Source organism: Hordeum vulgare, chromosome 6H, assembly GCF_904849725.1.
Source record: "Hordeum vulgare subsp. vulgare chromosome 6H, MorexV3_pseudomolecules_assembly, whole genome shotgun sequence".
In the NCBI taxonomy this organism is placed as follows: Eukaryota; Viridiplantae; Streptophyta; class Magnoliopsida; order Poales; family Poaceae; genus Hordeum; species Hordeum vulgare.
Window position 1 is genome coordinate 512,128,176 of NC_058523.1, and position 60,948 is coordinate 512,189,123.

Below are 60,948 nucleotides of genomic sequence, written 5' to 3' on the forward strand. Positions count from 1 at the left end.
ATGTAGTGGAACGTCCTCATGTCCCTCGATCCGCCCCGCGAACCGTCCCACGAACCGTCCCGCGATCCATCCCACGATCCGCTCCGATCTAGTGCCGAACAGACGGCACCTCCGCGTTCAGCACACGTACAGCTCGACGATGATCTCGGCCTTCTTGATCCAGCAAGAGAGACGGAGAGGTAGATGAGTTCTCCGACAGCATGACGGCGCTCCGGAGGTTGGTGGTGATCTAATCTGAGCAGGGCTCCGCCCGAGCTCCGCAGAAACGCGATCTAGAGGTAAAACCGTGGAGGTATGTGGTCGGGCTGCCGTGGCAAAAGTTGTCTCAAATCAGCCCTAAAACCCCACTATATATAGGAGGGAGGGAGGGGAGGAGGCAGCCTCAAAACCTAAAGGTTTGGCCGAAATTGGAGGTGGAGGAGTCCTACTCCAATCCTACTTGGAGTAGGATTCCACCTTCCCACTTGGAAACTCTTTCCACCTTGTGTTTTTTCCTTCTCAAACCTTATGGGCCTTAGTGGGAACTTATTCCAGCCCACTAGGGGCTGGTTTATCTCTTCCCATAGCCCATGAGACCCCTTGGGGCGTGACACCCCTCCTGATGGTCCCCGGCACCCCTCCCGGCACTCCCAGTACACTACCGATGAGCCCGAAACTTTTCCGATAACGCACGAAAACCTTCCGTTAGCCAAATGAGGTCATCCTATATATCAATCTTCGTTTCTGGACTATTCCGGAAACCCTCGTGACGTCCGTGATCTTATCCGGGACTCCGAACAACATTCGGTAACCAACCATATAACTCAAATACGCATAAAACAACGTCGAACCTTAAGTGTGCAGACCCTGTGGGTTCGAGAACTATGTAGACATGACCCGAGAGACTCCTCGGTCAATATCCAATAGCGGGACTTGGATGCCCATATTGGATCCTACATATTCTACGAAGATCTTATCGTTTGAACCTTAGTGCCAAGGATTCATATAATCCCGTATGTCATTCCCTTTGTCCTTCGGTATGTTACTTGCCTGAGATTCGATCGTCAGTATCCGCATACCTATTTCAATCTCGTTTACCGACAAGTCTCTTTACTCGTTCCGTAATACAAGATCCCGCAACTTACACTATGTCACGTTGCTTGCAAGGCTTGTGTGTGATGTTGTATTACCGAGTGGGCCCCGAGATACCTCTCCGTCATACGGAGTGACAAATCCCAGTCTTGATCCATACTAACTCAACGAACACCTTCGGAGATACCTGTAGAGCATCTTTATAGTCACCCAGTTACGTTGCGACGTTTGATACACACAAAGCATTCCTCCGGTGTCAGTGAGTTATATGATCTCATGGTCATAGGAACAAATACTTGACATGCAGAAAACAGTAGTAACAAAATGACACGATCAACATGCTACGTCTATTAGTTTGGGTCTAGTCCATCACATGATTCTCCTAATGATGTGATCCTGTTATCAAGTAACAACACTTGCCTATGGCCAGGAAACCTTGACCATCTTTGATCAACGAGCTAGTCAACTAGAGGCTTACTAGGGACAGTGTTTTGTCTATGTATCCACACAAGTATTGTGTTTCCAATCAATACAATTATAGCATGGATAATAAACGATTATCATGAACAAAGAAATATAATAATAACTAATTATTATTGCCTCTAGGGCATATTTGCAACAGTCTCCCACTTGCACTAGAGTCAATAATCTAGTTCACATCACCATGTGATTTCAACGAATCCAACACCCATATAGTTCTGGGGTCTCATCACGTCTTGCTCGTGAGAGAGGTTTTAGTCAACGGTTCTGAAACTTTCAGATCCGTGCGTTCTTTACAAATCTTTATGTCATCTTATAGATGTTGCTACTACGTGCTATTCGGAAATGCTCCAAATATCTACTCTACTATACGAATCCGTTTCACTACTCATAGTTATTCGGATTAGTGTCAAAGCTTTCATTGACGTAACCCTTTACGACGGACTCTTTAACCACCTCCATAATCGAGAAAAATTCCTTGGTCTATTTAGTTACTAAGGATAACTTTGACCGCTGATCAGTGATTCAATCTTGGATCACTCTGTGTACCTCTTAACAGACTTGCTGCAAGGCACACATCAGGTGCGGTACTCAGCATGGCATACTTTAGAGTCTACGGCTAAGGCATAGAAGACGACCTTCGTCTATTCTCTTTATTCTGCCGTGGTCGGGTTTTGAGTCTTACTCAAATTCACACCTTACAACACAGTCAAGAACTCCTTCTTTGCTGATCTATTTCGAATTCCTTCAAAAACTTGTCAAGGCATGCATCTTGTTGAAACTTCTATTAAGCGTTTTGATCTATCTCCATAGATCTTGATGCTCAACGTTCAAGTAGCTCAATCCAGGTATTCCTTTGAAAAACTCCTTTCAAACAACCTTTTATGCTTCATAGAAATTCTACATTACTTCTGATCAACAATATGTCAACCACATATATTTATCAGAAATTCTATAGTGCTCCCACTCACTTCTTTGGAAATACAAGTTTCTCATAAACCTTGTACAAACCCAAAATCTTTGATCATCTCATCAAAGTGTATATTCCAACTCCGAGATGCTTGCACCAGTCCATTGAAGGATCGCTGGAGCTTGCATACTTGTTAGTATCTTTAGGATCGACAAAACCTTTTGGTTGTATCACATACAATGTTTGCTCAAGGAAACCGTCGAGGAAACAATGTTTTGATATCCTATGTGCAATATTTCAAAAATAATGCAACAACTACTAAAATAATTCTAACAGACTTTTAGCATCGCTACGAGTGAGAAAGTCTCACCATAGTCAACTGTTTGATCATGTCGGAAACATCTTTGCGACAAGTCGAGCTTTTCTTAATAGTGACTTATCACCATCGTCGTCTGTCTTCCTTTTAAAGATCCATCTTTACTCAATAGTCCTACGACCATCAAGTAGTTCTTCCAAAGTCTACACTTTGTTTTCATACATGGATCCTCTCTCGGATTTCATGGCCTCCAACCTTTTGTCGGAATCCGGGCCCACCATCGCTTCTCCATTGCTCGTAGGTTCATTATTGTTCAACAACATGACCTCCAAGACAGGGTTACCATACCACTCTGTAGTAGTACGCGACCTTGTCGACCTACGAGGTTTGTAGTAACTTGATCTGAAGCTCAATGATCACCATCATCAGCTTCCACTTCAATTGGTGTAGGCGCCACAGGAACAACTTCATGTGCCCTGCTACACACTAGTCGAAGTGATGGTTCAACAACCTCATCAAGTTCTATCACCCTCCCACTCAATTCTTTCGAGAGAAACCTTTCCTCAAGAAAGAACCCATTTCTAGAAACAAACACTTTGCTTCCGGATCTGAGATAGGAGATGTATCCAACTGTTTTGGATATCTTATGAAGATGCATTTATCCGCTTTGGGTTCGAGCTTATCAGACTAAAACTTTTTCACATAAGCATCGCAGCTCCAAACTTTCAAGAAACGACAGCTTAGATTTCTCTAAACCTTAGTCTATACTGTGTCATCTCAACGGAAATACACGGTGCCCTATTTAAAGTGAATGCGGTTGTCTCTAATGCATAACCCATAAACGATAGTGGTAATTTGATAAGAGACATCATAGTATGCATCATATCAAATAGGGCGTGGCTAAGACGTTCAGACACATCATCACACTATGGTGTTCCAGGTGGCATGAACTGCGAAACAATTTCCACATTGTCTTAACTGCGTACCAAAACTCGTAACTCAGATATTCATCTCTATGATCATATTGTAGACTGTTTATCCTCTTGTCACGACGATCTTCACTCTAAAATAGCTTTGAACTTTTCAACATTTCAGAGTTGTGATTCATCAAGTAAATACTCATGTATCTACTCAAATCGTCAGTGAAGTAAGAACATAATGATATCCACTGCGTGCCTTAGCACTTATTGGACTGCACACATCAAAAATGCATTACTCCCAACAAGTTACTCTACTTGTTTCATGTGGCATGTTTTGCATGTCTCAAGTGATTCAAAATCAAGTGAGTCCAAACGATCCATCAGCATGGAGCTTCTTCATGCATTTTACACCAACATGACTCAAGTGGCAGTGCCACAACTAAGTGGTACTATCATTATTACTTTTTATCTTTTGGCACTAATATTATGAACATGTGTAACACTACGATCGATATTCAATAAACCATTGAGGGTAATTATTCAAGCAAATAGAATAACTATTATTCTTTTAAATGAATAATCGTATTGCAACAAACACGATCCAATCATGTTCATGCTCAATGCAAACACCAAATAACAATTATTTGGGTTTCACCACCAATCTCGATGATAGAGAGAGCATGCGACGTTTGATCATATCAACCTTGGAAACACTTCCAACACGTATCGTCACCTCGCCTTTAGCTAGTCTCCGTTTATTCCGTAGCTTTCATTTCGTGTTACCAATCACTTAGCAACTGAACCGGTATCCAATACCCTCGCGCTACTAGGAGTACTAGTAAAGCACACATCAACATCATGTATATCAAATATACTACTTTCGACTTTGCCAGCCTACTTATCTACCAAGCATCTAGGGTAGCTCCGCCTCAGTGACCGTTCCCCTCATAACAGAAGCACTTAGTCTCGGGTTTGGGTTTAGACTTGGGTCTCTTCATTAGTGCAGCAACTGTTTTGCTGTTTCACGAAGTATCCCTTCTAGCCCTTGCCTTTCATGAAACTTAGTGGTTTTACTAACCATCAACCATTGATGCTCCTTCTTGATTTCTACTTTCGCAGTGTCATACATTATGAATCTCTCAAGGATCATTGTATCTATCCTTGATATGTTATAGTTCATCACGAAGCTCTCACAGCTTGGTGGCAATGACTTTGGAGAACCATCACTATCTCATCTGGAAGATTAACTCCCACTTGATTCAAGTGATTGTCGTACTCAGACAATCTGAGCACACGCTCAACGATTGAGTTTTTCTCCTTTACTTCATGGACATAGAATCTTGTCGGAGGTCTCATACCTCTTAACAAGGGCACAAGCATGAATCACAATTTCATCTCTTTAGAACATCACTCATGTTCCGTGACGTTTCAAAATGTCTTCGGTGCCACGCTTCTAAGCCATTAAGTATTTTGCACCAAACTATCGCGTAGTCATCAGAAACGTGTATGTCGGATGTTCACAACATCCACAGACGACGCTCGAGGTGCAGCACACTGAGCGGTGCATTAAGGACATAAGCCTTCTGCGCAGCAACGAGGACAATCCTTAGTTTTACAGACTCAGTCCGCAAAGTTTGCTACTATCAACTTTCAACTAAATTTTCTCTAGGAACATATTAAAAACAGTAGAGCTATAGCGCAAGCTACATCGTAATTCGCAAAGACCATTAGACTATGTTCATGACAATTAGTTCAATTAATCATATTACTTAAGAACTCCCACTCAAAAAGTACATCTCTCTAGTTATTTGAGTGGTACATGATCCAAATCCACTATCTCAAGTCCAATCATCACGTGAGTCGAGAATAGTTTTAGTGGTAAGCATCTCTATGCTAATCATATCAACTATACGATTCATGCTCGACCTTTCGGTCTCATGTGTTTCAAGGCCATGTCTGCACATGCTAGGCTCGTCAAGCTTAACCCGAGTGTTCCGCGTGTGCAACTGTTTTGCATCCGTTGTATGTGAACGTTGAGTCTATCACACCCGATCATCACGTGGTGTCTCGAAACGAAGAACTGTCGCAACGGTGCACAGTCGGGGAGAACACAATTTCGTCTTGAAATTTTAGTGAGAGATCACCTCATAATGCTATCGTCGTTCTAAGCAAGATAAGGTGCATAAAGGATTAACATCACATGCAATTTATAAGTGACATGATATGGCCATCATCATGTGCTTCTTGATCTCCATCACCAAAGCACCGGCACGATCTTCTTGTCACCGGTGTCACACCATGATCTCCATCAACGTGTCGCCATCGGGGTTGTCGTGCTACTCATGCTATTACTACTAAAGCTACATCCTAGCAATATAGTAAACACATCTGCAAGCACAAACGTTAGTTTAAAGACAACCCTATGGCTCCTGCCAGTTGTCGTACCATCGACGTGCAAGTCGATATTAACTATTACAACATGATCATCTCATACATCCAATATATCACATCACATCGTTGGCCATATCACATCACAAGCATACCCTACAAAAACAAGTTAGACGTCCTCTAATTGTTGTTGCATGTTTTACGTGGTGACCATGGGTATCTAGTAGGATCGCATCTTACTTACGCAAACACCACAACGGAGATATATGAATTGCTATTTAACCTCATCCAAGGACCTCCTCGGTCAAATCTGATTCAACTAAAGTTGGAGAAACCGACACTCGCCGGTCATCTTTGAGCAACGGAGTTACTCGTAGCGATGAAACCAGTCTCTTGTAAGCGTACGAGTAATGTCGGTCCGAGCCGCTTCGATCCAACAATACCGTGGAATCAAGAAAAGACTAAGGAGGGCAGAAAAACGCACATCACCGCCCACAAAGACTTTTGTGTTCTGCTCGAGATTACATCTACGCATGAACCTAGCTCTGATACCACTGTTGGGGAACGTCGCATGGGAAACAAAAAATTTCCTACGCGCACGAAGACCTATCATGGTGATGTCCATCTACGAGAGGGGATTTCCGATCTACGTACCCTTGCAGATCGCACAACAGAAGCGTTAAGAAATGCGGTTGATGTAGTGGAACGTCCTCACGTCCCTCGATCCGCCCCGCGAACCGTCCCACGAACCGTCCCGTGATCCGTCCCACTATCCGCTCCGATCAAGTGCCGAACGGACGACACCTCCGCGTTCAGCACACGTACAGCTCGACGATGATCTCGGCCTTCTTGATCCAGCAAGAGAGACGGATAGGTAGATGAGTTCTCCGGCAGCGTGACGGCGCTCCGGAGGTTGGTGGTGATCTAATCTCAGCAGGGCTCCGCCCGAGCTCCGCAGAAACGCGATCTAGAGGTAAAACCGTGGTGGTATGTGGTCGGGCTGCCGTGGCAAAAGTTGTCTCAAATCAGTCCTAAAACCCCACTATATATAGGAGGGAGGGAGGGGAGGAGGCAGCCTCAAAACCTAAAGGTTTGGCCGAAATTGGAGGTGGAGGAGTCCTACTCCAATCCTACTTGGAGTAGGATTCCACCTTCCCGCTTGGAAACTCTTTCCACCTTGTGTTTTTCCTTCTCAAACCTTATGGGCCTTAGTGGGAACTTATTCCAGCCCACTAGGGGCTGGTTTATCTCTTCCCATAGCCCATGAGACCCCTTGGGGCGTGACACCCCTCCTGATGGTCCCCGGCACCCCTCCCGGCAATCTTAGTACACTACCGATGAGCCCGAAACTTTTCTTATAACGCACGAAAACCTTCCGGTAACCAAACGAGGTCATCCTATATATCAATCTTCGTTTCCGGACCATTCCGGAAACCCTCGTGACGTCTGTGATCTTATCCGGGACTCCGAACAACATTCGGTAACCAACCATATAACTCAAATACGCATAAAACAACGTCGAACCTTAAATGTGCAGACCCTGCGGGTTCGAGAACTATGTAGACATGACCCGAGAGACTCCTCGGTCAATATCCAATAGCGGGACCTGGATGCCCATATTGGATCCTACATATTCTACGAAGATCTTATCGTTTGAACCTCAGTGCCAAGGATTCATATAATCCCGTATGTCATTCCCTTTGTCCTTCGGTATGTTACTTGCCTGAGATTCGATCGTCAGTATCCGCATACCTATTTCAATCTCGTTTACCGACAAGTCTCGTTACTCATTCCGTAATACAAGATCCCGCAACTTACACTAAGTCACATTGCTTGGAAGGCTTGTGTGTGATGTTGTATTACCGAGTGGGCCCCGAGATACCTCCCCGTCATACGGAGTGACAAATCCCAGTCTTGATCCATACTAACTCAACGAACACCTTCGGAGATACCTGTAGAGCATCTTTATACTCACCCAGTTACGTTGCGACGTTTGATACACAAAAAGCATTCCTCCGGTGTCAGTGAGTTATATGATCTCATGGTCATAGGAACAAATACTTGACACGCAGAAAACAGTAGCAACAAAATGACACGATCAACATGCTACGTCTATTAGTTTGGGTCTAGTCCATCACATGATTCTCCTAATGATGTGATCCCGTTATCAAGTAACAACACTTGCCTATGGCGTGGAAACCTTGACCATCTTTGATCAATGAGCTAGTCAACTAGAGGCTTACTAGGGACAGTGTTTTGTCTATGTATCCACACAAGTATTGTGTTTCCAATCAATACAATTATAGCATGGATAATAAACGATTATCATGAACAAAGAAATATAATAATAACTAATTATTATTGCCTCTAGGGCATATTTCCAACATCAAGCCCCAAGAACTTCTCATGATCCACCGCGCCGTCAAGCCACCGTTCCTTCAACTTTCTAAGAAATGCGGCACCTCCTTGCTCTCGTTCGTGTATATGACATCGAGCTTGTTGTTGCCATGTGCGAGCACCTCTGTGAATTCAGTTGGCATGGTGGAAGAAGAGAAGGGAAGAAGAGAGCGAGAGAGGAGAGAGGGGAAGAAGAACAGAGAAATGGCGAGACTCTGCTTCAGTTGTCCTTTTGCGAAGCGGGAGGCAAACCGTTTGGGCCTTTATTCCCGGGTTGAGCCACCAACCGGGACTAAAGGGTGATACAAACGGTTGCCACCACCACTTCGTCCCGGTTTGCTCTACTAACCGGGACTAAAGGGGGATACGAACGGTCCACCTCGTCCCGGTTTGACCCACCAACCGGGACTAATAGGGGATACGAACGGTCCCTGTCTATTTTCCCCGGTTCGTGTCTGGAACCAGGACCAAAGGGTTGACACGAATCGGGACCAATGGCCCACTATGGCCGCCTCGCGTCCTGGCCTCACGAACCGAGACCAATGACACCGTAGGTCCCGGTTCGTTGGTGAACCGGGACTAATGGGATTTCTTCAAGTGTACCAAAGCCCTATTTTCTACTAGTGAATGGACGTGAGGTCGACCATGGATGTGGACGGTTTATCATTGTCCACCTGCCACATGCGCCCCAAAAGTTGGACGGCGACACGTAGCACACGTAGCTCATGGCGTTCTCATCCTCGATCACCAACGTGTTTGTTGTCGCGTCTGCGTCCAAGTGTGCCACCTCTTCATTGTGAGCATCACCTTGAGCACGCATGGCCTGGTAGAGCGTGTGTTGCTCGGCAACGAAGCTCAAGTTCGTCGTCACTATGGCGGTCATGGGCTCCTCGCTTGCGCGCTCATCGTAAATTTGACCCTTCGCCGGCCAGTGTTGCTTGAGGAGGAACATGTTATACTACTCCTCCTGCGCCTACTATAACAAGGACATAGGAGTCGACGCAGGCTCCTCCTCCTCCCTCATGGAGGCTTCGAAGTGCGTCTGCACCTGATCCATGGTCAAGTTGGCATGCACAGGCACGAAGTCCGTCGTGGTCTCGTTGTCCGAGCAGGTCTCCCTCGTAGGGTCGTCCTCAAAGACCTCAAGCGACCTAGGCGGCATGTCGTGCTCGAACCGCAAGGAGAAACTGTTGGGGATATTATCTGTTGATAACCCGCCCTAGCTGGGCCGGGTCACCAAAGCTGGCGACTCGTCTAAAATGTAGTTTGGGCCTTGGTCTGGTAAAGCCGAGAGTGGTATGACGGTTTATGACCTTCGGAAGGAGTCCATAATAAAGAAGGTATCCAAGCCTCGGAAGGGCGGCGACTTAGAGATCGCAAGATTCACGATTTGTGTAAAGGAAAGGACCATTGTAAACCCTAAGGACTCGACCTGTATATAAAGGCGAGTCCCACGGGGGAAGAGGACAGGTTAGAAATCATCGAGTGCTAGGTCTGGCGAGTTATGCCCTCCTTGTAATCGAAACTCCATCAATACAACTCAAAGCAGGACGTAGGCCTTTACCTCCTCACGAGGGGCCGAACCTGGGTAACTCCCCGTCTCTCTCCCGTTCAACCCCTTTGAGTCGCCACCAAATTGCGATGGCTCCAATACTAAGTCCTTTCATGAGGGCATCTGCCGTGACAAAACCACGACAGTTGGCGCCCACCGTGGGGCCTACGCACTGTGGAGTTGAGTTCTCAAAGGTAGCCCTACCAGGGTTTGGGAGCTACGCGATGGGGCTCATGACCCGGAGCCGCCGTGGGAAGTACTACATCAACAACCTACAATGGGGGCCCGAGGCGGATTCGATCGAATCTGGTTACAGGGTCCCCTTCGGCAAGATCAGCGTCTTCATCGGCATGATTGGATCATCCGTGCTTGAGCCGGACATCTCCACCGACATCGTCGAGCTGGCCAGGTACGTCCGCCCAGTAACGACGCCAAATCTGACTCGCCCGGTCATTGTTGGGTTCACGCAGGGATCGGAGGAACCAGAACACTCAGCGACCCAGGAAACCACACCAGTCAACACTGATGACGAATCATCCATGGGCGATTCAGATTCAATCCGGTCTCTACATGGGGATTGTCTTGGGGGCTTGTCGTTGGCCATGGACCCCGAAGTCCTTGACCGAACCTGCCGCCAGATCGCCATTTACATGGCTGGGGCGACTCAACCCTCGCCAAACCCGGCGGGCGGGGATGGAACTGGCGAGACATCTAGAAGCCCGGCCGCCGTCTTGGTGGAATTAGCAACGGAAATTACAAGGCTTATGGCGAGCCCCATCACACCGGAAAACCAAGAGGCAGTAAACACGGAATTGGCGAAGCTAAGAGAAGCAGTGGCAAAGGCTCATCGGGATGCCGAGGTGGAGTCCGCCAGGATCGGGACCCGGCAAGCTCAAATTACCGCCGAGAGAACTCGCTTAAATACTGACAACTGGCGGCTCGAAAGACACCAGTGCGCATCTGACGCCGTCCATCAGCGGAGGCACCAGGGTCGCCTACCCCTGATCTCAACCCGACCCGCCTGTTCGATACTCCGCGAACTCCCAGGGCGGGAGCCGCCCCAGGGGGAGGACCGGGCCAACCACCTAACCCGCCGGTTCAACCAATTGAGGATCGCATTCCCCGATTCCGGACACCTCAAGGTCACTTTTCCAACCCAGTGAACAACGTCCTTGCTGCAACTCGCCATTTGGAATCTCTTCCGATTCACGGCAATGCTCCTGCCGAGATAGAAGCAAGAAACGCCATTGAGATGTTGAAGACGGCGGTAGTTCAAAACGCCCAGTTCTCACATAGCCTAGATAGGCTGCATTCCAGTCCCCAGGCGAGTCACACCAGGAGTCGGCCAGAGGACCAGCCCGCTGTAAACAGCGGACCAGGACTCATCCCCCAGGACAACCCGCCTGATCATCAAAACCCGTCGGGCCGGGATCTCCCGAACATCCAAGTCGCCCGAGTCCCTCTCGTCGGGAGCGGTGGACGAGTGGGGGTGCCGTGCTTGGCCCCCGCCCTTCGCAACGAACGAATGCCCAAGGATTTTAAAGGACCAAGAAAGGTGCCTAACTACACCCTGCACCTTGAGCGGGCGTCGTGGGTCGAGAGTGATGAAATCGCCATGGACATGCTCGACGTAAACGAAGCAGTTTGCGCCAGATACTTCACAATGATGCTCGAAGGGTCAGCACGTACTTGGTTGAAAAACTTACCCCCCAACTCCATCCAGACCTGGGCTGAATTGAAAGAGCGCTTCATCAAAAACTTCCGAGGAACCTGCAAACGTCCAATGATGATTGTTGATCTGCAGCACTGCATTCAGCGCCCCGATGAGTCGGCCCACCACTGGTCACGGCGGGTCGCGGAAATTATTCATTCATCAGAAGGTATTACGGCGGCTCAGGTTGTGTTGATCCTCGAGCAGAATTGCCACTACGAACCCCTGGTGCAGAAGTTGGGGCGACTCAAGCGAAAGGTCCAAGACATGGGGGAGCTAATGGATACCCTCACTAGATACGCTGAAGCGGACGACACCAAAGATCCCGGTGAGGACGGTAAAGCTAACTCGCCAAAGAAGGGCGAGTCATCCAAAAATTATACCCGGATCCAGGGACGTAACCGCCACAATCAGGGGGCCAATGGCAAGAGAAGGCAGCAAGAGGAATCTTCGGATTTAGTCGCCAATACCAACACCAACAATGGCAACCAACGCCAGAAGAAAAATAGGGGATACAGTGGTAAGAAGCCGTGTAACTATGAAGAGTTACCCAATGGCCCTTTCCCGCACCATGCCATGGCAGACGGACCGGCGACTCATTCCTGGGAGAACTGTTTCGTGATGCGGGAGTTTCGGGCGGAGGCGATCAAGAAAGGCCAAAATGGTGACCCGGACCAACGGCAGGAGCAGTTTGCTGCACCCAACCAACGTCAGAACCCCTTTGGCGGTTTTCCCAAGCCGGGGGCTCAGGGGGGCTCGCAGCCGAGCAGCGGCCAGTATCCGATGCATCACCAGCGGCGGTATAACTCGCCCGGAGCTTTTCAGCAACCGCCCCCACAGGGGGCTTCGCAGGGTCAGGATGACAACGGCGGCTTTCGCAACAACCCCAAACAGTTAAGCAATGGGCAGTACCACGTTTTTACCACCAATGCTTGCAGGCGTGATAAGAAGGTGAGTCACCGGGCGTACAGTGTGTCTGAGGCGGCACTTCCCAGGTACCTCCACTGGTCCGAGCAGACCATATCATGGAGTAGGGAGGATCATCCGCCAAGAGTTGAAAATCCTGGCGACTTAGCGTTGGTCGTAGCTCCCCAAGTTGAGGGGTACACCCTGTCGAAGGTGCTAATGGACGGCGGCAGCAACATTAATATCTTATATTTTGACACTTTCCAAAGGATGAATCTATTGGAGAAGGATTTGATGCCTTCAACCACGGTATTCCACGGAGTCGTCCCGGGCAAGTCGGCGTACCCCATAGGCCGAGTCAGACTCACACTCGCATTTGGAACAGCATATAACTACAGGAGTGAGTCGCTGATGTTTGAGGTGGTCAAATTGAAAAGCCCCTACCATGCGCTATTTGGGCGGCCGGCTTACGCCCGGTTCATGGCTCGCCCATGCTATGTTTACCTTAAACTCAAGATGCCTCGTCCAAAGGGACCCACCACGGTTGACGGTGATAGAAGGATTGCAAAGGAATGTGAAGAAGGGGACGCGGCTTATGCGAAAGTCGCCTGCGCTGCAGAGGAGCTCAAGTATCATCGGGCCAATGTTGATCCAGCTGACATGTCACCATTAAAGAAGCCAACGACAGATGCTAAGCCACCCCTCAAGTTCAAACCAACGGATAACACTAAAACGGTTGATTTTGTTCCTGGCGATTCATCCAAGCAGTTCACCATTGGGACGGGTCTGGATCCCAAATAGGAAAGCGCGCTCATCGAATTCATCTGTGAGAATTGGGACATATTCGCATGGAAACCTTCTGACATGCCTGGTGTGCCGAGAGAATTCGCTGAGCACCATCTTAATGTTGACCCAAAGGCAAAACCTATCCAGCAGTATCTTCACAGGTTTAATGAGGAACGGCGCAAGGCAATCGGGGAAGAGGTTGCCCGTCTCTTAGCCACCGGATTCATCGTAGAAGTTTTCCACCCCAAATGGTTGGCTAACCCGGTCTTGGTACACAAAAAGAATGGTACCTTCCGTATGTGCATTGATTACACGGACCTCAATAGAGCTTGTCCAAAAGACCCTTTCGCTCTTCCCCGCATCGACCAGATTATTGACTCGGTGGCGGGATGCGAACGTTTGTGCTTTTTGGACGCCTACTCTGGATATCACCAAATCAAGATGGCCGTGGAGGATCAAGAGAAAAAAGCTTTTATAACCCCCTTTGGGGCTTTTTGCTATGTGTCCATGCCGTTTGGGCTCAAGAGTGCAGGGGCAACTTATCAACGTTGCATCCAGAATTGCCTCCACAGTCAAATCGGACGCAACGTCCACGCCTATGTCGATGACATTGTAATTAAAACCCGCCAGGGGGAGACGCTACTGGAGAATCTCAAGGAAACTTTCGATAATCTGCAGGTGTGTCAGATGAAGTTGAATCCCACCAAGTGTGTCTTTGGTGTTCCTGTAGGGAAATTATTGGGCTTCCTGGTGTCTGCGCGTGGCATTGAAGCTAACCCACACAAAATCGAAGCAGTTACGTCCCTTGGAAAACCGGCAAATGTTAACCAAGTCCAATGAATGGCGGGTCGCATTGCGGCTTTAAGTCGCTTCGTAAGCCGCCTGGGAGAAAAGGTGATTCCCCTTTATCAATTACTAAAGAAATCTGACCATTTTGTTTGGACAGATGGAGCAGATGAAGCTTTCGAAGCCTTGAAACGGCAACTGGTCAACCCGCTGGTCTTGGCCGCCCCGACTGAGAAAGAACCCATGCTTTTGTATATTGCGGCAAACTCTAAAGCAGTAAGTGTGGCGGTGGTCGTTGAAAGGAAGGAGGATGTGAAGGAATACCCAGTGCAGCGCCCGGTGTATTTTGTCAGCGAAGTGCTAACTCTTTCCAAGCAACGGTACCCACATTGGCAGAAGTTAGAGTATGGGGTGTTTATGGCGAGTCAGAAGCTTAAGCATTATTTTCAAGAGCATCCCATCACGGTGGTTAGTTCCGCCCCCCTCGGGGACATCATCCAGAATCAGGAGGCAACAGGGCAGATCGCCAAGTGGGCGATTGAACTTGGGCCGCATCACGTACAATACACCCCTCGCACAGCCATCAAATCTCAAGCCTTAGTTGATTTCGTCAATGATTGGACGGAGTTGCAGGCCCCGGAAGACAGGCCTGATCTTACATACTGGACTATTTATTTTGATGGATCCAGATAGCTGGAAGGCTCGGGGGCTGGTGTGGTACTGGTGTCCCCTCAAGGAGATAAATTCTGCTATGTCCTCCGACTCATGTTTCCGTGCACTAACAATGCTACGGAATATGAAGCTTTGCTTCACGGTTTGCGACTCGCCAAGGAGATGAACCTTACGCGGGTCAGATGTTTTGGCGATTCTGATCTGGTGGCGCAGCAAGTTTCAGGCACTTGGGATTCTCGAGACCCCATGATGGCGGCTTACAGAAGAGCTGTGTCCGATGTGGCGGGTCATTTCCATGGCTATCAGGTTGATCACATTGACCGGCGTCTTAACGAGGCAGCTGACGCCCTTTCACGCTTGGTTCCCAGCAAAAGCCGGTTCCCCCAATGTTTTTCTGGATATTTTGCATAATCCCTCCGTAAGTTTGCCGTCAGAGGAGGAGTTGGCGATACCAGATCCTGAGTCTCAATTTGTGGCGGCTCTCCACGTCACACCGGATTGGGTTCTTCCCTATCTGGCCTATCTCGCCCGGGGCGAGTTACCAACAGACGAAGTTTCGGCCCGCCAAATTGTTCGGCGAAGCAAATCCATGGTGATCATCAATGGAGAATTATATAAGCGAAGTGCCTCTGGGGTTTTTCAACGATGTGTTTCCTCCGAAGAAGGATGCATAATCCTAAATGACATTCATTTTGGAGATTGTGGGCATCACGTCGGGTCACGCTCTTTGGTTTCAAAGGCATTCCGCCATGGTTTCTTTTGGTTGACGGCTCATGCAGATGCAGAAGAGATAGTTCGTCGATGCGAGGGATGCCAGCGTTATGGACGACAGGCTCATGTGCCGGCTCAAGAAGTAAGAATGATTCCCATCACTTGGCCTTTCGCGGTCTGGGGGTTAGACATGGTTGGCCCTTTTAAAATGTCATCCAACAAGAAAACCCATTTGCTGGTGGCGGTTGATAAGTTCACCAAGTGGGTTGAGGCAGAGCCTGTTGGAACTTGCGATGCGGAGACGGGGGTCAAATTCTTGAAAAAGCTGATCTTCCGGTTCGGAAATCCACACAGTATCATTACTGATAATGGCACTAATCTGTCTCAAGGGGCGATGCAGGAGTTTTGCCGTCGAGAGCATATCCGGCTTGATGTTTCTGCGGTCGCTCACCCGCGATCTAATGGGCAGGCGGAACGGGCGAATCAGGAAGTTTTACGGGGAATCAAGCCCCGGCTCATGGTTCTCTTGGAAAAAACCCCGGGATGTTGGGTTAAGGAGTTGCCTTCAGTGTTATGGAGCATCCGGACCACCCCGAACCGGTCCACGGGTTTTACCCCTTTCTTTCTGGTCTATGGAGCAGAAGCTGTTCTTCCCACTGACATGAGGAATGACTCGCCCAGAGTCGCCGCTTACGTGGCACAGGACAACGAACTGGCACGTCAAGACTCTTTGGACGCCTTAGAGGAGGCGCGTGACTTGGCTGCGGCCCGATCGGCCATTTATCAGCAGGATTTACGGCGTTATCACAACCGCCGGATCAAGAGCCGAACCTTTCAGGAAGGCGACTTAGTGCTTCGGCTGATACAGGATTGTGCTGGCATGCATAAGTTATCACCACCATGGGAAGGACCGTTCGTCGTCAGCAAAAATCTTCACAACGGCTCTTACTATCTGGTGGATCTCCGGCCTAACCGGCCAACCACGGAGGCTGAGTCGACTCGCCCCTGGAATATTGCCTACTTGCGGCCTTACTACACTTGAGCTTTTAAGCTCTGCATTTTGTAAGTTTTTTAGTCCTTATTATAAAGCAATAAAATTAAAACGCCTCCCGACTTGGGGGCTTCCTCTCATTGAGATCAATTTTATTATCCATTTGGAATATGAAATTATTATCTTGGGTGGCGCTTGAGCTTTTTGGCTCGCCCTATCCTGTCGCGACCTTATAAGCCGACGAAATCATTATCTTGGGTGGCGCTTGAGCTTTTTGACTCGCCCTATCCTGTCGCGACCTTATGAGCCGACGAAATCATTATCTTGGGTGGCGCTTGAGCTTTTTGACTTGCCCTATCCTGTCGCGACCTTATGCGCCGACGAAATCATTATCTTGGGTGGCGCTTGAGCTTTTTGACTCGCCCTATCCTGTCGCGACCTTATGAGCCGACGAAATCATTATCTTGGGTGGCGCTTGAGCTTTTTGACTCGCCCTATCCTGTCGCGACCTTATGAGCCGACGAAATCATTATCTTGGGTGGCGCTTGAGATTTTTGACTCGCCCTATCCTGTCGCGACCTTATGAGCCGACGAAATTGCTATTTTTTACCTTCCTGGCACTGCCGCAAGGTTTTTCAGAATTTTTTCTCATTCATCTCAAAATATTTTGGGGCGACTGCTATTTGTTATCACTTATTATTCATTGAGATGTTTTCACATATGTTTTTCAAGCTTAGAACAGGTTGATGATCAAAATCACTCTATCCATGGCGGATTAAGCATCATAAAAAAGCCTCAAACGGCGGATCAAGTATTTCAAAATGCCTTAAGGGCGACATAAGGATTTTTTAAGGTATGACAAAAGCCGTGTCGATTCCTAAAGGAGACCTATTACATGGCTCTCATGGCAAATTCAATGAAATTTTATTCTGATGACGCCCTTAGATCAGCCTGCTGTGAGCTTTGGCCAACCTCAATCTGCAAGTCGCCCAGTACCCAGTTACACTTGGACAGAGCGGCAAATTCATCTTCATCGGTCAGGATTGATGAGAGATCCGCGTCTAAGTCAAAAGGATTCTTGGGTCAACGCGGAGTTAAGCTGGTCGTCACAAAGGTTGGTGGGTTGACCTTCTTGTTCTTATTGTCATAGGCGGCCTGGTATTTTGATATGTCCAGGCTCGCAGCAAGCTGAGTCGCCGCCAGACGGGAGTCCTTGACAACACACTGGTAGTCCTCTTCGGCTAATTCTGTCCCATCATCCTTGAGTTGAGGAAAGCCCGCCTCTACTTCTTCTGGGTTTATCTCTGGAGCATATGCTAAGCATCGACTCAGTGTAGTCAGCACTCCTTTCCGGGCGGCTGACCGAGTTAACTCGCCAATCTGGGGAAGAAGCGTGGAGAGGCAGCCAAGCATCTTCTTTATTGATGTTATAGGCTCCTTGGCGCCCATCACCGCTTTCACAGTCAGTACACTGCCGGTATATAGCTGCTCCGTCAGCGTGTAAATCGCCTTCAGCGTCAATACGCAATCATCCTGAAGGTTGGCGGCTCTCGGACCTGTATAAGGTGTAATGATAGTCACCGACTCAGATAAGAGGTATTTGTTTACAAAGGTCAAGAGTTAGTTATTTACCAAAGACGGCTTGTGCTATGTTTGAGATATGACGTTTTAAGCCGGACAGCTCTTGTTGTACAGTATCCAATTTGGCCTCAGCCTTTTCTGCTCGCTTTGTTAAAACATCTTGGTCAGCTTGAGTTAAGTCGGCTTTTAGCTTTTCCATCTCAGCTAGGACCAGTCGATACTTCTCCTCCGATTTGGCCCGGGCATCCTGCTGATCAGATAAGCTTTTCTTCAAGTCACCAAGTGCTGATTCAGTCTGATTTAGAGATTCCTGTTGAGGCATATGGTTAAGGGGCAAGTCTCAGAACTATTGCAAGCAACATCCCTGACACTTGGGGGCTAATGTATAATTTGTCCAGACAAAATTATACAGCATCAAGACCCGACTCATCTTTTTACTGATGACCCGGCCCTTGGGGGTTACTGGTCGAAAGTTTTTCAAGTCATCAAGACCTGGCTCATCTTTTTACTGATGACCCGGCCCTTGGGGGTTACTGGTCGAAAGTTTTTCAAGTCATCAAGACCCGGCTCATCTTTTTACTGATGACCCGGCCCTTGGGGGTTACTGGTCGAAAGTTTTTCAAGTCATCAAGACCCGGCTCATCTTTTTACTGATGACCCAGCCCTTGGGGGTTACTGGTCGAAAGTTTTTCAAGTCATCAAGACCCGGCTCATTATTTTACTGATGACCCGGCCCTTGGGGGTTACTGGTCGAAAGTTTTTAAGTCATCAAAACCCGGTCATCTTTTTACTGATGACCCGGCCCTTGGGGGTTAATGGGAATAATATAGTATACAACAAAACTTACCTCATGTTTGTTTTTCAGCATCCGAAGCAGGCTTTTCTCCATCTCATAAATCGCCTCCAGGCGACTTGCAAAACTAGAGCAAAGTTCTTTGAATTCCAAATGTTCATATTGAGAGAGCTTAGCCTTGGAGAGTTCATACTCAGGAACAGTTTGAGATGATGATGATACATGCTTCGATAAAACCGTTGTGGCCGGTTTAGAGAAGCTAGTACCAGTGATAATAAGAGCGTCCGGGTCTTCTGCTGTTGTCAATGGACTTGGCGGCTTGGGGGCATCCATTGTTTCCTTGGGAGAGCTAGGGAGATCCACTTGATCTTCAGGTTTGTCTTGGTTCGGGTTATCTTGGATCGGCGCCGATTTTTCGGTAGGCTCCGAGATTATGATGGGAGTTGACCCGCCAGTCTTTCTTTTCTTCGCCTGTGCCCTGAAAGGAGAAGGGGGTGCGTTCAAAGTAAAAAAAATATCAAAAGACTTACCCAGGGACACGGATCATTGGCGGAAGTGCCGACATTACTGAATCGCCAGATGTAGGAGGAGAACTCTGCAAGAATTGTACGTCGAAGATATGAGCAGGTTACAAATGCGATCCAAAAAGACGTGAAGAAGTGTTGTTAAAAGATACCTCATTTGGCCTTTTCTTGTTCCTTGTTGGTAAACCGGACACCAGATCGCCGGAATGACTTCGGGTCTTCCGATTTGAAGTGTGTTGTGCTTTCTTCAGAAGAAAATTTGGGTTCAAACAAGCATTTGGGTGTGAGAAGGGAACTTTCCCACAAATTCGCCTGGCCGACTTAGGTGGAGAAGGAGATGAATCGGAGGAAACAGAAATTACCTCTACGGAATCCTCCTGGCTTTCGTTGTCTTCATTCTATTCAAGAGATGCAGAGGTATAAATACAAAGTTATCAGTAATGAATGGCGCGTTAAGAAAGGATAGGTTTTTACCTCCGAAGGTGCGTCGCCGACTTGGGATTCATCGGCCTCAGATGGTTCAGTCACAGCAGCTTTGCCCTTGCCCTTGGATTTCTTCTTTGGAGGCAGCCTAGCTTGCTTCATGGCTGACTTTTTTGGCCTCTTGGACCAAAATTTATCACCTTTCTGAAATGGCATATTTTCTAAGAAGCCATAGTTCGAATGAGACATAAAAAGTAAAAGACAAAAGGCGGGTTAAAGTTGTTTACCTTGGGTGCCGGGTTAATTTTGCAGAAAGGTTTGAGACCTATTTGGCCGCATTTTCCCGCGGGCTCGCCGGTCAGCTTCTTGATAATGGTGACAATATCACTTTCCGTAAGAGCCGTGTGGAAGTAGCATTGAGGATGATCTAGAGTGTCGTCGAATTCGCACATTAACCTGTCCCGGCGACTTAAAGGGAGGATGCGCCACTCGACCCAGCAGCGGATCAAATCAACTCCAGTAAGGTCGTTGTTTGTCAAAGATCTTAACTCGGACAATACTGGGATGAAATCTGACTCCTCCTCTTCGGTGAGCTTGTCCGGGAGCTTGAAATTCGTTGGAAGGCGATCTTCCCTATAACCCAGGAGTTTATTTTTACCTACAGGCGAGGTTTCTTGACAATAAAACCAAGACTCGCCCCAGCCTTTGGGGTGGCTTGGCATGGCGAGTGACGGAAATGGGCTATCCCTGCGGCGTTGAACATTTACATCGCCGAGCTCCAAGCTGGGGCCATTGTGAAATTCTATTTCGCGATTTAAGTGGAAGAAATACCAGAATAAGGGAACTGAGGGTTCCATCCGCAGGTAAGCCTCACAAAACACCTGGAACTGGCATATGTTGCTTATCGAATTGGGCCCTAGATCTTGGAGGCGGACATTCATGAAAGCCATGGCGTTTCTGAGGAACTTCGATCCAGGTGGCTTAAAACCCCGCTCAAGGTGTTCAACGAAAACAACTATTTCCCCTTCTTTGGGATTGGGTATTTCGTCTCCGAACCCGGTACGCCAACCGATAACATCCTGAGGGTCCATATTTCCCATTTTCACATAATCCTCTAGTATGGCATCATTAACCTTGGTAGGGAGCCAGTCACTTTTGAAGACGGCGCCCATGCTACAAAGGGATAAAGTACGGGTGAATTGACACGCCAAAACATCTATTGTAAGAGGTGAAACGATTTCATTTGACTCGCCAAGTAATCTGTCCGCTCGCTGAGGAAAAATTTTGATCCGCCAATGAAGGCCCGGGTCAGGTTGATAGGGCGACTTACGAAACTTTGGCTACTTAAGGGAGCGATGTTTCCAGGGCGTCAGAGGCATTTATCCAAAAATGGCGAAGTATGAAGATTACAAACTGTTTTCACATAACAAGCGGTAGATTATGGATCTACTAGACAGATGGAAATAAACGCGGAAAATAACCGGAGACGGCAACCTATGACTAAGATGGGATAATATTGTTGATTTGATGAAGTGCTACTTTAAGTGTGCAAATCGAGAGCGGACAGATAAAGATATCAAAGACATTGGTTTTCTTGTCATCGTCGCCATCAATTAAACAGGAACAAATAGAGCCATTTGGGAGATGCCAAAAGCACAGTAGGTATGAACTTTGAAAGAACTTGGATCTACTCTTAAAATGGCGGAAGCTAACCTGGTGGATATGGTCGGAGACGTCCGAAAAAGGGTTCGCCGCGACCGCTGCGCGGACGGCGACGAAGGTTTCGGACGGATGCGAAAGCCTCGAGGTGGCAACGAGATGTTCGGCGACGACGAGGTGTACGGCGGCGACAAAGTGCTCGACGGCGGCGAGGCGTTCGACAGCGACAAAACTGCTCGGCCACGACGAGGTGTTCGGCGGTGACGAAGTCTTTGGGCAGCACCAAAGCTTTCGGGCGGCGGCGGAGCTCTCGGGTGGCGATGAGATTTTCGCTGCGATAGTGGGGGAGAGAAGGGCGACAATGCGGGTAGGTGAAATGCGCCCAGTCCTTCCCCCCCACCTATTTAATAGGGCAGGCGCTGGAATCGAGGCACCGTGAGCGGGAACTGCCAAAAGATAAAGATTCGCCATGATGGCGCCTCAAAATTTTTGGGATAACGGTATCGAAGGATCCATTGAGAGATTACGTCATTATCCTTTCCGAGATTCGAGGAAGGATCTAACAAGAAGTGGTTTGGCGACTCAGGTTTTTCCGCAACAGATAGCGGTTTGAGTGCATGGTGCATAAGAAGAGTGAAGATGAATCGCCCTTAAATTGAGCAAGGATATTGGCGTGAAGGAAATTCAAGTCAATCTGGGGCCTAATGTTGGGGATATTATCTGTTGATAACCCGCCCTAGCTGGGCCGGGTCACCAAAGCTGGCGACTCATCTAAAATGTAGTTTGGGCCTTGGTCTGGTAAAGCCGAGAGTGGTATGGCAGTTTATGACCTTCGGAAGGAGTCCATAATAAAGAAGGTCTCCAAGCCTCGGAAGGGCGGCGACTTAGAGATCGCAAGAGTCACGATTTGTGTAAAGGAAAGGACCCTTGTAAACCCTAAGGACTCGACCTGTATATAAAGGCGAGTCCCAGGGGGGAAGAGGACAGGTTAGAAATCATCGAGTGCTAGGTCTGGCGAGTTACGCCCTCCTTGTAATCGAAACTCCATCAATACAACTCAAAGCAGGACGTAGGCCTTTACCTCCTCACGAGGGGCCGAACCTGGGTAAATCCCCGTCTCTCTCCCGTTCAACCCCTTTGAGTTGCCACCAAAGTGCGATGGCTCCAATACTAAGTCCTTTCACGAGGACATCTGCCGTGACAAAACCACGACAGGTGGCCACTTAGTCTTTTGCTCCGATGACATGCTCTCCCACAAAACGCCCGAGCTTGTCGTCATCAAGGATGTGGAGCGGATGTGTTGTTGTGTGAAGTTAGTCGGTGTGGCCATCTATAAATAACGGATTCCGGTGAGGCCAAGCATCCGGGTGCGTAAATGCGCGGTGCTAGAGTTGGTTCCTCGATCAGTGAGCCTGCTTAATGGTTGTAGATGGATGGACGGGCAATGAAGGGGTGTGGTAGATATCTTGTTGGAAATATGCCCTAGAGGCAATGATAAATAGTTATTATTATATTTCCTGTTTAAAGATAATCATTTATTATCCATGCTATAATTGTATTGAATGAAAACATAGATACATGTGTGGATACATAGACAAAACAATGTCCCTAGCAAGCCTCTAGTTGGCTAGCCAGTTGATCAAGGATAGTCAAGGTTTTCTGGCTATGTGCAAAGCATTGTTGCTTGATAACTGGATCACATCATTAGGAGAATCATGTGATGAACTAAGATCCAAACTATGAACGTAGCATATTGATTGTGACGTTTTATTGCTATACTTTTATGCGTGTCAAGTATTTGTTCCTATGACCATGAGATCATATAACTCATTGGCACTGGAGGAATACCTTGTGTGCATCAAACGTCACAACGTAACTGGGTGACTATAAAGGTGCTCTACATGTATCTCCGAAGGTGTCCGTTGAGTTAGTATGGATCAAGACTGGGATTTGTCACTCCGTGTGACGGAGAGGTATCTCGGTGCCCACTCGGTAATACAACATCACAAACAAGCCTTGCAAGCAATGTGACTCAAGTGTAAGTCACGGGATCTTGTATTACGGAACGAGTAAAGAGACTTGCCGGTAATGAGATTGAAATAGGTATACGCACCCACCCGTGATGTTCACCGGGAAGGGGGCAACCCACCCGGGGGAAGCCCAAAGGCCCTAGGGGTGGCGCACCAGCCCTTAGTGGGATGGTGGGACAGCCCAAAGGGACCTATGCGCCAAGAAAGAAAAACCAAAGAAAAGAAGAAAAAAAAGGTGGGGAGGAAGAGAAGGACTCCACTTTCCAATCCTAGTTGGACTAGGATTGGAGTAGGACTCCTCCTCCTCCCTAGCCGGCGCACCCTTGAGGGCTTGGCCCTCAAGGCAAGCCTCCTCCCCCTCCCTCCTATATATAGTGGTGATTTAGGGTTGATTTGAGACAACTTTTGCCACGTGCAACTCAGATCTAGACACCATAGTTTTACCTCTAGATCGTATTTCTGTAGAGCTCGGGCGGAGCCCTGCAGGAGTATATCCTTCACCACCACCGGAGCGCCGTCATGCTGCCAGAGAACTCATCTACTTCTCTATCTTTCTTGTTGGATCAAGAAGGCTGAGATCATCGTCGAGTTGTACGTGTGCTGAACGTGGAGGTGCTGTCCGTTCGGCACTAGATCGGAACGGATCGTGGGACGCATCACGGGGCGGATCGAGGGACGTGAGGACGTTCCACTACATCAACCGCGTTTCTTAGCGCTTCCTGTTGTGCGATCTACAAGGGTACGTAGATCCAAATCTCCTCTCGTAGATGGACATCACCATGATAGGTCTCCGTGTGCGTAGGAAATTTTTTGTTTCCCATGCAACGTTCCCCAACATATCTGTCATGTTCCATCCAGTAAATGTCTCTCCGGCATTGAACATGTGTGGATACCATGGAAGTGACGTGGATGGCGCTCTCTCGACCGGTGCACCGCTTTGATGTCGGCAATGAAAGGTCGTGTCCGCTTTGGGCTGGCGTCAATGCGAAGCGTCCGCTCTACAACGACATGAATGTGGGAAGCTAGAGTCGAGCGGGAACATGAGTGGGCGAGGGAAGAGAATTTTGGTAGTCACGAGCGGTCATGACAGCGGTCTGGGCGCCCGTAACCCCCCCTCTCCAATTTGTCTTCGGTTTTCGGAGAAATGCGTGTCCGAAATGGCATGTAGACCGTGTGGAATAACAAAACACGTCCTGACGGTTGCGGGCGGATCGAAGGTCTGAAGGTGCCCTTATGAAGAGCTTTGAATATTTGAAAAATATACATGACTAGGATAATACTGGTACGTAACTTCTCTTGATAGATCTCAAAAGAAGGAACTCAATACCTTGGTGTGCTCCACTTTTAGGATGCTCTCGCTAGAAAGGAACAGTTGTGTGTTCGACAGAGTTGCATCATTGGGCTTCATTGTTGCACTGAAAGTTAGGAACGAGTTCTCCCTGTGGATCGGTGGATGATCACACGAGTTTTGTTTCATAGGTTTAGGTGGATGGGTGCTCGCCAAAGTACGACCCACCATGTGTACATATTTGTAAAAGATTTTATACTTCATTAGTAGAGAAAAGGCTAGTGGTGGTACTTCATTAGTAAAGGAATTTATACTTCATTAGTATGGTGTCACTGATACAATTAATGGTGACGTTAAAAGCCAACACCATCACTTACATGGATGTTGACCGCGAGTCACCTCTCCCACGCCACCAGAAATATAAATCACTAGTGAAATGTCATGTTTTTACCACACACGCAAATTGGATTTTTCGCGTATACAAAACTTGTAGGCTTTCTCAACCAATTGACAACCTAATTAAGATAGTTACAAATTGTGCAGCAAGGCATTCCCAACTTGGCATATAACAGTTTAATAATAGTTTAAGAACTAAGATAGGCAGTCGATCACTCTTTAATGATTCCCTTGATCTTTCGAAGCTTGTGCATATTTTCTTGTCCCTCTTTAAGAAAAGTATCCTTCATACTTTGGAGCTCGTTCCTCTCGTATTTGAGTTGTTTTCTCTCCTTCTTTAGCCGATCTCTCTTTTGGATCAGTTGATCCCTCTCCGCCTTCAACTCATTCCTCTCATCGATGAGATGAGAATTGTCGTAGATTAGTTGATCCTTCTGTTGTTGTAGCTGATTATTCACCTCCTCCGGGTCCTAGTACTTTCACAAGCGTCCAAAAGTTGTTGGTTAGCATGTCTATATCACAAACCTTCTCTTCAACTTGCCCACACCCCTCGTTCTTAATCCCTACTAGAAGGACTGGACGCGCTTTGCTGCGTTGTTAGATTAAAAAAGCTAATTACTCCGTTTCAAAGTATAATGTTTATTTTTTTAAATGTCAAAACTTTTAAATTTTATTAAATTTATAGACAAATATATCAATTTATTATGATTAGACTCATCATTAAATGAATTATCATATTTCCTATTTAGTATTATGAATGTCAGTATGTTTGCTCTCAACTTGGTCAAAGCTGAAGAATTTGACTTTTCAAAAAACTAATACCCCTTATATTTTGAAGCTAATGGAATACTTTGTTTGATGTGTGGGAGAGATAACATAGTGTATTTTGTTTTTATTTATAATTTGGTAATTTGATGGACAATTCATGGTGTGATTCTATATTATATGCTAACCAACCTTATATATGTGGGAAAAAATTACATCGACGGATGCATGTGGGTGATTGATATGTTTTTATAATCCACTTGCTATTGGTTGATTTGAAAAACTGTTAGTTAGGTCAAAATCGTAAACCAAACCCATTAGGAAGCATAATGTATTTTTCTAAAGAATTGAACGAGAGAGTTCTGAGAAATTGTCCGGTCAAAATCGGATGACCCAATTTTAATTGGAATCTTGGAGACCTCAATGGAATGTGACTCTTTAAAACTTAGGAGTATAGTGTTATAGAGGTATAAATAAAATAATTAAATGAAAGAGTTTTGAGAATTGTTGACCGGATCAAAATCAGGTGTTACAATATCAATTGAAGACTTCAACTGAATGTGGACTCTTCAATTCTACAAAGATTAGTGTTGTAGTATATGTATATAAAAAAATATTTGCATTCATCATACATGAGGTTGTTCAATAGGAAGAAGGTGCTTTTTTCCATTTTCAAGTTACAAGATGGTCTTACTCGATCATTGCTCCCGCCGGCTTCGTTAGCAATTATTTCGAAGTATCCGTGCAAACTATCTAATGTTTAGACAAAGGAAACATGATGCTAACCGTCGGTATATCTGAGTCAATGTGCACTATTTTCTCTTTTTCAGAAATTTGTAAGAAACCTGATAAGAAATTCAACGATATTTTTCAAACACTAACTAGATCATATTAAAATCCATATTTTGCATGCACTAAGACAACGTTGGACGCTAAATATACACTAAAACTATACTGGGGCTACACTAAAAACTACTAAAATCTACAATAAAATCTATCTAAACTACATATACACCAAAACCCTAAATTAAAATGTACAGTAACACTACACAAACATGTACACTAAAACAAAACGTACACAACACTAAAAGTACACAAAAAAATACGGGGCGGTCAGCCGTTGGCAGGGGCTCACCGTGGGCGGGTCGTTGGCGGCAGGGTCACTAGCGGCAGGGCGGTAATGACAGCAATGGCGACGACGTCGGGGTTATGATGACGGGGTGATGGAGATAGCGGTGGCAACGACGATGGGGAGATGAAGACGGTGCTATAGAAGAGTCAGTTGTGTCGATAACACCGGAGACAGCGACGGGCCGCCATTGGGGCAGGCGGCGATGACGACATAGGTGGAGTCGGCAAAATGGATAAGAGGTGCGAGGAAGGGGGTGTGGTGGTGATCCGGAAGGGGAGGCCTCCATGGACTGATTCATCACACACCATCGGTATTTTTCTTATTTTTTTTATAGTAGGTTAGTGTTTTATTTCATGTTTTAGTTTATATTTTATATACACTACCAAAAGGGTCCGTGTGTTGTAATGGAAGAAAATTAAATCCATAATCTCCAATGGGCATGACCACATTTTGCTGCATCACTAAGATACACTATCACTCTCAATTTTGTGAAATTATAAACAAATTTAAAATCATAAACATTGAAATCCTAAACATTTTCAATTTTTTGAATACTTATACAAATTTCTGAACATTATCTAAAGTCAAGAACATATTTTTGATTTCATGAACATTTTATACTATTTGCAAATATATTTTTTAAATTTATTTAATCCGCGAACTTTTTTAGAATCGATGAACATTTTTTTTGGAAAATTCATGAATAGTTTCCGATTTAACGATTTTTTAGTTTAATGGACATTTTTTGAAATGCATACTCATTGTTATCGGTAGGCAATTTATGAATGACTAACCTATTTTGTAAGGCATGGTCACTTTTTTGTATTTTTGGGATATATTTACATCCATGAATAGTTTTTGAATTGCTGAAATTTTGTTAAATTTCTTAACCTTTTCTAATACACAAAGCTTGTAAAAAATCATGAACTATTTTTATTTATCAAACATTTATTTTGAATCTTTCAAACATTATTTTATAAGCACACATATGCTTAAATAATTGGAAACATTTTATGATTTATTGGATATTTTATTTGAAACTTCCCATTTTTCAAGTTTTTCAAACTTTTTTGAATTCCTAAATTATTTAATATAGAAAAATAACGAAAAAATAAAGAATAAAAATGAAATTTAAAAAACAGGCGTTCTGGACATGGGCAGCCCAAACAGGCGTTCTGCATCTTCTCCAAGCACGCAGAGCGCAGTATAGGAGGTCCCTATTGGATGGGCCGGTCGAGCCAGAGAATTCCCCGGTATGAAGCATTTTTTATTATTTATAGATGGCATCTGCGGGTAATATTTTGCAACTTTGGAGGTTATTATTGTTACATACCGGGTATAGATATATATTTTTCTTATATATTTATTCTTATTTTATTTCAGGTTTATTTTTATATAGATTATTTTATATCCATGTCCACTTTATTTTTTAATTATATATATATGTGTGTGTGTGCGCGCGCGCGCGCGTGAGTGTGTTTATTTTAATTAATTAATTGTTTTACTTTATGCAAAAAAATAGATTTTATTTTGTTTTATGTACTATACATAATTAAATAGTTCAATCCATGGGAGGAGGGGAGCTTGGCCACGTGACAGAGCCCCTAACCATCGACATACTCTCGACCGACATGGGAAAAGAAGTGAAACTATTTGATAAAAGAGGTTGCCAACACTCTTATGTAGGCAAAAATTAGTGGTGTTGTTCTAGGAACAAGCACGCCATGACTGGTCTAACTTATTTTCTGCTCATTATTGGACATCCGATAAGGCGGCCTCGGTCAGTAATCGATTTCTTAGTCTTTTGTTTCTAAATTGGTCTACACACACCACAGCTATATATGTGTTCCTATATTTGTTTTGCTTGTGTGAAGTTTATTAAGCATTATGAACCGATTTGGGTCAGAAAAACACCATGAGTTAGTTAGTTTTTGGTATATGAGAATGGCGTTTTGGCTCTCCACCTTCATGGAAGCCGTTTTTTGAAAAATTCAAAATTCAAAAAATCCAGTTAAAAAAATGTACAGGTAAATAAGGATGTGAGGCGTATGTGTGTAAAATATCAGGATAAAATATGTTAAAATGCGACTTGTTCATAGTCTGGGAGGATGAATAGTATCATATGTTAAAAAGCCTTAGATTTTTCTTTTTTGCATGGCTCTCATTTCAACATATTTTGTCTTGAAATTTTGCACACCTGTGCACTATGTCTTCATCTATTTCTGTATTTTTTCAGACTTTCTCAAAGGTTAAAATATAAATTTTCAGGATTTTTGAATTTTGTATTTGAAGGCCTTCATGGAGCTCGGCCTTCAAAAGCAATTTCCACTAGTATCGCACATTCAAATTACATTGGTTAAGTAATTACAACTTTGACCGAAAAATTGGAAGATACATTTTATTATTTACAGTGGTCAATGATGTAACGCTGGATGCCCGCTGGCTGATGTGACGCAGCCATGCTCCGATGTAAACCTTTTTCTTTTCTTGAAATGGAGGCAGAAAACTTTGCCTCATCTTATTAATAAGTAAAGGAAAAGCCAACAAAGTTTAACAAGGTCCATTATGCCTCAACAACTGGAAGAGACGAAAACCTACTCTTGCGGCATCAAAGAGCACAAATGTTTCGCCCCTACAAGGGCCCAATTCCTTGCCTCCATTTGATGTTGTCAATCGGTAAAGTAGGCATAGTCGATTTATTTCGGAAAAACTCTGACGTTTCGTTCGTTCCACATCTCCCATGTGACAAACATGAGAAGCGATGAAATGGCCTTCCACCTATGTCCACGCTTAATACCATCGCTGCCCAGCAGGCACCAGACACCCTTAAGAGTTACATACACAGTGTCTTCCAAGATAATCACAAGATATTTTCTCTGAAAAAGATAGTCGCTGGCTGCAGCTGAGTTTGTTAACTTGACTTCAGTCCCGCCAATAGTTTGCAAACACAGACAGGAAACCAGACTCCTGTTGAGAACCCCGTTTGCATTTCTCCAGTAGAGACTGCACCAGTACCCTTTAAACGTTTTGTAACAAGAAAACAGAAACATATCGGTGTGCACATGTATACTGAAGAAAAAGTAAATCACTATAGACATGTGTTTAAAGGATTATCCATGTACTCTACTTCGCTATTCTCAGAGTAAATCACTATACATATGTACAAAGGATTATCCATGTCCTCTACTTTGCTATTCTAAGTCCGCTTCGGCATATCCGTACGCTCAGTCACATCTTTCCTGCATTTTTGGAAGAGCGGCATTGTGTACCAGCTACCATTACTGTATCAACAACTAATAAAGCTACCATATCCAAATACTACCAAGCACACGTGCGTGAGCAGGTAAAGAATACCTGATGCCAGTTTCAAGGAGGATAAATAAATGAACTGACACATACCTACATTAGGAAACACAAGGAAGCACAGAGAACTTGTCCATTTGTATTTTTACTTTGCGAACGAGAGAACCTGTCCATTGCAATGGTGCATCTAGCCTGATTACAGTGATATATGCCGGTCCATCTTAAAAGAATAACAACACAAAATATAGATTAAAAAAAACTATAGCCCATACATGCAAGTTTATGACAAAAGAAAAAAAATCATTAATCTAACAAACTGCCCTCAGGTGTTCTTTTGTGTATATACCCATTGCAGTATATTTAAGGACATCACAAGTTCATTCTCAATTGAAATCTCAACACAAAGCCCAGCTCATTTAGGTTGCAAAAGTTACACCAAGTAGAGAGCAAAAGTTTTTATTTGGCTGCAGCCAAGGTTGACCCATCACATGCCAAATTAAACAGGCAGCCACACAGATACGTACATATGCACTAGCGACAGTACTCACGACAATAAGAGCTGATGTGATTGAGACATGACCTACTACTGTTGCGTCTCCGGTCGACATAGAGTACAAGATACTCGTCAAGGTTGTAGGGTCTGGCAGCAGGAGTTAAACCCAGGGTTACAACGAAGACGAACTTGTGCTTGGGTTCAGTCCTCCTATTGTACTTCTTCTTGTTGATATGGTACATGCTGAACCCAAAATTTTGCTGATGATAGCTGCCCAGGTATATTGTGTTGGCAGAAATGTTGGGGAATGTCTCCGTCGAGATGTGCAAGCAGTGCGTCAGTCCAAGAAACACCGCATACCGGCCAAGGCTCCTCACGGTGACCAGCCTCCTGCCGGCGATGTCCACCTTCAACACCTCAATGCGGCAGGTAATGCCACCCACTGTGAATAGCTCATTTTGATTGTATGCCTCAACGCCGCCGAAGCGCTCCATGCCTCTCCAGTGCCGCACCATCAGCATCCCTCCATCGGTGCCACGGACGAGGGGCGAAGATAATGGTGGTTACACCGGCTCTCACGCAAAGCATGAGCGTGGGCGGGGAGGTGGAGTCGTCAAAACCTGCGCCATTGATCATGTGCGGAATAAAGCCGATGGGATTCTTCAACACCGGCGGAGGTGACTAGTACGATAGGCGGGGACGGCGACAACGATGCTGGAGATGACCGGAAACTCGGCGAGGGCGTTGGTGAGTGGAGTAAACAAATATATTTCTGTATATTGCACACCTCACATAGGGCGGCTGGAATCACATATATATAGATTACAATACGTGATCATCAAGAAAGATCAAGAGGATCTCTAATCAAATCAATACATATCCGGTAGGTGATCATATTCCTATACAAAGATATATGTACAAAAGGAATACGTTAACATCCCCCCTCAGTTTGTGCGTCGTATGGCAAGAGGCACAAACTGGACCGAAACTCAGAGAAGAGCTGCGACGAGAGCCCTTTTGTCATAATGTCGGCGTACTGATGGGAAGATGGCACATGCAGAACCCGCACCTCGCCAAGGGACACCTTCTCACGAACAAAGTGAATGTCGATCTCTATGTGTTTGGTACGACGATGCTGGACTGGGTTGGATGCCATGTAGACGGTGCTGACATTATCACAGAAGACAATAGTGGCAGTCGATAGGGGATGATGAAGCTCACCGAGAAGCTGTCGGATCCAACAACACTCAGCCACGACATGAGCAACAGCACGGTACTCTGCCTCGGCACTGGAACGAGATACCGTGGTCTGGCGTTTTGACGACCAAGAGACCAAAGTATCACCGAGATAAACACAATATCCAGAGGTCGAGCGCCGAGTGTCGGGACAACCAGCCCAGTCAGCGTCAGAGTAAGCCGTGAGACAGGTCGATGAAGAGGGGGCGATGTGCAAGCTGAGGTCAAGGGTGCCCTTGATATATCGAAGGATACGCCTGACCAGATGCATATGCGGCTCTCGAGGTGCATGCATATAGAGACAAGCCTGCTGAACAGCGTGCGCGATGTCGGGTCGCGTGAGTGTCAAGTACTGTAGAGCTCCGGCATAGCTGCGGTACTCGGTGGGATCAGCGAGCAGAGACCCATCTTGCGCCGACAACTTGCATTTGGCATCGATGGGAGTAGCCGACGGATTACAATCAACCATGCCGGCACGCTGGAGGAGATCCAACGCATACTGTCGCTGGGAGAGCACCATACCAGATGATGTGCGAGTGACAGCAATGCCGAGGAAGAATGATAAGGTGCCAAGATCCGTCATGGCAAACTCGGAGTGGAGCTGCTGAGTAAGACGCCGTAGGAGCTGGTCCGTGGAGGCGGTGAGGACAATGTCATCCACATATAGGAGAATGTAGGCGAGGTCATGACCACTCTTGTAGATGAACAGAGATACATCCGACTTGGAGGCGACGAATCCCATCCGGTGTGCAAAGAGAGCAAACCGCTGGTACCAAGCACGTGGAGCTTGCTTGAGACCGTAGAGCGATTTGTGAAGACGGCACACATAGTCGGGGCAGCGAGCATCGATGAAGCCAGGAGGTTGATGGCAGTAAACCTCCTCGTCAAGATTGCCATTAAGAAAGGCGTTCTTGACGTCAAGCTGGTGGACCGGCCACGCCTGTGAAACGGCAAGGCTGAGGACGATGCGTATCGTGACCGGCTTCACCACGGGGCTGAATGTCTCATCAAAGTCGATGCCTGGCTGTTGAGAGTAGCCACGGACCACCCACCGAGCCTTGTAACGAGCAAGGCTGCCGTCAGCGTGAAACTTATGCTTGAAGATCCATTTCCCTGAAACAACATGAGCACGAGGAGGTCGAGGAACAAGTGACCATGTTCCGTTAGCAACAAGAGCATCAAATTCCTCGAGCATGGCACGACGCCAGTGAGGGTCATGGAGAGCACCCCGGTATGTTTTGGGAATGGGAGATGGAGTGGAGTGTGTTGCCGTGAGGTTTAGACGATCAGTGGGTTGGAAGAGCCCACGTTTGGCACGTGTGAGCATATTATGTGTGTTACTCGGTGACGGCGGCCGGTGAATGATAACAGGCGACGACAAGACGGGAGACACGGGGGAAAGAGGAGAGGCGGGGTCGGCGGTGAGAGAAGTGGAGGCCGGCTGGATAGGTGCAGAGTTGGGCGAACGCATAGGTGGGCTGCTGGGAGCTGGTGACGCCGTGGGAGGCGGAGAGCCATGGTGCATGGCTGGAGACGGGGCTGCAGGCAGTGTACGGTGAGAGGTGGGTGGAGCCCCACCATGCATGGCGGGTGATGGGTATACATGCATAACGGGTTGGGTCTGATGTGTGGCCGCTAGATGGAGTAGGAAATCTAGATCGGCTAGTGTAGTTTTTGGGTGATCAGGGATACGGCTGAATGGAAACACATGTTCGTCAAAACTGACGTGACGAGAAATGATAACACGTCGAGTGGCAAGGTCGAGACAACGATAGCCTTTGTGTTGACTAGGATAGCCAAGAAACACACACGCGACAGATCGAGGAGAGAGTTTGTTCTTAGCGGTGGCAGATTGATTGGGATAGCATAGACAACCAAAGACACGAAGAGCGGCGTAATCCGGCGCAGAGTCATATAGGCGAATATAGGGTATGGCGAAGTCTATGGCTTGGGAAGGTCGTATATTAACGAGGTGGGTAGCTGCGGCAAGGGCCTCTGCCCAATAGGATGGCGGCATTGATGCCTGAAATAAAAGGCTCCGTACTACGTCATTGATTGTACGAATGGCGCGTTTGGCCTTGCCATTTTGGGCAGAAGTGTAGGGACACGAGAGACGAAGGCGAATACCGTTAGTGGAGAAGAAGGTGGTAACTGTGGAGTTGATAAACTCAGTACCATTGTCAGCCTGCATGGCGACGAGGGGACGAGAAAATTGTGTCCGAACATACGCGACAAAATTGATTAGAATGGCAGCGGTGTCAGACTTTTGACGGAGAGGGAAAGTCCACATGAAATGTGAGAAATCATCAACAATGATAAGGTAATATCTAAAGCCAGAATTACTCAAAACTGGAGAGGTCCAAAGATCACAATGGATTAATGTGAAAGGTTCGACGCTTATTGAAGATGACCTAGCGAAGGGCAAGCGCACGTGCTTGCCAAGTTGACAAGCATGACAAACACACGAAGCTGCCTTATTACAAGAAATAAAAGACTGTTTATGAAGTTGGGACATGGCGTCACGTCCTGGATGTCCTAAGCGGCGATGCCAAAGCTCGGTGGAGGTGGTGGCAAGTAGTCCATGGGCGTGGTGATTGACGACGGCCGAAGGGAAGATGTAGAGTTCTCCCTGGCTATTGCAACGGAGGATCACGGCCCTGGTGCGAAGATCCTTCACAGAAAATCCCCAAGGGTCAAATTCGATAGAGCAAAGATTGTCAATAGTAAAACGACGAACAGAGAGTAAATTTTTGACAATGTGAGGAACAAGTAGGACATTGTTAAGCAAGAGTGTGCGAGCGGAAGTGGGGATGGACGTGTGACCAATGTGTGAGATGGGCAAGGTGGAGCCATTGCCCACGGTAACAATAGAAGAAGAATTGGAAGGAGCTAGGTGCTGGAGCATACCGGGGTCGGATGCCATGTGTGCGGTGGCTCCGGAATCCATGACCCACTCACCAACAGTCGAGGGGGTGGCGGCGTTGTTGAGGGCGGCCATTAGCGCGGTGCAGTCCCAAGACGGAGTGCCGCCATAGCCGGGGATCGGCGGCGGGTTGGTGCCGAACGCCTGTCCGTGAAGAGGAGCCAGCGAGGTGAAAGCTTGCGCCGGTGGGAGCGCTGGGGGTCGTGAGCCGAGGAGGCCGGCCCCTGCATTCTGCCTTGCCGTTGGAGACGCCTGGAGCTGTTGACCCGTATATGGGTTAAAGCACACCCACGGGCCGACAGGAGAGCTAGCTTGGTTGGAGCGTTGATTGCCAGAGTTGCTGCTGGTGTTGCTTCCACCGCTGTTTTTCTTCTTGCGCCAGTTGCCGCCGCCGTTGCGATTGCCACCGAAGTTGACGCCGCTCCGGTTGCCATCACCGCGGTTCTGGCCGGACGTGTTTGAGCCACCAGCGCCATAGGAAGCACCAGCACCATGGTAGCCACCCGCTCCATGGGATGAACTGCCGCTGTAGAGCGCGGTCTGGTGCCCGACTACCGTGGAGTTCGCGAGCTGGGTCTCACGCAAAGTGAGGAGAGAGCGCGTCTGGGCGAAGGACGGCAGGGGGCTCTGCATGGTGACGATGGTAGTGATGTCGGAGAAGCGCGCATTGAGGCCGCGGAGGCAGTTGAGAACGAGCGTCTGGTCGGAGATGGGAGTGCCCACGTCGCCGAGGGCATCCGAGAGAGCCTTGAGGCGATGGCAGTAGGCGGTGACGGAGAGGTCACCTTGGACGAGGCCGCGGAACTCCGCCTCGAGGTAGACGGCACGGGTCATCTGATTGTCGAGGAAGAGGTTGGTGATGAGGGTCCACGCCTCCTGAGCCGTCTGGTCCTCGGCCATGATGATGTCGAGGATCTCATCGGAGATGGACCCATAGAGCCATGACCGGACGACGTAGTCCTCGCGAGTCCAGTCGGGCGTGCGGTCCGCCTCGGCGGTGACGGTGTTGACGTGAGGGAGCAAGTCGTACTTGCCGAGGAGAACACGGACGAGCATCCGCCACTTGGTGAAGTTGGAGGTGTGGAGGTCGAGCGTGACGGGCACATGGGTGCGCACGCTAGCGACCTGAACAGCCGAGGAGGTGGCAGGCATGGCAGCAGTGACGACGGTGGTGGGCAGGGGAGGCGTAGTGAGGGACGAGGTGGTGCTCGTAGAGCCGGTCATGACGACGGCGAGATTGGATCAGGGACGGGAAACGTCCAAAGGTGGAAGAGGCTGGATCGGGAAGTTTTTAGCTGATACCAAGTAAACAAATATATTTCTGTATATTGCACACCTCAAATAGGGCGGCTGGAATCACATATATATATAGATTACAATACGTGATCATCAAGAAAGATCAAGAGGATCTCTAATCAAATCAATACATATCCGGTAGGTGATCATATTCCTATACAAAGATATATGTACAAAAGGAATACCTTAACAAGTGGGTCGAGGAGGCGAATGGTCAAGGTGGGCTTGTGGAAGAGGACGAGGAGGCCGTCGGCGGCGCAAACGTGGCAGTGGGTGGAGAGCGCCGGGAGGTGGACGCCGAGAGAGGCCGCAGTGACTAGGTTGAGGAGGCGGCGGTGGGGATCGGCGTCAGGGATGATGGTTGCGGGGACGGAAGCGGCCGTCCAGGAGTCCGGCTGCGCGCGGGTCGGCGGTGAGTCCGCGGAAGCGGAGGTACTCTGCCACGTCGTGGGACAGCAGCCGGCCGGAGATCTCCTGGACGAGGTCCAGAGGAAGCAGGTTGGCCCAATCCCTCCATTCCTGCGGACCGTAGTCGACCTGGCGCGTCATCGCCGCTGATTCATCTGACGCGCCCAATCGCTCGCGCTCAGAAGATCCAGCGAGGAGGGAAAGCCGCCAACGTCGCGCTCGTGTCATCATCCCTTGAGATCCGTTGCCATCGGATCCGGCAGCCACCGGGGGGACGGCGAGGCTCCGGCGTAGCGACAGTTGCCCCGTCATCTAGCTGAGATAAATCCATGTATGAGCGCTCCTCTGGTTTGGCGGCGGCGGTGGTGGAAGGAAAGAGGGAGGAGGCGGCCGTGGTGGAGACTGGCCCATTTTCAAGGCTGGCTTTCTTTATAAAAAAAATCAGGGGAAAAAGTTCAAAAACATAGAAAATAGAAGTTTAATACAAAAAAGTGAGGAAGGTTCATAAATTTTCAAAAATGGTTCACGAATTCGAAAATTTTCACTGTGATAGGAAAAACGGTTCACATTTTTTTGAAAAGTTCATGGATTTTGAAGAAGGTTATACACCTTTTATTCAGATCTCAAAAAAGTTCATGGAATTTAAAAAAACATCAAATTTGAAAAAAGTTCATCGAATTTAAAATAAAAGTTCACCAATTTATAAAAAAATTCACGAATTTACAAAAACCGCGCACTAAAGAATACAAATATAGGATGAGAAAAGAAGAAAAAGGAAAAGAAGAAGAGCTAAATAAATAAGGAAAAACTAGTATCTTTGCTGCAGCGGTTGACGGACTGGTGGTTAGGTCCTGCGGACCCCGTTTGCAAAATGCACTCCAAGGGAGGCAAAATTGACAAAAATGACCCCTGGGGCGAAAGAACTCACGGATTGACCCCTCGGGGGAAATAATTCACCGGCCTGACCCTTTTGTGTGGCGCCCGACACCTAGGCGCCACACTGTACTGTGTGACGCCTAGAGGTTCGGCGCCACACCCCCGACCACGTGGCAGTGAGGGGCCCACCCCCAGGCAGTGTGACGCCTAAGCCTCAGGCGTCACACATTGTAATGTGTGGCGCGTGACCCTTAGGCGCCACACATTGACTTATACAGCCATGGGCCAGCCCCCCCTCCCCACCCCCTCCCTCATTCAAACAGAAACTGCCACTGCGGCGGCGGCTGGCTCTCATCCCCTCCCTAATCCCCTCCCCCATCTCCTTCAGATCTGAGGATTTCTTCCTTGGATTGATCCCCCAAGGTAATATCCTCCCCATCCCTTCCCTTTTCCATCTTTCTATCCAATTTTATTATGTTTTGGTTGAGTAGATTGATTTTAGTAGATTGATTTGAGTAGGTTCTTAGGATTTGACTAGTTAGGATTTGGTTGAGTATATGAGTAGTAGTAGTAGTTAGTAGTAGTACTTAGTATTAGTAGTAGTTAGTAGTAGTGGTAGGTATAGGAATTGTATTAGGTTTTCACTAGTTAGGATATGAGTTAGGATTTGACTAGTTAGTATATGAGTTAGGATTTGGTTGAGTATATGACTAGTTAGTAGTTAGTAGTAGTAGGTCTAGGAATTGCATTAGGTTTTGGTTTGTAGTTAGTAGTAGTAGTTAGTATTAGTAGTAGTTCATATGAGTATATGAGTCTTGTTTGAATATGAGTATATGAGTAATTTTTTGTGATTTGTAGGATGGTGTGGCTTCTGAATGATGTTTATGACGTTGAACACCGGGCCTATTTCATGTCGGAGAAGAAGATGGTAAGTAGAAAATGATTAGTAGATTAGTAATTTTTTGAAAATGTAATAAGCACTTGATATCTTCTTCTCCTATATGTTTGCAGGAGCTTACGCCCTTGAAGATCCGGTCTCATGGGGCATCCTCTGTAATGCATTACGATGAGCGGTACACCCCGTACATCGAGATGACGGGACTCCTTCCATTCGTGCAGCTTGTGAGTCGGTCAACTCCCAATCTAAACGCTGCGGCAGTCACAACACTCATTGATCGTTGGAGGCCGGAGACACATAGTTTTCACCTCCGGACCGGAGAGATGACGGTTACTCTTCAAGATGTTTCCATGATCACCGCTCTTCCCATCGAGGGGAAGCCACTATGTATGAGCACTGATTCTGAGGGATGGCGGCATCAAATGGAGGCTCTTATTGGTATGTCGCCGCAGGAGCCGAAGGTGGAAGATGGAGGGAAGAAAGATAGAGTCCCTGTCGGCGCCACTTTCACTTGGATTGCCGCCAACTTTGCTCATTGTCTTGAGGACGCAGATGACGAGGTGATCCAGAGGTATGCTCGCGTCTACATGTGGTACGTCATCTCTAGGACTATCTTTGCGGACGGCACAGGCAAGAATGCTCCATGGATGTGGCTGAAGGCGTTGACTGTTTTGGACAACAAGTTCAGCTGGGGCTCGGCCGCACTGGCTTACTTGTATCGGCAGGTAATAAATTGTTAGTATTAAGTACTCTCTGTTATCTTTTTTTGCTAAACTGATGCATGTTTGTTGTTACTTGTAGTTGGACGATGCTTGTCGCAGGACAACAAAGGACGGTGGAGTTGGTGGTTGTATGATCCTACTTTCAGTATGGAGCTGGGAACGCCTACCTGTTGGACGCCCTAAAAGCTCACAGTGGAATACCTGGAATGACCACGGCAACCCTGTACGGCAACCTACATGGGCCTACAAGTGGGACTTGGTATCGGAGGTGGCAAGCGAAGTGAACCTATTGTATAAGCAATACACCAACGAGATGGATTCGCTTACCCCCGAGCAGGTAAGATGGTTTCAGAGTTGACTTCCAGCTTCTATGTTGTGAGTGAAATGAATTGTGGTATTCATCTTGTGTTGTAGGTTGAATGGGAGCCATATGGTGTCGGGACAAACTTTGGTGATGCACACACGTTCGAGTTGAATCCACTATGCGTGCAGGAAAGACATCTTTGGCTAATGCGTTGTCCCCTAATATGCAATTGGGCGGTTGAGTGGCATCTCCCGCATCGTGTGCTGCGTCAATTTGGTTACTTTCAGCCACACCCGACGGAGTGGGTGGACACGGACACACAGCTTCACAAGTAACAAAAAATAATTAGTGATTAGTTTTGTTCTTAGTGTTGAGCGAGCTACTGATGTGTTTTGTTCAAAGCAGGTTGGATAGGAGGAGGCAGCGAAAAATCAAGGATTGGCAGAAGCATCATAAGAGCTATGTCCTTATGTTCGAGCAAAGTGTGTAGGCAACTTCGAGCATACAACGAAACCAGTACCGTCAGCATTGTGCTCTTGCGTTCAGCAACTACCTAAGATGGTTTCAGGAGAGTACTCGTGTCGAGATTTGTCCGCCGGCTTACGAGGAGGACATATTGGAAGAACCCACTGAGTACGATGAACTTGCCCAAGTCGGCTACAGCAAGTTGATTCGCGAAGGGTACCAAACTTCCTTCGCCCCTGTCCTGAACTTTGTGGTAAGTGTGCTCCCCTATGTAAATTATGAATTCTAGTGGACCTATTCACTTGCACTTATTTGTTGTCATTGTCTTGTGATCATAGCGCAAATAGGTCAAGAAACAAGCTGACGAGTCCGAAGATATTCTAGATAACACACCTGGAGGAAAAAAGGGAGAATCTGCACTTCGTCTATTCATAAAGGTGTTGTGTCATTATTATTATTTTGCCCACGAATGCAACATTATAGGTTACCTAATATATGTCATTTATATTTGAATCTAACAGGAACAGGGCAAGAAGTTACGGCGCCTATCCAACATTTTAGGTTGCCGTGACCCTGAATATGTTTCACCTTCGAGATCCGGTTCATCCGAAAGAAATACTCTTGATGATTCAGCTTCTTCGGGCGCTCGTATGGATGATGGTGACATTACCTCGGCGGCTAATACCCAAAGAAATACTCAGGAGGATGATGTTGACACTCCTCAGGTATGACATAGCCATACAATTTGCACTTTCAACCTTCAGCCTTGAACCTTCAAATTTGAACTTTCAACCTTCATATGTATTAGGCTGCGGACGACATGACGTTGAAGGCTTTCCAACGCTCCGCTTACATGTTGAAGCCCAGGAAGGAATTTAAGCGCTACTCACCGGATGATTATGCGAAAGGAAAGAATCCGGTGGCCGGGGGCTCTCGTTTGTCAAGGATGAGAAGCATGGACGATGAGGTTGAGGATGACGATGATGATGAGTCGGATGACCCGGAGCAATTTGTGGTTGCGAGAAGGAAGAAGCTAGTATCCAAGAGGGGACGAGGCCCCAAGTGATTTGGAGTTGGTGTTGCACTTGTCGAGCCGAACTATTTACTTTAGTTGTGAACTATTTCGAGTTGTGAACCATTTAGTTGTTGTTGCAGTTGTTGTGAACCATTTAGTTGTTGCCTATGATTGTTGCACTTGATGATTCCTTGGCTTTCACATATATGATTGTTGCACTTCATGATTCCTTGGCTTTCACATATATGATTGCTGTCAAAATTGCTTTATTGCTGTTCAAATTGCTTTATTGCTGTCAAAAGATCTTTATTGCTGTCAAAAATGTTGTGTTGATGTCTAAATTCAGTTCCAGCAGGTTTTCACATGTGTGGCGCCTAAGCCTTAGGCGCCTAACGCTTAGGCGCCACACATTTGAAATAGACTGGGGGAGGGGGGTGGGGAGGGCGCTGGGCCGTGGCTGTATAAGTCCATGTGTGGCGCCTAAGCCTTAGGCGCCACACCACACATGTGTGGCGCCTAAGGCTTAGGCGCCACACACTCTGTCATGCCAAGAACTGCATATTAATGGAGGAGGAGTTCAAATATACAACCCTCGGAGTTGGAAAGCCTATAAGCGATGAACTCGGAGGTTAGTTGTCTATGGCTTTGCGACGATAGGGCACCATCAACCCTCTTGCCTTGACACATGTGAGCCATACAACTGACAATGTTCCATCCTGGCCCTCCTTTCCATGGTCTTGCACGGACAATCCAAGGACAACCTCTATCCTCACATGCAACCGTGTAACGCAGCTTCATGTTTGAATGAACAACTGTGTGTGGCCTATAATGCGTAACAGAATATTCATCCAACCACATCTTCAGTTCAAAGAATGTTTCGAACTTTGACCCTGGCAAAATAATATTCTTCCCATGTGTGTCCCGATGAGAAGGTGGCCTAACTCCAAACAATATGCCTTCGCCTCCGTCAACCGTGGCTTCATCCGCAAGGCTAAGATCCTCGAACAATGGTGTCCGGTGATCACGCTTTAATACCTTCGTGAAAGCTCAGCCTCCTTTGCCGTGAACCCTTCCTCATCAACTTCTTCATCGGGACCCTCATCGTCAGACTCAGAGGCATAGCCACGTGAATACGGAATGGAATGGTCCATTGTCTCTTGCAAATTATATTTGTCCAAATCACCAAGATTGTTGTCATGAAGAACATTACCATCATCATAGTGCTCATAATTAGCTCTACCAATGGTTCATGTTCAATGTTGACCTCTTCGTTAGCCTCATAGACACAAGAAAGAGGTTCAATGTTGGCCTCTTCGTTGATGGCTGCAGGAATAGCTTCAACAATCGAAGAGGCAACCCGGTTCAAATCCAACAAGTTAGGAACATTTGTTTTCATGGCAAATAACTCTAGAGCCTTGTCTAGTGATTCGGCCACCGTATCCTTATATGCAAGCCAACGTTGCTCGGAGTTGACACGCATGGTCTTCCAACGAATGTGCACTCCGAATCCCACATTATGCCTACCAGCAAACTCAACTACATCACTACGGTCCATCCAATTCAAATCCTTTCAGACTTGTTCCAACAATTCACCATAGCTAGGACACAAATCGAACACCATGTCAAGCTCATCCGGGTCCGGATCAATATTGCCTTTTAAAAAGGCATCCTTGTCCACGTGATGAACATAAACACATGTTCTTCCCATACCTAAACAACAAAACATAGAACCTTTTTTATGAGCAATCATACAATTACAATAACCATAGCCTAACTTCCAAATAACCCTAACCCCATCATAACCCTAACACAACCAAACATCCCTAACCCTAGCCTAACCATAGCCTAACCCTAAAACAATCATAATGCACACATCCAAACAACCCTAATCCTAACCCCATCATACCCCTTATCCTAACATACAAACAAAACCAACAATATCATATACATCCCACATTTCATGAAAAACTAGGGTTTCCTCAAATTTGCAAAAAAAAGAACACAAAAGATTTTCCTTTGGATGAGAATGAGGGGAGAGGTGGGGATTACCTTAGGGGAGTGATTGGACAACAAATGCCCGGTCCAAACCTTCAGATTTGGTGATTTAGAGAAGGATTTGAGGGAGGGGGCAGTGGCTGAGAGAGGGGCTGGGGGAGGGGAATGAGGGAGGGGGTGGGGAGGGGGGGCTGGCCCATGGCTGTATAAGTCAATGTGTGGCGCCTAAGGGTCAGGCGCCACACATTACAATGTGTGACGCCTGAGGCTTAGGCGTCACACTGCCTGGGGGTGGGCCCCTCACTGCCACGTGGTCGGGGGTGTGGCGCCGAACCTCTAGGCGTCACACAGTATAGTGTGGCGCCTAGGTGTCGAGCGCCACACAAAAGGGTCAGGCCGGTGAATTATTTCCCCCGAGGTGTCAATCCGTGAGTTCTTTCGTCCGAGGGGTCATTTTTGTCAATTTTGCCTCCAACGGACGTCTGCAGGACCAAATAGGGATTGCTAGTACTAGCTCTGTTTTTTCATTACAGACTAAATACGAATTAAAACGAATAAATATATAATCTTAAAATAATACTGCATGAAAATAGTCGAGCATTGCCGTGTAGACCATGTAGCGTGTGTTTCCCTATGAGGCTTCTCATTTTGTTTTGTTTTCGTGTATGCGTTATTATTTTTTGTTTTTTCAAATTTATTAGTTTTCTGATCTTTTTTATTTTGATTTCAGAAAGGAAATGTATTTGAAAATGCAAAGAATTACTTTTTTTTGATTTTTTTCGAAAATGTGAACGTTATTTCAAACTTCCAAAAAAATACACACATTTTTTAATGAAAAATAGATATTTTTGTAATTGTGAAATTGTAATTTTTTAAAAAAATTCAAACGTTTTTAAAAATGTGAAGTATTTTTTATATTCCCTGAATATTTTCTAAAACATGTTTTTTCTTGCAATGCCAACCATTTTCTAAAACATAATTGTTTCAAAAAATTGAAGGGGTCTTTTGAAAATGCCATCAATTTATGCAAATTTTGAACATTTTCTTTGAGGACTTTGAACTTTTCTGGAAATACACATTTCTTTTAAATCATTTTAAAAAGCTCATATACCTACTTTGAAATTTTACAGCTTCTAAGAAAAGTTCGACAAAATCTACCAATCAAAACCGTTGGGTTGGGTTTATAGCGACAAGTTCTTCAAAACTAGATTCCATATGGGTAGGTTTTGTCGAACTTTTTCCGTGGGCAAGTTTGCTTGCAATGAAGACATCTTCAGTGCTATAGGAAAGCAACATCTTCTTTTTGGCTCTAACACCCCAAAACTTTAACCATGTTTTTAATTATTAAAATTTGGACTTGGTTGTTTAATTTTTAAATTTTTGGATTTCTGTTGACTTCATAATTTGTCTAAATCTCTGCTTTTTAAATTTTCCCTCCAAGTAGAAGTTTATGAAAAGTATTGTGGATCTTGGGTGCTTCCATCAAAACATTTTATTTCATTTGGTAAATTCAGCGGAAACACTTTTTGTAAATATTTTTGTCAAGCTTCACTTCTTTAAAATTTGGCGTTTATTCTTTTAAGGACCTCATTTGCACTACAACCCTTTGATATATTCATTTAATAATTCCACAAAAATTTATAGATGTCATGGGATGTCCCTCCATCATTTTTATGCAAAAACCCAACCAAGTGTTTTGGAAAAATTGAGCAAACCATCATCTTTTCTATTCAGGTCCAGTTTGATGTTTTGAATTGCAACCTTATTTTATTTTTCCCCAATGCCCATGAGATTTCTACTACTTGTAGTAGACCCTACCAAGCCCTTAAGTTCAGAAGATCAGCCCCATTGGAATGTTTTTATCCCACGCAATAATGCCCTAGAGTTTCTGTCCAAAAAAGCTTTTCTCCAAAACTTGCACTAGGAGTTTTTTATTTTTCTCAAACTAACTTTGCCATCTTATTGTGCATCTAAAGAGACCTTGTTCTGGAAATTTTGGTGGCAACAAATGCTTTCTAGGTGGCCCTGTCATTTTGACAAACACCTGGTGTACGTGGACACAATTGGCATGCTTATTGCCTTGCACTCAGGAGTTGCTTGCACGGCCAAACCAACATGTCCACTAGACCTCTCCCAACCACTTGAGTTATACTGTTAAGTTTCAGCCCCGGCCAAGCCCTATAGTATGCTCTGACACTATGTCGAGCATCTGGCATGCGTGTCCAAGTATGTGTAAAAAAGTATGAAAGTGTAGCAAAACCTATAACAATGGCATCCAAAAGATCATGGAACAAACAAAAATTATAGATACGTTTGGGACGTATCACTTACCACCACAACGGGTGGCAGTAAAAAAAGGATCAGAACTGGAAAAGAATCACAAATAGGGTCAGATCCAGCTAAACTATGCCAAAAGGGTCAAAACAATGAAATCTCCCAACACTCATTATACAGAATCTGACGGATCAAATTTTCTGTTTGTCAGCAAATACAAAGCTGGGCATACTAGCACTACAAAAAATATTACTCGGGGTAAAGGTTTTTGGTTCTCTATGCTTTTCTAAGAAAGATGCCTCTTTGCCTACTAGAAATCAGGGACAAAACCATGACATTGTTGGACAAAAAAGAAAAAAAGAAGAGAAAAGGACGAGATCAGGGATGACCGAGGCCAGTTTCCCTTCCGGTGATAAGGGGAAAGCGGCGTGTGACTTCCCAAAGCGAGTCCCAAAGCATTTCCCTTTTGGTGTAAGAGGACTAGGACGGACCAGTGTGCAAGGGCGAAGGTCATCATCGAGCCCACCAGCACGTCAGCGGTGACCACTTTATCAGGCAGAGACCACATTTAGTCAGGATAGGCTCGGACACCTATCCCCTTTTGGTTTGCCGCCCTGTGGCCACCCTTTCCCGCTCATATTTTGGGGGAAGAGGACCAAGGTAATACAAAAGGGGCAGGGGCGCCTCCATGTACGGTGATCGAACCATTCTCCCCACACCTCTTGTATTCTGAGCCACGAGCTCTCCATTGCAATCCAACACACGCAAGAGTAGGATATTTGTGACAGCCCGATGTCGACGTTCCAGAAGATTCCCCCTTTATTCCGTTTTCGTCGTGTGTTTATTTTCTTTTGTCGCATCATCATCGCATCATGCGCATCATCAGCATTGCATCGGCATCTCCGTTGACGCCAGTTTTCAAAACTTGCATCCGTCGTTAGTTGTCGGTTCTCGTCGTTGTCTGTTCTGAACCCGACCGCACTCGCACACGCCCACGGCATCGTTCGAAACCCTGTTTTAAAGGTGTGCGTAAAACTTTCTCCGTTTGGGGTGAGATTTGACGTGCGGTGTTATTTTAATATAGGTAGGCTGCCTGTCAAGTTTTGTCGCAATCGGAGTCCGTCTGGTACCCGAACGGTCGACCGTAGCGGCACCATATTCGGTCTACCGTCGGACGGTTATCGGTGTTTCAAATCGCGTTGCCGCGCCGCCTGTTTCCCTCTCTTCCCCGGCTAGCCTACTCTACACGGTCACTTAGCCGACCCCGCGCTCGAGTTCGTTCGATTCCGATCGCGTGGGCGAAAACGGGGCCGGATTCGGACAACCCTAGCCATGTGTCTATAAATAGACACACTCCCCTTCCTAATATGGCCTAACCCTAGCCTTCTTGGGATCCGCGCCCAGCCAACCAACTCCCCGCCGCCTTCTTCCCTGTCTCCTTCCTCGCGCGGCCCTCCCAGCCCAGATCGAGGCCCGCCCTAGCCCATCTGGGCCCGGAGCAGCCCATCTGCGCGCCGCCTCCCCGCGTTCCCGCAGCTCCTCGTGCCTCCCGTGGCGCCCCGCCGTTCCCGTCGCCTCGCCGAAGGTCGCCGCCGCCCCATCGCCGCCACCCCGCGCCAGGTCGCCGCTGCCCCTCGCGGCAGGACCTCGCCGGATCCGCCGCGGAGCCAACCCTCGCCGGAGCTCTCCTGTCCCCGCTGCCGTGGGTTGCAGCGCCGCCAGCCGCGCCTCGATCTGCGTCTCTCGCGCCTCCCGCCGCCAGCGGCGCGTCCTGGACGCTCCCGCGCCGAAGCTTCACCCCTCCGCCTCGCCTTCAGGCGCCCTCGCCGGCAACTCCCGCCGCCGCCGCCCCTGTCTGCTCGGGACCTAGCCGAGCTCGGGGACGAGGCCGCCCCAGGCAGGCCACCCGCGTGGGCCGATTCCCTCCCCACCGAGCCGGACCAACCTTCGACCCAGGCGCGCCTCGGCCCACCAGCAACACCGAAGGCCCAGCTCCGGGCCTCTCCACCGCCTCGCCCCAGCGCCTCTTCTCCTGGGCCAGGCCCGCGAGGTGAGACCCGTCTAAGCCTCGCCTCAGGTGTAGTTTAGCTGTTAGTCACCCATGCGAGGAGGCCCAGCTGCTCTGTGTATTCGGCCCGGTAGTATTTTTATTTTAGAGTTTATTTTTCGAATTAGTTAAATTCCAGAAAATAGGCATATCTTAGAACGTCCGTAGTTTTTAAACCGTATGTCGGATCGAGACGTGTAATATATGGTTTTCGCGTAGTTTTGCGCGTAGAATACGTTGGTGCAGCTTGCACATTTATTTGACACCGTTTAGCATGCCGAATGCATAGTTTTACTTGCTGTCCTAATATGCTTTGCCCGCCGTTTATTTTTTCGCGCGTGTCCGGATTGCTCGAATGCCGTAATAGAAATGCCCATGTTTTAGAAACTATTTTTCCGTGTATTTTAGAGCGATCACTCGTATTTTTGCGTGTAGGGATTGCCGCTAGATTATTTTCCCGTATATAGGTTATTTTCCTGCATTAATGTGTGGCTTTATTTTGTTGTGCAACCCCACATAATTATATATGTTTTCGGGGTAGAAAAATCCATGTGATTTTTCTGTGCAATTAGTTGTAGCATTAGAGCAAGTTAGTTCGCGCGATATTTTGCCATGCCCTTTTGTTTATTTTGTAGGATTTAATTCGTTCTTCGTTTGACGGAGTTGTCAACTAGAGAGTTGTCCTTGGGTGTTTTGTCTAGCCCCCGGTATTTTTAGCTGTAATAGAAATGCATGTTTAGGTGTGGTTTGACTGCCCTCAAGTTGCTAGAAATAGTGTTGTTTTAGAGTAGCTGAAATATTTCTAAGTCTTGAATCTGTTATATTTTGTTGTTGTCTTGTCTTGCTTTTGTCTTTTGATCTGTAGCTCTTTTGAGGTTGGTCCAATGGAGTTAGTTGTACCCCTTGTGTTTCTCTAGCATGTTGTAAATTTTCATGCCATTTGGAGTCTTGTAGCTATAAGTTTTTCTGCTGTCAATATAGCTTCAGATCGAAAACTGCACTTTGAGGAGGTGTAATTTTCACTAAGTCTGAAATAGTGAGTGAGATGCCTTTTTGTGACTTCTTTCCCTAGTGATCCATGATGCCATGCTAGTTGTTGTTAGTTGTTTGTAGTAGTGCTTATTGCCCTCTTTCGTGCCATGCCTTGCTTGAGTTTATCGGAGTTATGTAGCTCGTAGTTGTGGGGCGTAAAAAGTGCTATGTGGCTGATTTTGGCAGGTTGTAGTATTTTCTTGTTTTGCTTGTAGATGTTGAACCGTAGCTCCGATTTGATCGTGTCCTACATGAAACTTGCTTAGAATCTCGTGTAGTTTCATTTTCTTTGCTTGTTGTATGTTTGAAGTGCTCGTAGCCGCCATTGCACACATTTTTGCATTCATGCCATCATATCTTGCGGTGCTTGTATCTTTTAAACCGTAGCTCCGTTGGAGATGTTCTTTAAGTGTAGATCGCTTGAAATGACGCGTAGAATCACGTGAACCTATTTGTTTTGATGTTTAACAACTAATTAAATGTGTTAGTTCAGATCTGGACAGAATTGTAAATTAACATATGAGGTCGTCTCGGAGGTGCTATATGTCATTTTCGACCTCATTTAAAATGTCTAGATAGGTAGTTTAATTTCCGCTTCACCTCTTGCATGTTTGACAACATTAATATTGCCGTGTATCTAACCGGGATAGAACTAAATAATTAACGTGGAGTTTCGTCAATATGCAACTCGTTGCATATTGAACTTCACTTAAGGTGTAGTGTTTGAATGTGTGAATTGTCATGCCGTGACTTGCATGTATTCAACTGCTCATGCATCATATGTGTTGTGCATCGTGTGGTGAATATAGTGTGTTGATTCTTTTCCGGTTTGCTCCGTCTCGGTAGAGTTCCGCAAGCGTGTCGGAAAGTGAGGACTCGTTCGACTACATCGGTTCGTCTGCTTCACGGAGTCTTTCTTCTTCCAAGCGGGATCTCAGGCAAGATGATCATTTCCCCAGATACCATTACTATCATTGCCATGCTAGTTATTCGATGCTGTCGATTATGTCTCGTTGCCTACCACCTGGTAAATATCAGCCTCTCAATAATGTCATGATAACCTTCAACCTGTTCGACCTAGCAAACCACTGATTGGCTATGTTACCGCTTGCTTAACCCTGTGTTAGCGTTGCTAGTTGCAGGTGCAGTTGCTTCCATGTGAAAACGTGGGTTCCTTGTTATATAACCATATTAAATGCTATTTAATTTAATGCACCTATATACTTGGTAAAAGGTGGAAGGCTCGGCCTTTCTAGCCTGGTGTTTTGTTCCACCTTTGCCCCCTTAGTTTCGGCTACCGGTGTTATGTTCCATAAATGAGCGCTCCTAACACGATCGGGGTTGTTATGGGGACCCCCTTGATAATTCGTTTTAGATTAAGGCTGGTCTGGCAAGGCCCAACTTTGGTACTACATTTGCCTAAACACCTAATAAAATTACATAGGGACTTCCCGGGCCCCGAGGATAATTTAATCAACCCCCGGGCTAGTGCTCCTCATGGGTGTTGGTCCAAATTGGCAGACTACGGGGCCACCGCGGGGCAACCCGAGGTTTGGTTCTCCTAGTGTGACCCATCCCTCGTGTCCTGAGAACGAGGTACGCGACTCCTATCGGGATCATCGACACGTCGGGCGGCCTTGCTGGGTTAGTTGTACCTTTGACGGTATATCTTGTGCATCGGGATTCCGGTGATGCTTTGGGTAATCTCAGAGTTGAGGTTTTCCACTAGGGAATCCGACGAGATCGCGAGCTTCGTGATTGAGGATTTCTATGCGGCTTGTGGTAATTTGTGATGGACTAGTTGGAGCACCCCTGCAGGGTTAAATCTTTTCAGAAAGTCATGCCCGCGGTTATGTGGCAACGTGGAAACTTTGTTTAACGCTGGTTCTAGATAACTTGAAGTTAATTAATTAAAATATGTCAACCGTGTGCGTAACCATGACTGTCTCTTTCGTGAGTTCCTTCTCCGATCGAGGACACGGTGGGGTTATGTCTGACGTAGGTAGGTGTTCAGGATCATTCATTTGATCATCCATAGTTCCCGTCCGCTATGCGTAGATCTTCCCCCTCTTATTTCTTGTACTCGTAAGTTAGCCACCAAATAAATGCTTAGCCGCTGCTGGAACCTCACCACTTAACCATACCTTACCCATTAAGCTTTGCTAGTCTTGATACCTTTGGAAATGAGATTGCTGAGTCCCATGTGGCTCACAGATTACTACAACACCAGTTGCAGGTACATGTAAAGGTCACTTGACGCGAGCGCGTTGATTGTTCATTTGGAGTTGCTTCTTCTTCTTCTTCATCGATCTAGGATGGGTTCCAGACCGGCAGCCTGGGATAGCAAGGATGGACATCGTTCTTCTTTTGTCGTTTGTTTTCGTCCGTAGTCGGACCCTGCTCTTACTCTTGATGATTATGTAATGTACTGATGTGACTCTGATGTAGCTTGTGGCAAGTGTAAGCCAACTCTTTATATATCTCTTCTTTTCAGTACATGTATTTATAACGATATCCATTCTTGCGACACGACGAGATGCGCTTCTATCCCTGACGAGGCCCTCGAGCCAAATTGAGGATAGGGTCACATCTTGGTCGTGACAAGTTGGTATCAGAGCAGTACCCACCTAGGAGCCCCCTTGATTGATCGAACTTGGTCGAGTCGAGTCTAGTGAAAAACTGCTTTGAGTCTAGTTATATATCGGAGAGTAGGATTCTTTTTTCTCCTCTTCTATGCTCTGGTGAGGAATCTTGACGTAATAATTTAATTCTACTCCTCTTCTCACTCAAAAAATTTTTAGGATCACGCGGATATTTTTGAGATCTATATGATGCCGATGTGACGGAGTTCTGTCTTGGTGCCTCCTATCTACTCTAAGTCTTAGGGGAGTTGAGCTCCAAGGGATTCTTGAGCACATCGTTATCATTCAGATTTCTTAGTATCTCAGAACGAAGGATGTTCGTAATTGCTTCAATACTAGTAGTGGCGAGATAACCCCGATGTCCCCAGTACTGGTGCAGATTGTTCGGGAGTACTGCCATACTTTGTATCGTTGTGATCACGAGGGTCTGTTGTATATGAAGGTCCAAGATTCTGGTTGTGTGTTGACGGATGTGATACAGGTGACGGGTTAGTATAGGAGTTGTGTGTTATTACTCCTTGTATCCGTGTACCAGATTGCATGACCAGATATTTCGGGAATTCTTAGGTGGGAATTCAAGTAATTGCTTATAGGACAATCTTCCAACAAATCCTCACCCTTTGTTTTGTTGAACTATGGTAATTCGTGTTGCTTCGATGTCAAGTGGTGATTTCAGACCTTTCCAAGAGGTGTTCTCATATTTTTTATGTGAATGCTAATCCTTTTGCTCAATCAATTATCTTATCATTCTTGTCAACTGGAGTCGTCATGTTGATTCTTTTCCAACCGGTGTGTTTCTCTTCAAGTGAATTCCATCCTCTCCTATTTTTGCAAGATCATTCTCTCATTTGTATTCCGGAGTTCATCTCATCTAGCCCAAGTTGTCTTTGTTTTTCCCCACCCTCCCGCCCTTTTCCTCAGTGATTCAATTTTTTATCCAGGAGTTTTCTTTTCAATGTGCTTCCGCTGTCTGTTCTTTTCTCTCTTATCCGGTGATTCATTGTGAAGATTCTCAAGAGCTTCGTGTTCATCTTTATTCATTCTTGTCATCTTTTCTGGTGAATTTAATTCAGCTATCCGTGTTCATCATATCCTAATTATCCTTGTAATTCTCTTTCATGTTGGAGATTCTTTCAGCCTATCTTGGTTATTCATTCCTCTCTTTTAATCCGGTGCATTGAAGATATCTCAGAGTTTCTTGTTTCAGATCTTTCATTATTTCGAGGTGGTAACCTCATCTAGTTCTCTTCATACCGGTGCAATATCAATCATTCTAGCAATCTTTTCAACGGTGGTTTCTTTGAGTGGGCCCATAACCCACAGGTTTTTCCCAGGATCTTATATATCTCTTCTAATCTTTCCGGAGATCTTTAATTCTTTTCAACTATGGCGTAAGTATGAATTTCATTGGTCATATTCTTTCTCCAAGTTCAATTTGAATTTATTCTCGTCTTTGGCTCAACCTTTCATTCCTCATTATTCCGGAGTGTCTTAGTTATTCTTGGTGGTGTTCTTCTCGTCATTTTCAGCTTTGAAGACCGAAGGAGTGTTTCTCTCAAATCTTGGTCTATTCTCTTGTAGATTCATCATTTCAGCTTGGTGCCATCATCTTAATTGTTCCAATCATGAGTGATTGATTTCTTGCTATCCGGTGCATTTCTGAGTTGTTTTTATTTACGATCCTCCGAAGGCCATCATTTTAGAAGATTCTTCGTTCTCAGCTTTCAGCTTTCATCCTCGATTCTTCTCAATTGTTGTCTCTTCGTTCGTCTCTCAATTATCCGGTGCCTTGTTCAGTTTTCTGTTAGGTGGATCATGATCTCTTCGTTCTCATGTATCTCCATTATTTCGTGGTGTTCCCATTTATTTGTGATTTCTCACCGGTGCCTCTTTCAAGATTTCTTCTAGTTTGTGCTCATATCTCTCCTCAATCATTTCAAGAAGAATAAGTGGTATGCTAGATCCGTTGCTTGTCATCAATTTAATTTGACGAAGGATGAGCATAACATAATTCTTATTTTTGTCCTTCCTTCTTCCAAGAGATTTCAATTCTTCTTCTGGAGTGGCTCATGATATCAATTCCTTTTCCCAAGTGTTCTCATCTTTCCTTTTCCGGAGTTCTAAGTTTATCAAGTATCTCTTTGTGAAGCTTCATCTTAATTTTGGCAGGTCATAATCTTATTCTTTCATCCTTGATATCTTTGCATCATTCTTTTGTATACGGAGGTCCTTCGTGGTGGTTCTTCAAGGTTTCAATCCATTCTCAAGTGTTCTTCAAGAATCTTATTGGAGAACCTCAAGTTTTCTTCTCTTGCATTTCCAAGTGCATTTGTTCTTCCTTTTCCTTTGAGGTGGTATTATAGCATTCTTGTTAGTGTAGGAGCCTCGAAGAGATTTCCTTTCAAGTATGAGAAAATTAAATCCACCAATTCTATGATCATGAGATATTTTCAACTCATGATTTCTTCATTGAGCTATCTTGGTTTGGATTTCACCTAAAGCTTTTCCTATGGTTTGTTGCTATTATGGTGCTTGTCATTAATCCAAGTTCTCAATGTATCATCTTGAAGTAAGGAATTGTTCATATCTTGTTTCTCCCAATCAACCCTTGTTTCTTTTAGTGGTTGGTTGTCACCTCATAAATGTTGTGATGATTTCCATAAGCCCACTACTGTCTTGTTCTTTTCGTTGTTGTTTTTCCAACAACTTCGTCCAATTCTTCTTGCAAGGATGCTTGCAAAGTTCTTTGGAGTTAGTAGTTGTCATTCTTTTCTTCATTCTCTTCTTCCGTATGAGCTAGTTCCTATTCTATTGTTCCGGAGGCATTGTGATGTTGCTCTTTTGGATCTTGGTTGTTCTATCAAGATCATGTTGTTCCCTTGCTCTATTTACTTGTTTGTTGTGAATATTGTCTATTTCTTCCATCTTATCGAATTTTTTGTCCCATTCTCCTACCGAAGTGCTGCCGAAATTTCCCGTGAATTCTTGCTTGTTTCTCATATCTGTCCTCATCTCCTTGCAACCTTCAAGGATCGTTGGTTTCACTCGTTTGTCAAAGAAGCGACTAAGTTTTTACCTCTTGTTCTTTCTCATCCTCTCCCCCTTTCATTCTTGGATCTCGGGGCGAGATCCTCTTGTAGTGTAGGAGAGTTGTGACAGCCCGATGTCGACGTTCCAGAAGATTCACCCCTTTATTCCGTTTTTGTCGTGTGTTTATTTTCTTTTGTCGCATCATCATCGCATCATGCGCATCATCAGCATTGCATCGGCATCTCCGTTGCCGCCAGTTTTCAAAACTTGCATCCGTCGTTAGTTGCCGGTTCTCGTCGTTGTCCGTTCTGAGCCCGACCGCACTCGCACGCGCCCGCGGCATCGTTCGAAACCCTGTTTTAAAGGTGTGCGTAAAACTTTCTCCGTTTGGGGTGAGATTTGACGTGCGGTGTTATTTTAATATAGGTAGGCCGTCAGTCAAGTTTCGTCGCAATCGGAGTCCGTCTGGTACCCGAACGGTCGACCGTAGCGGCAACGTATTCGGTCTACCGTCGGACGGTTATCGGTGTTTCAAATCGCGTTGCCGTGCCGCCTGTTTCCCTCTCTTCCCCGGCTAGCCTACTCTACACGGTCACTTAGCCGACCCCGCGCTCGAGTTCGTTCGATTCCGATCACGTGGGCGAAAACGGGGCCGGATTCGGACAACCCTAGCCCCGTGTCTATAAATAGACACACTCCCCTTCCTAATATGGCCTAACCCTAGCCTCCTTGGGATCCACGCCCAGCCAACCAGCTCCCCGCCGCCTCCTTCCCTGTCTCCTTCCTCGCGCGGCCCTCCCACCCCAGATCGGGGCCCGCCCGAGCCCATCTGGGCCCGGAGCAGCCCATCTGCGCGCCGCCTCCCCGCGTTCCCGCAGCTCCTCCTGCCTCCCGTGGCGCCCCGCCGTTCCCGTCGCCTCGCCGGAGGTCGCCACCACCCCTCACCGGAGATCGCCGCCACCCCGCGCCAGGTCGCCGCCGCCCCTCGCGGGAGGACCTCGCCGGATCCGCCGCGGAGCCAACCCTCGCTGGAGCTCTCCTGTCCCCGCTGCCATGGGTTGCAGCGCCGCCAGCCGCGCCTCGATCTGCATCTCCCGCGCCTCCCGCCGCCAGCGGCACGTCCTGGCCGCTCCCGCGCCGAAGCTTCGCCCCTCCGCCTCGCCTTCGGGCGCCCTCGCCGGCAACTCCTGCCGCCGCCGCCCCTGTCTGCTCGGGACCGAGCCGAGCTCGGGGACGAGGCCGCCCTAGGCAGGCCACCCGCATGGGCCGGTTCCCTCCCCACCGAGCCGGACCAACCTTCGGCCCAGGTGCGCCTCGGCCCACCAGCAACACCGAAGGCCCAGCTCCGGGCCTCTCCACCGCCTCGCCCCAGCGCCTCTTCTCCTGGGCCAGGCCCGCGAGGTGAGACCCGTCTAAGCCTCGCCTCAGGTGTAGTTTAGCTGTTAGTCACCCATGCGAGGAGGCCCAGCTGCTCTGTGTATTCGGCCCGGTAGTATTTTTATTTTAGGGTTTATTTTTCGAATTAGTTAAATTCCAGAAAATAGGCATATCTTAGAACGTCCGTAGTTTTTAAACCGTATGTCGGATCGAGACGTGTAATATATGGTTTTCGCGTAGTTTTGCGCGTAGAATGCGTTGGTGCAGCTTGCACATTTGTTTGACACCGTTTAGCGTGTCGAATGCATAGTTTTACTTGTTGTCCTAATATGCTTTGCCCGTAGTTTATTTTTTCGCACGTTTCCGGATTGCTCGAATGCCGTAATAGAAATGTCCATGTTTTAGGAACTATTTTTCCGTGTATTTTTGAGTGGTCACTCGTATTTTTGCGTGTAGGGATTGCCGCTAGATTATTTTCCCGTATATAGGTTATTTTCCCGCATTAATGTGTGGCTTTATTTTGTTGTGCAACCCCACATAATTATATATGTTTTCGGGGTAGAAAAATCCATGTGATTTTTCTGTGCAATTAGTTTTAGCATTAGAGCAAGTTAGTTCGCGCGATATTTTGCCGTGATGCCCTTTTGTTTATTTCGTAGGATTTAATTCGTTCTTCGTTTGACGGAGTTGTCAACTAGAGAGTTGTCCTTGGGTGTTTTGTCTAGCCCCCGGTATTTTTAGTTGCAATAGAAAAGCATGTTTAGGTGTGGTTTGACTGCCCTCAAGTTGCTAGAAATAGTGCTGTTTTAGAGTAGCTGAAATATTTCTAGTTTGGAATCTGTTATATTTTGTTGCTGTCTTGTCTTGCTTGTGTCTTTTGATCTGTAGCTCTTTTGAGGTTGGTCCAATGAAGTTAGTTGTACCCCTTATGTTTCTCTAGAATTCTGTAAATTTTGATGCCATTTGGAGTCCTGTAGCTATAGGTTTTACTGCTGTCAATATAGCTTCAGATCGAAAACTGCACTTTGAGGAGGTGTAATTTTCACTAAGTCTGAAATAGTGAGTGAGATGCCTTTTTGTGACTTCTTTCCCTAGTGATCCATGATGCCATGCTAGTTGTTGTTAGTTATTTGTAGTAGTGCTTCTTGCCCTCTTTCGTGCCATGCCTTGCTTGAGTTTATCGGAGTTATGTAGCTCGTAGTTGTGGGGCGTAGAAAATGCTATGTGGCTGATTTTGGCAGGTTGTAGTCATTTCTTGTTTTGCTTGTAGATGTTGAACCGTAGCTCCGATTTGATCGTGTCCTACATGAAACTTGCTTAGAATCTCGTGTAGTTTCATTTTCTTTGCTGGTTGTATGTTTGAAGTGCTCGTAGCCGCCGTTGCACACATTTTTGCATTCATGCCATCATATCTTGCGGTGCTTGTATGTTTTGAACCGTAGCTCCGTTGGAGATGTTCTTTAAATGTAGATCGCTTGAAATGACGCGTAGAATCACGTGAACCTATTTGTTTTGCTGTTTAACAACTAATTAAATGTGTTAGTTCAGATCTGGACAGAATTGTAAATTAACATATGAGGTCGTCTCGGAGGTGCTATATGTCATTTCTGACCTCATTTAAAATGTCTAGATAGGTAGTTTAATTTCCGCTTCACCTCTTGCATGTTTGACAACATTAATATTGTCGTGTATCTAACCGGGATAGAACTAAATAATTAACGTGGAGTTTCATCAATATGCAACTCGTTGCATATTGAACTTCACTTAAGGTGTAGTGTTTGAATGTGTGAATTGTCATGCCGTGACTTGCATGTATTCAACTGCTCATGCATCATATGTGTTGTGCATCATGTGGTGAATATAGTGTGTTGATTCTTTTCCGGTTTGCTCCGTCTCGGTAGAGTTCCGCAAGCGTGTCGGAAAGTGAGGACTCGTTCGACTACATCGGTTTGTCTGCTTCATGGGGTCTTTCTTTTTTCAAGCGGGATCTCAGGCAAGATGATCATTTCCCGAGATACCATTACTATCATTGCCATGCTAGTTATTTCGATGTTGTCGATTATGTCTCGTTGCCTACCACCTGGTAAATATCAGCCTCTCAATAATGCCATGATAACCTTCAACCTGTTCGACCTAGCAAACCACTGATTGGCTATGTTACCGCTTGCTTAACCGTGTGTTAGCGTTGCTAGTTGCAGGTGCAATTGCTTCCATGTGAAAACGTGGGTTCCTTGTTATATCACCATATTAAATGCTTTTTAATTTAATGCACCTATATACTTGGTAAAAGGTGGAAGGCTCGGCCTTTCTAGCCTGGTGTTTTGTTCCACCTTTGCCCCCTTAGTTTTGGCTACCGGTGTTATGTTCCATAAATGAGCGCTCCTAACACGATCGGGGTTGTTATGGGGACCCCCTTGATAATTCGTTTTAGATTAAGGCTGGTCTGGCAAGGCCCAACTTTGGTACTACATTTGCCTAAACACCTAATAAAATTGCATAGGGACTTCCCGGGCCCCAAGGATAATTTAATCAACCCCCGGGCAAGTGCTCCTCATGAGTGTTGGTCCAAATTGGCAGACTACGGGGCCACCGCGGGGCAACCCAAGGTTTGGTTCTCCTAGTGTGACCCATCCGTCGTGTCCTGAGAACGAGGTAGGCGGCTCCTATCGGGATCGTCGACACGCCGGGCGGCCTTGCTGGGTTAGTTTTACCTTTGACGGAATATCTTGTGCATCGGGATTCCGGTGATGCTTTGGGTAATCTCAGAGTTGAGGTTTTCAACTAGGGAATCCGACGAGATCGCGAGCTTCGTGATTGAGGATTTCTATGCGGCTTGTGGTAATTTGTGATGGACTAGTTGGAGCACCCCTGCAGGGTTAAATCTTTTCAGAAAGCCGTGCCCGCGGTTATGTGGCAACGTGGAAACTTTGTTTAACACTGGTTCTAGATAACTTGAAGTTAATTAATTAAAATATGTCAACTGTGTGCGTAACCGTGACTGTCTCTTTCGTGAGTTCCTTCTCCGATCGAGGACACGGTGGGGTTATGTCTGACGTAGGTAGGTGTTCAGGATCATTCATTTGATCATCCGTAGTTCCCGTCCGCTATGCGTAGATCTTCCCCCTCTTATTTCTTGTACTCGTAAGTTAGCCACCAAATAAATGCTTAGCCGCTCCTGCAACCTCACCAATTAACCATACCTTATCCATTAAGCTTTGCTAGTCTTGATACCTTTGGAAATGAGATTGCTGAGTCCCCTGTGGCTCACAGATTACTACAACACCAGTTTCAGGTACAGGTAAAGGTCACTTGACGCGAGCGCGTTGATTGTTCATTTGGAGTTGCTTCTTCTTCTTCTTCTTCATCGATCTAGGATGGGTTCCAGGCCGGCAGCCTGGGATAGCAAGGATGGACGTCGTTCTTCTTTTGTCGTTTGTTTTCGTCCGTAGTCAGACCCTGCTCTTACTCTTGATGATTATGTAATGTACTGATGTGACTCTGATGTAGCTTGTGGCAAATGTAAGCCAACTCTTTATATATCTCTTCTTTTCAGTACATGTACTTGTAACGATATCCATTCTTGCGACACGACGAGATGCGCTTCTATCCCTGACGAGGCCCTCGAGCCAAATTGAGGATAGGGTCACATCTTGGGCGTGACAATATTACACCACACGGTGGCCCGAACCTGGGTAGCTTGTGTGTCCTCGTCGCATCCAGCAAGAAGTGAGTGTGCCAACCATCGTCTTGCCATAGTTGTCGTCTAGTTGCCAACCAAAATCCCTCACTGTTCGAACCTTGGTTCTTAGAGAAGTTCTAGGACGCAGATCCCAGACTCCGACAATTACATTTACATCCTAGTCCGACTCTAGAGGTATAACTAATACCTAATCTAAATTGTCGTCGGCATCCGTTCCCCGTGTCCGGCCATGAACCTCGAGAACTAAAGCTTTGCCTTCTCTAGCTCCGCATCGGCGCTCTCCAGCTCCGCCTCCGTAACCTCCTCCTCTGGAGACATGGCAAGCGCAGATGTCCACCTCCACGTCGTCGTCAAATGATTAATCGACCGACATTGTTCAGCCCACCAAGATTGGCTTCGATGGGAGGGGAGGAGCAGAGGCCTTCCTGGGACCAGAGCGGCGGTGACCTCACGTGCACTACTCTTCGTCGCTGCCAGCGGTGCCCGCGGATGTGTCGGCTTTGTTGGGTGTAGCCTCGGTGTTGTCCTCTTTGTCATGGGTCTTGCCGAACGACAATACACCCTCCTTCGGTCTCGTCCAACGATGATAGGCCCTCCTTGTCATCGTCGTCCTTGGTCACGATCGCCACCTCCGCCACCCGTCATCGGTACTGCTAGTGGTCGAGGCAAATCTGGCGGGTGGCGTGACACGACTCTAGGAGCGCCTCCTGCTCCGCCAGGTCTACGTCGAGCACGATCACCCTGCCGACACCGAGCTGCTCCTCCGCCTGCAGGTGCTCTTGGAGGAAGTGGTGGTTGTAGGCGGTGTTGGTCTACGCCTCCCGGAATCGCTCCTCCCTCACCATGTCCATGTGATGGGCATGCCCCTCACCGATGGTCATGGTGCACTGCACTACCGAGGGAGGCACGACGAAGGAGGAGGGTGGCGTGGCGGAGGAGGAAGAGGAGGATAGCGTCGGGTCGTCGTCGGTCGCATCCTTCATTGGGGCGTCGACGTCCTTCGGTTGTCTGTCGGCCCGCCAGCGGGCAGCATTGTCAGCCATCTCCTTCTTTTGCTCCGGTGTCAACCCGTCCCAAAGAGCTTTGGTGGTGGAGGAATCCATGGTGGGAGAGGGATCGGAGGCTGATGGATGCGATTATGGTCGGGGCAGTGTTTTATATAGCAATGGTGGGCGACGGTAGAGGGACGGACGTGTGGCACCGGAGGAGATGCCTCAACAACCGTGTGCCATCAATGTGGGTGGTTGGACGGACGGACGGATGACCGTCATGTCGTTTGAACATGCAACAGTCGCATGAGAAGCGGCACGGACGACACTCTCTCAGACAACGGTCCGCTATGGTCGTGCATGAATGCGGACACTTACGCTCTGAAGCGGTGCTAACTGTTTCGCGCGGGAAGGAAGGACGGGTTTTGGTGGACCAGGGCGGTCCTAACCGTGTGAAGTAGGGGTCTGAACTCCCGTAAACCTCCCCACATTTGGCTTCAGTATACGAAAGAAATTGTGTCCGGACGGCTTCATGGACAGATACATGACCGTGTTGAATGACTTTCACATCTCAAATGGTATGAGGTTTACGCGACCGACACATGACCGTGGTTGATGGTTTAGAGCAACTCTAGCAGACCCCGCATCTGGCCGGCCCACAAAACGCGTTTGCAGTTTGCGCAAAACCGCTTTTGCGGGTCGGCGCGGGCTAGCACAGATGCCCCGCATAATGGA

The 60,948-nt window shown here is 46.7% G+C and overlaps 1 protein-coding gene across 1 annotated transcript; it reads right to left on the reverse strand.

Annotated features, from left to right (window-relative positions):
• Window positions 1–29,670: 29,670 nt before the first annotated feature.
• LOC123404395 lies at window positions 29,671–37,212 on the reverse strand. The gene is made up of 2 exons (XM_045098315.1): window positions 36,625–37,212; window positions 29,671–31,604 (listed from the first exon to the last, which is right to left on the reverse strand). The coding sequence occupies exon 2, from the start codon at window positions 31,503–31,505 to the stop codon at window positions 31,023–31,025; it is 483 nt and encodes a 160-aa protein (XP_044954250.1). The 5' UTR covers window positions 31,506–31,604; window positions 36,625–37,212; the 3' UTR covers window positions 29,671–31,022.
• Between the last annotated feature and the right edge of the window lie 23,736 nt (window positions 37,213–60,948).

What these genes read in the sequence shown, in the direction of transcription:
- LOC123404395 (XM_045098315.1), bottom strand. Translation starts at nt 31,505, where the DNA reads ATGCTGATGGTGCGGCACTGGAGAGGCATGGAGCGCTTCGGCGGCGTT.